This window comes from Ovis canadensis, chromosome 8 (genome assembly GCF_042477335.2).
Source record: "Ovis canadensis isolate MfBH-ARS-UI-01 breed Bighorn chromosome 8, ARS-UI_OviCan_v2, whole genome shotgun sequence".
NCBI lineage: Eukaryota > Metazoa > Chordata > Mammalia > Artiodactyla > Bovidae > Ovis > Ovis canadensis.
In genome coordinates, this window is record NC_091252.1 from 9,068,099 (window position 1) to 9,138,013 (window position 69,915).

The following is a 69,915-nucleotide window of genomic DNA, read 5'->3' on the forward strand; positions in this document are numbered from 1 at the left end:
ATCCCTCATCTCGAGCTAGGAGTCGGAAACGGAGCACCCCTGGATGTGTGCGGGGCCCCACGTGCTTCCTCTCGAGTGGAGACGGGTATGTCGGGGAACTTCTTGAGTTGCAGCAATGGTGTGAAGGACCCTTTGGAAGTTCCAGTGGTTAGATGTGATTGGCCTCGAGAAGCCTCAGCGGAAATGGGCCTCATCTCGCCTGGAGGGCAAAACCTCCTGGATTTTCTCGAGTTGCGGCAGGTCCTCTCGACTTACGACGGGGACCTCAGGGAACCGCTCTGGTGGCCTCAGGAAAGGCCAGTCCCCATGCGAGTTCCACGGGGGCCTCTCGGGATTCCTCTCCCGTCGATGCCGGGGCCTAAGACCTTGTGTGGAGTCGGGGCCGGAACCTGAGGATTCCTCTCCAGTGCTGACATGGATCTTGGGGTACTTCTGGAGTCTCCCCAGGGGAGTCAGTCCTCGTCTCGAATGCGGGCATGCACTTGCACTTTCCTCCAGAGCGGTAGCAGCAGTGTCACGCAGTCCGCCGCGTGGATCAAAGGATCTATGGTTTTCCCTCGAGTCTTTCCCACGAGGCTTTCCCACGAGGATTTCCCACAGGGCTGTCCCACGTGCACACGTGGTGGGAGTCGATCCTCGGCTTGAACGTCAAGGCAGTGCAGGGAAAACAGGTTCCTCTGGAATGGACTGACACATCTGGGGACTCTTGGAATGGTGTCACGACCCTGGAATTCCTCTCGCCTTTCCTGTGGAGAGCGCCTCCTCTTGAGATGCGACGGGAACGCCGGGAATTCTTTCCCTACGAAACAGGGAAAGGATCCCTCATCTCGAGCTAGGAGGCGGAAACGGGGCTCCCCTGGATGTGTGCGGGACCCACGTGCTTCCTCTCGAGTGGAGACGGGTATGTCGGGGAACTTCTTGAGTTGCAGCAAGGGTGTGAAGGACCCTTTGGAAGTTCCAGTGGTTAGACCTGATTAGCCTCGAGAAGCCTCAGCGGAAATGGGCCTCATCTCGCCTGGAGGGCAAAACCTCCTGGATTTTCTCGAGTTGCGGCAGGTGCTCTCGACTTACGACGGGGACGTCAGGGACCCGCTCTGGTGGCCTCAGGAAAGGCCAGTCCCCATGCGAGTTCCTCGGGGGCCTCTCGGGATTCCTCTCCCGTCGATGCCGGGGCCTAAGACCTTGTGTGGAGTCGGGGCCGGAACCTGAGGATTCCTCTCCAGTGCTGACATGGATCTTGGGGTACTTCTGGAGTCTCCCCAGGGGAGTCAGTCCTCCTCTCGAACGCGGGCATGCACTTGTGCTTTCCTCCAGAGCGGTAGCAGCAGTGTCACGCAGTCCGCCGCGTGGATCAGAGGATCTATGGTTTTCCCTCGAGTCTTTCCCACGAGGCTTTCCCACGAGGCTTTCCCACAGGGCTGTCCCACGTGCACACGTGGTGGGAGTCGATCCTCGGCTTGAACGTCAAGGCAGTGCAGGGAAAACAGGTTCCTCTGGAATGGACTGACACATCGGGGGGACTCTTGGAATGGTGTCACGACCCTGGAATTCCTCTCGCCTTTCCTGTGGAGAGCGCCTCCTCTTGAGATGCGACGGGAACGCCGGGAATTCTTTCCCTACGAAACAGGGAAAGGATCCCTCATCTCGAGCTAGGAGGCGGAAACGGGGCTCCCCTGGATGTGTGCGGGACCCCACGTGCTTCCTCTCGAGTGGAGACGGGTATGTCGGGGAACTTCTTGAGTTGCAGCAATGGTGTGAAGGAACCTTTGGAAGTTCCAGTGGTTAGATGTGATTGGCCTCGAGAAGCCTCAGCGGAAATGGGCCTCATCTCGCCTGGAGGGCAAAACCTCCTGGATTTTCTCGAATTGCGGCAGGTGCTCTCGACTTACGACGGGGACCTCAGGGACCCGCTCTGGTGGCCTCAGGAAAGGCCAGTCCCCATGCGAGTTCCTCGGGGGCCTCTCGGGATTCCTCTCCCGTCATGCCGGAGCCTAAGACCTTGTGTGGAGTCGGGGCCGGAACCTGAGGATTCCTCTCCAGTGCTGACATGGATCTTGGGGTACTTCTGGAGTCTCCCCAGGGGAGTCAGTCCTCGTCTCGAATGCGGGCATGCACTTGCGCTTTCCTCCAGAGCGGTAGCAGCAGTGTCACGCAGTCCGCCGCGTGGATCAAAGGATCTATGGTTTTCCCTCGAGTCTTTCCCACGAGGCTTTCCCACGAGGCTTTCCCACAGGGCTGTCCCAGGTGCACACGTGGTGGGAGTCGATCCTCGGCTTGAACGTCAAGGCAGTGCAGGGAAAACAGGTTCCTCTGGAATGGACTGACACATCTGGGGGACTCTTGGAATGGTGGCACGACCCTGGAGTTCCTCTCGCCTTTCCTGTGGAGAGCGCCTCCTCTTGAGATGCGACGGGAACGCCGGGAATTCTTTCCCTACGAAACAGGGAAAGGATCCCTCATCTCGAGCTAGGAGGCGGAAACGGAGCACCCCTGGATGTGTGCGGGACCCCACGTGCTTCCTCTCGAGTGGAGACGGGTATGTCGGGGAACTTCTTGAGTTGCAGCAATGGTGTGAAGGACCCTTTGGAAGTTCCAGTGGTTAGATGTGATTGGCCTCGAGAAGCCTCAGCGGAAATGGGCCTCATCTCGCCTGGAGGGCAAAACCTCCTGGATTTTCTCGAGTTGCGGCAGGTCCTCTCGACTTACGACGGGGACCTCAGGGAACCGCTCTGGTGGCCTCAGGAAAGGCCAGTCCCCATGCGAGTTCCACGGGGGCCTCTCGGGATTCCTCTCCCGTCGATGCCGGGGCCTAAGACCTTGTGTGGAGTCGGGGCCGGAACCTGAGGATTCCTCTCCAGTGCTGACATGGATCTTGGGGTACTTCTGGAGTCTCCCCAGGGGAGTCAGTCCTCGTCTCGAATGCGGGCATGCACTTGCGCTTTCCTCCAGAGCGGTAGCAGCAGTGTCATGCAGTCCGCCGCGTGGATCAAAGGATCTATGGTTTTCCCTCGAGTCTTTCCCACGAGGCTTTCCCACGAGGCTTTCCCACAGGGCTGTCCCACGTGCACACGTGGTGGGAGTCGATCCTCGGCTTGAACGTCAAGGCAGTGCAGGGAAAACAGGTTCCTCTGGAATGGACTGACACATCTGGGGGACTCTTGGAATGGTGTCACGACCCTGGAGTTCCTCTCGCCTTTCCTGTGGAGAGCGCCTCCTCTTGAGATGCGACGGGAACGCCGGGAATTCTTTCCCTACGAAACAGGGAAAGGATCCCTCATCTCGAGCTAGGAGGCGGAAACGGGGCTCCCCTGGATGTGTGCGGGACCCCACGTGCTTCCTCTCGAGTGGAGACGGGTATGTCGGGGAACTTCTTGAGTTGCAGCAAGGGTGTGAAGGACCCTTTGGAAGTTCCAGTGGTTAGATGTGATTGGCCTCGAGAAGCCTCAGCGGAAATGGGCCTCATCTCGCCTGGAGGGCAAAACCTCCTGGATTTTCTCGAGTTGCGGCAGGTGCTCTCGACTTACGACGGGGACCTCAGGGACCCGCTCTGGTGGCCTCAGGACAGGCCAGTCCCCATGCGAGTTCCTCGGGGGCCTCTCGGGATTCCTCTCCCGTCGATGCCGGGGCCTAAGACCTTGTGTGGAGTCGGGGCCGGAACCAGAGGATTCCTCTCCAGTGCTGACATGGATCTTGGGGTATTTCTGGAGTCTCCCCAGGGGAGTCAGTCCTCTTCTCGAATGCGGGCATGCACTTGCGCTTTCCTCCAGAGCGGTAGCAGCAGTGTCACGCAGTCCGCCGCGTGGATCAAAGGATCTATGGTTTTCCCTCGAGTCTTTCCCACGAGGCTTTCCCACGAGGCTTTCCCACAGGGCTGTCCCACGTGCACACGTGGTGGGAGTCGATCCTCGGCTTGAACGTCAAGGCAGTGCAGGGAAAACAGGTTCCTCAGGAATGGACTGACAAATCTGGCGGACTCTTGGAATGGTGTCACGACCCTGGAGTTCCTCTCGCCTTTCCTGTGGAGAGCGCCTCCTCTTGAGATGCGACGGGAACGCCGGGAATTCTTTCCCTACGAAACAGGGAAAGGATCCCTCATCTCGAGCTAGGAGGCGGAAACGGGCTCCCCTGGATGTGTGCGGGACCCCACGTGCTTCCTCTCGAGTGGAGACGGGTATGTCGGGGAACTTCTTGAGTTGCAGCAATGGTGTGAAGGACCCTTTGGAAGTTCCAGTGGTTAGATGTGATTGGCCTCGAGAAGGCTCAGCGGAAATGGGCCTCATCTCGCCTGGAGGGCAAAACCTCCTGGATTTTCTCGAGTTGCGGCAGGTGCTCTCGACTTATGACGGGGACGTCAGGGACCCGCTCTGGTGGCCTCAGGAAAGGCCAGTCCCCATGCGAGTTCCTCGGGGGCTCTCGGGATTCCTCTCCCGTCGATTCCGGGGCCTAAGACCTTGTGTGGAGTCGGGGCCGGAACCTGAGGATTACTCTCCAGTGCTGACATGAATCTTGGGGTACTTCTGGAGTCTCCCCAGGGGAGTCAGTCCTCGTCTCGAATGCGGGCATGCACTTGCGCTTTCCTCCAGAGCGGTAGCAGCAGTGTCACGCAGTCCGCCGCGTGGATCAAAGGATCTATGGTTTTCCCTCGAGTCTTTCCCACGAGGCTTTCCCACGAGGCTTTCCCACAGGGATGTCCCACGTGCACACGTGGTGGGAGTCGATCCTCTGCATGAACGTCAAGGCAGTGCAGGGAAAACAGGTACCTCTGGAATGGACTGACACATCTGGGGCACTCTTGGAATGGTGGCACGACCCTGGAGTTCCTCTCGCCTTTCCTGTGGAGAGCGCCTCCTCTTGAGATGCGACGGGAACGCCGGGAATTCTTTCCCTACGAAACAGGGAAAGGATCCCTCATCTCGAGCTAGGAGGCGGAAACGGGGCTCCCCTGGATGTGTGCGGGACCCCACGTGCTTCCTCTCGAGTGGAGACGCGTATGTCGGGGAACTTCTTGAGTTGCAGCAATGGTGTGAAGGACCCTTTGTAAGTTCCAGTGGTTAGATGTGATTGGCCTCGAGAAGCCTCAGCGGAAATGGGCCTCATCTCGCCTGGAGGGCAAAACCTCCTGGATTTTCTCGAATTGCGGCAGGTGCTCTCGACTTACGACGGGGACGTCAGGGACCCGCTCTGGTGGCCTCAGGAAAGGCCAGTCCCCTTGCGAGTTCCTCGGGGGCCTCTCGGGATTCCTCTCCCGTTGATGCCGGGGCCTAAGACCTTGTGTGGAGTCGGGGCCGGAACCTGAGGATTCCTCTCCAGTGCTGACATGGATCTTGGGGTACTTCTGGAGTCTCCCCAGGGGAGTCAGTCCTCGTCTCGAATGCGGGCATGTACTTGCGCTTTCCTCCAGAGCGGTAGCAGCAGTGTCACGCAGTCCGCCGCGTGGATCAAAGGATCTATGGTTTTCCCTCGAGTCTTTCCCACGAGGCTTTCCCACGAGGCTTTCCCACAGGGCTGTCCCACGTGCACACGTGGTGGGAGTCGATCCTCGGCTTGAACGTCAAGGCAGTGCAGGGAAAACAGGTTCCTCTGGAATGGACTGACACATCTGGGGGACTCTTGGAATGGTGGCACGACCCTGGAGTTCCTCTCGCCTTTCCTGTGGAGAGCGCCTCCTCTTGAGATGCGACGGGAACGCCGGGAATTCTTTCCCTACGAAACAGGGAAAGGATCCCTCATCTCGAGCTAGGAGTCGGAAACGGAGCACCCCTGGATGTGTGCGGGACCCCACGTGCTTCCTCTCGAGTGGAGACGGGTATGTCGGGGAACTTCTTGAGTTGCAGCAATGGTGTGAAGGACCCTTTGGAAGTTCCAGTGGTTAGATGTGATTGGCCTCGAGAAGCCTCAGCGGAAATGGGCCTCATCTCGCCTGGAGGGCAAAACCTCCTGGATTTTCTCGAGTTGCGGCAGGTCCTCTCGACTTACAACGGGGACCTCAGGGAACCGCTCTGGTGGCCTCAGGAAAGGCCAGTCCCCATGCGAGTTCCACGGGGGCCTCTCGGGATTCCTCTCCCGTCGATGCCGGGGCCTAAGACCTTGTGTGGAGTCGGGGCCGGAACCTGAGGATTCCTCTCCAGTGCTGACATGGATCTTGGGGTACTTCTGGAGTCTCCCCAGGGGAGTCAGTCCTCGTCTCGAATGCGGGCATGCACTTGCACTTTCCTCCAGAGCGGTAGCAGCAGTGTCACGCAGTCCGCCGCGTGGATCAAAGGATCTATGGTTTTCCCTCGAGTCTTTCCCACGAGGCTTTCCCACGAGGATTTCCCACAGGGCTGTCCCACGTGCACACGTGGTGGGAGTCGATCCTCGGCTTGAACGTCAAGGCAGTGCAGGGAAAACAGGTTCCTCTGGAATGGACTGACACATCTGGGGACTCTTGGAATGGTGTCACGACCCTGGATTTCCTCTCGCCTTTCCTGTGGAGAGCGCCTCCTCTTGAGATGCGACGGGAACGCCGGGAATTCTTTCCCTACAAAACAGGGAAAGGATCCCTCATCTCGAGCTAGGAGGCGGAAACGGGGCTCCCCTGGATGTGTGCGGGACCCACGTGCTTCCTCTCGAGTGGAGACGGGTATGTCGGGGAACTTCTTGAGTTGCAGCAAGGGTGTGAAGGACCCTTTGGAAGTTCCAGTGGTTAGACCTGATTAGCCTCGAGAAGCCTCAGCGGAAATGGGCCTCATCTCGCCTGGAGGGCAAAACCTCCTGGATTTTCTCGAGTTGCGGCAGGTGCTCTCGACTTACGACGGGGACCTCAGGGACCCGCTCTGGTGGCCTCAGGAAAGGCCAGTCCCCATGCGAGTTCCTCGGGGGCCTCTCGGGATTCCTCTCCCGTCGATGCCGGGGCCTAAGACCTTGTGTGGAGTCGGGGCCGGAACCTGAGGATTCCTCTCCAGTGCTGACATGGATCTTGGGGTACTTCTGGAGTCTCCCCAGGGGAGTCAGTCCTCCTCTCGAACGCGGGCATGCACTTGCGCTTTCCTCCAGAGCGGTAGCAGCAGTGTCACGCAGTCCGCCGCGTGGATCAGAGGATCTATGGTTTTCCCTCGAGTCTTTCCCACGAGGCTTTCCCACGAGGCTTTCCCACAGGGCTGTCCCACGTGCACACGTGGTGGGAGTCGATCCTCGGCTTGAACGTCAAGGCAGTGCAGGGAAAACAGGTTCCTCTGGAATGGACTGACACATCGGGGGGACTCTTGGAATGGTGTCACGACCCTGGAATTCCTCTCGCCTTTCCTGTGGAGAGCGCCTCCTCTTGAGATGCGACGGGAACGCCGGGAATTCTTTCCCTACGAAACAGGGAAAGGATCCCTCATCTCGAGCTAGGAGGCGGAAACGGGGCTCCCCTGGATGTGTGCGGGACCCCACGTGCTTCCTCTCGAGTGGAGACGGGTATGTCGGGGAACTTCTTGAGTTGCAGCAATGGTGTGAAGGAACCTTTGGAAGTTCCAGTGGTTAGATGTGATTGGCCTCGAGAAGCCTCAGCGGAAATGGGCCTCATCTCGCCTGGAGGGCAAAACCTCCTGGATTTTCTCGAATTGCGGCAGGTGCTCTCGACTTACGACGGGGACCTCAGGGACCCGCTCTGGTGGCCTCAGGAAAGGCCAGTCCCCATGCGAGTTCCTCGGGGGCCTCTCGGGATTCCTCTCCCGTCATGCCGGAGCCTAAGACCTTGTGTGGAGTCGGGGCCGGAACCTGAGGATTCCTCTCCAGTGCTGACATGGATCTTGGGGTACTTCTGGAGTCTCCCCAGGGGAGTCAGTCCTCGTCTCGAATGTGGGCATGCACTTGCGCTTTCCTCCAGAGCGGTAGCAGCAGTGTCACGCAGTCCGCCGCGTGGATCAAAGGATCTATGGTTTTCCCTCGAGTCTTTCCCACGAGGCTTTCCCACGAGGCTTTCCCACAGGGCTGTCCCAGGTGCACACGTGGTGGGAGTCGATCCTCGGCTTGAACGTCAAGGCAGTGCAGGGAAAACAGGTTCCTCTGGAATGGACTGACACATCTGGGGGACTCTTGGAATGGTGTCAGGACCCTGGAGTTCCTCTCGCCTTTCCTGTGGAGAGCGCCTCCTCTTGAGAAGCGACGGGAATGCCGGGAATTCTTTCCCTACGAAACAGGGAAAGGATCCCTCATCTCGAGCTAGGAGGCGGAAACGGGCTCCCCTGGATGTGTGCGGGACCCCACGTGCTTCCTCTCGAGTGGAGACGGGTATGTCGGGGAACTTCTTGAGTTGCAGCAATGGTGTGAAGGACCCTTTGGAAGTTCCAGTGGTTAGATGTGATTGGCCTCGAGAAGCCTCAGCGGAAATGGGCCTCATCTCGCCTGGAGGGCAAAACCTCCTGGATTTTCTCGAGTTGCGGCAGGTGCTCTCGACTTATGACGGGGACGTCAGGGACCCGCTCTGGTGGCCTCAGGAAAGGCCAGTCCCCATGCGAGTTCCTCGGGGGCTCTCGGGATTCCTCTCCCGTCGATTCCGGGGCCTAAGACCTTGTGTGGAGTCGGGGCCGGAACCTGAGGATTACTCTCCAGTGCTGACATGAATCTTGGGGTACTTCTGGAGTCTCCCCAGGGGAGTCAGTCCTCGTCTCGAATGCGGGCATGCACTTGCGCTTTCCTCCAGAGCGGTAGCAGCAGTGTCACGCAGTCCGCCGCATGGATCAAAGGATCTATGGTTTTCCCTCGAGTCTTTCCCACGAGGCTTTCCCACGAGGCTTTCCCACAGGGATGTCCCACGTGCACACGTGGTGGGAGTCGATCCTCTGCATGAACGTCAAGGCAGTGCAGGGAAAACAGGTTCCTCTGGAATGGACTGACACATCTGGGGGACTCTTGGAATGGTGGCACGACCCTGGAGTTCCTCTCGCCTTTCCTGTGGAGAGCGCCTCCTCTTGAGATGCGACGGGAACGCCGGGAATTCTTTCCCTACGAAACAGGGAAAGGATCCCTCATCTCGAGCTAGGAGGCGGAAACGGGGCTCCCCTGGATGTGTGCGGGACCCCACGTGCTTCCTCTCGAGTGGAGACGGGTATGTCGGGGAACTTCTTGAGTTGCAGCAATGGTGTGAAGGACCCTTTGTAAGTTCCAGTGGTTAGATGTGATTGGCCTCGAGAAGCCTCAGCGGAAATGGGCCTCATCTCGCCTGGAGGGCAAAACCTCCTGGATTTTCTCGAATTGCGGCAGGTGCTCTCGACTTACGACGGGGACGTCAGGGACCCGCTCTGGTGGCCTCAGGAAAGGCCAGTCCCCTTGCGAGTTCCTCGGGGGCCTCTCGGGATTCCTCTCCCGTCGATGCCGGGGCCTAAGACCTTGTGTGGAGTCGGGGCCGGAACCTGAGGATTCCTCTCCAGTGCTGACATGGATCTTGGGGTACTTCTGGAGTCTCCCCAGGGGAGTCAGTCCTCGTCTCGAATGCGGGCATGCACTTGCGCTTTCCTCCAGAGCGGTAGCAGCAGTGTCACGCAGTCCTCCGCGTGGATCAAAGGATCTATGGTTTTCCCTCGAGTCTTTCCCACGAGGCTTTCCCACGAGGCTTTCCCACAGGGCTGTCCCACGTGCACACGTGGTGGGAGTCGATCCTCGGCTTGAACGTCAAGGCAGTGCAGGGAAAACAGGTTCCTCTGGAATGGACTGACACATCTGGGGGACTCTTGGAATGGTGGCACGACCCTGGAGTTCCTCTCGCCTTTCCTGTGGAGAGCGCCTCCTCTTGAGATGCGACGGGAACGCCGGGAATTCTTTCCCTACGAAACAGGGAAAGGATCCCTCATCTCGAGCTAGGAGGCGGAAACGGGGCTACCCTGGATGTGTGCGGGACCCCACGTGCTTCCTCTCGAGTGGAGACGGGTATGTCGGGGAACTTCTTGAGTTGCAGCAATGGTGTGAAGGAACCTTTGGCAGTTCCAGTGGTTAGATGTGATTGGCCTCGAGAAGCCTCAGCGGAAATGGGCCTCATCTCGCCTGGAGGGCAAAACCTCCTGGATTTTCTCGAATTGCGGCAGGTGCTCTCGACTTACGACGGGGACCTCAGGGACCCGCTCTGGTGGCCTCAGGAAAGGCCAGTCCCCATGCGAGTTCCTCGGGGGCCTCTCGGGATTCCTCTCCCGTCATGCCGGAGCCTAAGACCTTGTGTGGAGTCGGGGCCGGAACCTGAGGATTCCTCTCCATTGCTGACATGGATCTTGGGGTACTTCTGGAGTCTCCCCAGGGGAGTCAGTCCTCGTCTCGAATGCGGGCATGCACTTGCGCTTTCCTCCAGAGCGATAGCAGCAGTGTCACGCAGTCCGCCGCGTGGATCAAAGGATCTATGGTTTTCCCTCGAGTCTTTCCCACGAGGCTTTCCCACGAGGCTTTCCCACAGGGCTGTCCCACGTGCACACGTGGTGGGAGTCGATCCTCGGCTTGAACGTCAAGGCAGTGCAGGGAAAACAGGTTCCTCTGGAATGGACTGACACATCTGGGGGACTCTTGGAATGGTGGCACGACCCTGGAGTTCCTCTCGCCTTTCCTGTGGAGAGCGCCTCCTCTTGAGATGCGACGGGAACGCCGGGAATTCTTTCCCTACGAAACAGGGAAAGGATCCCTCATCTCGAGCTAGGAGGCGGAAACGGAGCACCCCTGGATGTGTGCGGGACCCCACGTGCTTCCTCTCGAGTGGAGACGGGTATGTCGGGGAACTTCTTGAGTTGCAGCAATGGTGTGAAGGACCCTTTGGAAGTTCCAGTGGTTAGATGTGATTGGCCTCGAGAAGCCTCAGCGGAAATGGGCCTCATCTCGCCTGGAGGGCAAAACCTCCTGGATTTTCACGAGTTGCGGCAGGTCCTCTCGACTTACGACGGGGACCTCAGGGAACCGCTCTGGTGGCCTCAGGAAAGGCCAGTCCCCATGCGAGTTCCACGGGGGCCTCTCGGGATTCCTCTCCCGTCGATGCCGGGGCCTAAGACCTTGTGTGGAGTCGGGGCCGGAACCTGAGGATTCCTCTCCAGTGCTGACATGGATCTTGGGGTACTTCTGGAGTCTCCCCAGGGGAGTCAGTCCTCGTCTCGAATGCGGGCATGCACTTGCGCTTTCCTCCAGAGCGGTAGCAGCAGTGTCATGCAGTCCGCCGCGTGGATCAAAGGATCTATGGTTTTCCCTCGAGTCTTTCCCACGAGGCTTTCCCACGAGGCTTTCCCACAGGGCTGTCCCACGTGCACACGTGGTGGGAGTCGATCCTCGGCTTGAACGTCAAGGCAGTGCAGGGAAAACAGGTTCCTCTGGAATGGACTGACACATCTGGGGGACTCTTGGAATGGTGTCACGACCCTGGAGTTCCTCTCGCCTTTCCTGTGGAGAGCGCCTCCTCTTGAGATGCGACGGGAACGCCGGGAATTCTTTCCCTACGAAACAGGGAAAGGATCCCTCATCTCGAGCTAGGAGGCGGAAACGGGGCTCCCCTGGATGTGTGCGGGACCCCACGTGCTTCCTCTCGAGTGGAGACGGGTATGTCGGGGAACTTCTTGAGTTGCAGCAAGGGTGTGAAGGACCCTTTGGAAGTTCCAGTGGTTAGATGTGATTGGCCTCGAGAAGCCTCAGCGGAAATGGGCCTCATCTCGCCTGGAGGGCAAAACCTCCTGGATTTTCTCGAGTTGCGGCAGGTGCTCTCGACTTATGACGGGGACGTCAGGGACCCGCTCTGGTGGCCTCAGGAAAGGCCAGTCCCCATGCGAGTTACTCGGGGGCTCTCGGGATTCCTCTCCCGTCGATTCCGGGGCCTAAGACCTTGTGTGGAGTCGGGGCCGAAACCTGAGGATTACTCTCCAGTGCTGACATGGATCTTGGGGTACTTCTGGAGTCTCCCCAGGGGAGTCAGTCCTCGTCTCGAATGCGAGCATGCACTTGCGCTTTCCTCCAGAGCGGTAGCAGCAGTGTCACGCAGTCCGCCGCGTGGATCAAAGGATCTATGGTTTTCCCTCGAGTCTTTCCCACGAGGCTTTCCCACGAGGCTTTCCCACAGGGCTGTCCCACGTGCACACGTGGTGGGAGTCGATCCTCGGCTTGAACGTCAAGGCAGTGCAGGGAAAACAGGTTCCTCTGGATAGGACTGACACATCTGGGGTCTCTTGGAATGGTGGCACGACCCTGGAGTTCCTCTCGCCTTTCCTGTGGAGAGCGCCTCCTCTTGAGATGCGACGGGAACGCCGGGAATTCTTTCCCTACGAAACAGGGAAAGGATCCCTCATCTCGAGCTAGGAGGCGGAAACGGGGCTCCCCTGGATGTGTGCGGGACACCACGTGCTTCCTCTCGAGTGCAGACGGGTATGTCGGGGAACTTCTTGAGTTGCAGCAAGGGTGTGAAGGACCCTTTGCAAGTTCCAGTGGTTAGATGTGATTGGCCTCGAGAAGCCTCAGCGGAAATGGGCCTCATCTCGCCTGGAGGGCAAAACCTCCTGGATTTTCTCGAGTTGCGGCAGGTGCTCTCGACTTACGACGGGGACCTCAGGGACCCGCTCTGGTGGCCTCAGGAAAGGCCAGTCCCCATGCGAGTTCCTCGGGGGCCTCTCGGGATTCCTCTCCCGTCGATGCCGGGGCCTAAGACCTTGTGTGGAGTCGGGGCCGGAACCTGAGGATTCCTCTCCAGTGCTGACATGGATCTTGGGGTACTTCTGGAGTCTCCCCAGGGGAGTCAGTCCTCGTCTCGAATGCGGGCATGCACTTGCGCTTTCCTCCAGAGCGGTAGCAGCAGTGTCACGCAGTCCGCCGCGTGGATCAAAGGATCTATGGTTTTCCCTCGAGTCTTTCCCACGAGGCTTTCCCACGAGGCTTTCCCACAGGGCTGTCCCACGTGCACACGTGGTGGGAGTCGATCCTCGGCTTGAACGTCAAGGCAGTGCAGGGAAAACAGGTTCCTCTGGAATGGACGGACACATCTGGGGTCTCTTGGAATGGTGGCACGACCCTGGAGTTCCTCTCGCCTTTCCTGTGGAGAGCGCCTCCTCTTGAGATGCGACGGGAACCCCGGGAATTCTTTCCCTACGAAACAAGGAAAGGATCCCTCATCTCGAGCTAGGAGGCGGAAACGGGGCTCCCCTGGATGTGTGCGGGACACCACGTGCTTCCTCTCGAGTGCAGACGGGTATGTCGGGGAACTTCTTGAGTTGCAGCAAGGGTGTGAAGGACCCTTTGGAAGTTCCAGTGGTTAGATGTGATTGGCCTCGAGAAGCCTCAGCGGAAATGGGCCTCATCTCGCCTGGAGGGCAAAACCTCCTGGATTTTCTCGAGTTGCGGCAGGTGCTCTCGACTTACGACGGGGACCTCAGGGACCCGCTCTGGTGGCCTCAGGAAAGGCCAGTCCCCATGCGAGTTCCTCGGGGGCCTCTCGGGATTCCTCTCCCGTCGATGCCGGGGCCTAAGACCTTGTGTGGAGTCGGGGCCGGAACCTGAGGATTCCTCTCCAGTGCTGACATGGATCTTGGGGTACTTCTGGAGTCTCCCCAGGGGAGTCAGTCCTCGTCTCGAATGCGGGCATGCACTTGCGCTTTCCTCCAGAGCGGTAGCAGCAGTGTCACGCAGTCCGCCGCGTGGATCAAAGGATCTATGGTTTTCCCTCGAGTCTTTCCCACGAGGCTTTCCCACGAGGCTTTCCCACAGGGCTGTCCCACGTGCACACGTGGTGGGAGTCGATCCTCGGCTTGAACGTCAAGGCAGTGCAGGGAAAACAGGTTCCTCTGGAATGGACTGACACATCTGGGGGACTCTTGGAATGGTGGCACGACCCTGGAGTTCCTCTCGCCTTTCCTGTGGAGAGCGCCTCCTCTTGAGATGCGACGGGAACGCCGGGAATTCTTTCCCTACGAAACAGGGAAAGGATCCCTCATCTCGAGCTAGGAGGCGGAAACGGAGCACCCCTGGATGTGTGCGGGACCCTACGTGCTTCCTCTCGAGTGGAGACGGGTATGTCGGGGAACTTCTTGAGTTGCAGCAATGGTGTGAAGGACCCTTTGGAAGTTCCAGTGGTTAGATGTGATTGGCCTCGAGAAGCCTCAGCGGAAATGGGCCTCATCTCGCCTGGAGGGCAAAACCTCCTGGATTTTCTCGAGTTGCGGCAGGTCCTCTCGACTTACAACGGGGACCTCAGGGAACCGCTCGGGTGGCCTCAGGAAAGGCCAGTCCCCATGCGAGTTCCTCGGGGGCCTCTCGGGATTCCTCTCCCGTCGATGCCGGGGCCTAAGACCTTGTGTGGAGTCGGGGTCGGAACCTGAGGATTCCTCTCCAGTGCTGACATGGATCTTGGGGTACTTCTGGAGTCTCCCCAGGGGAGTCAGTCCTCGTCTCGAATGCGGGCATGCACTTGCACTTTCCTCCAGAGCGGTAGCAGCAGTGTCACGCAGTCCGCCGCGTGGATCAAAGGATCTATGGTTTTCCCTCGAGTCTTTCCCACGAGGCTTTCCCACGAGGCTTTCCCACAGGGCTGTCCCACGTGCACACGTGGTGGGAGTCGATCCTCGGCTTGAACGTCAAGGCAGTGCAGGGAAAACAGGTTCCTCTGGAATGGACTGACACATCTGGGGTCTCTTGGAATGGTGGCACGACCCTGGAGTTCCTCTCGCCTTTCCTGTGGAGAGCGCCTCCTCTTGAGATGCGACGGGAACGCCGGGAATTCTTTCCCTACGAAACAGGGAAAGGATCCCTCATCTCGAGCTAGGAGGCGGAAACGGGGCTCCCCTGGATGTGTGCGGGACACCACGTGCTTCCTCTCGAGTGCAGACGGGTATGTCGGGGAACTTCTTGAGTTGCAGCAAGGGTGTGAAGGACCCTTTGCAAGTTCCAGTGGTTAGATGTGATTGGCCTCGAGAAGCCTCAGCGGAAATGGGCCTCATCTCGCCTGGAGGGCAAAACCTCCTGGATTTTCTCGAGTTGCGGCAGGTGCTCTCGACTTACGACGGGGACCTCAGGGACCCGCTCTGGTGGCCTCAGGAAAGGCCAGTCCCCATGCGAGTTCCTCGGGGGCCTCTAGGGATTCCTCTCCCGTCGATACCGGGGCCTAAGACCTTGTGTGGAGTCGGGGCCGGAACCTGAGGATTCCTCTCCAGTGCTGACATGGATCTTGGTGTACTTCTGGAGTCTCCCCAGGGGAGTCAGTCCTCGTCTCGAATGCGGGCATGCACTTGCGCTTTCCTCCAGAGCGGTAGCAGCAGTGTCACGCAGTCCGCCGCGTGGATCAAAGGATCTATGGTTTTCCCTCGAGTCTTTCCCACGAGGCTTTCCCACGAGGCTTTCCCACAGGGCTGTCCCACGTGCACACGTGGTGGGAGTCGATCCTCGGCTTGAACGTCAAGGCAGTGCAGGGAAAACAGGTTGCTCTAGAATTGACTGACACATCTGGGGGACTCTTGTTATGGTGGCACGACCCTGGAGTTCCTCTCGCCTTTCCTGTGGAGAGCGCCTCCTCTTGAGATGCGACGGGAACGCCGGGAATTCTTTCCCTACGAAACAGGGAAAGGATCCCTCATTTCGAGCTAGGAGGCGGAAACGGGGCTCCCCTGGATGTGTGCGGGACCCACGTGCTTCCTCTCGAGTGCAGACGGGTATGTCGGGGAACTTCTTGAGTTGCAGCAAGGGTGTGAAGGACCCTTTGGAAGTTCCAGTGTTTAGACATGATTAGCCTCGAGAAGCCTCAGCGGAAATGGGCCTCATCTCGCCTGGAGGGCAAAACCTCCTGGATTTTCTCGAGTTGCGGCTGGTGCTCTCGACTTACGACGGGGACCTCAGGGAACCGCTCTGTTGGCCTCAGGAAAGGCCAGTCCCCATGCGAGTTCCTCGGGGTCCTCTCGGGATTCCTCTCCCGTCAATGCCGGGGCCTAAGACCTTGTGTGGAGTCGAGGCCGGAACCTGAGGATTCCTCTCCAGTGCTGACATGGATCTTGGGGTACTTCTGGAGTCTCCCCAGGGGAGTCAGTCCTCGTCTCGAATGCGGGCATGCACTTGCGCTTTCCTCCAGAGCGGTAGCAGCAGTGTCACGCAGTCCGCCGCGTGGATCAAAGGATCTATGGTTTTCCCTTGAGTCTTTCCCACGAGGCTTTCCCACGAGGCTTTCCCACAGGGCTGTCCCACGTGCACACGTGGTGGGAGTCGATCCTCGGCTTGAACGTCATGGCAGTGCAGGGAAAACAGGTTCCTCTGGAATGGACTGACACATCTGGGGGACTCTTGGAATGGTGGCACGACCCTGGAGTTCCTCTCGCCTTTCCTGTGGAGAGCGCCTCCTCTTGAGATGCGACGGGAACGCCGGGAATTCTTTCCCTACGAAACAGGGAAAGGATCCCTCATCTCGAGCTAGGAGGCGGAAACGGGGCTCCCCTGGATGTGTGCGGGACCCACGTCCTTCCTCTCGAGTGGAGACGGGTATGTCGGGGAACTTCTTGAGTTGCAGCAAGGGTGTGAAGGACCCTTTGGAAGTTCCAGTGGTTAGATGTGATTGGCCTCGAGAAGCCTCAGCGGAAATGGGCCTCATCTCGCCTGGAGGGCAAAACCTCCTGGATTTTCTCGAGTTGCGGCAGGTGCTCTCGACTTACGACGGGGACCTCAGGGAACCGCTCTGGTGGCCTCAGGATAGGCCAGTCCCCATGCGAGTTCCTCGGGGGCCTCTCGGGATTCCTCTCCCGTCGATGCCGGGGCCTAAGACCTTGTGTGGAGTCGGGGCCGGAACCTGAGGATTCCTCTCCAGTACTGACATGGATCTTGGGGTACTTCTGGAGTCTCCCCAGGGGAGTCAGTCCTCGTCTCGAATGCGGGCATGCACTTGCGCTTTCCTCCAGAGCGGTAGCAGCAGTGTCACGCAGTCCGCCGCGTGGATCAAAGGATCTGTGGTTTTCCCTCGAGTCTTTCCCACGAGGCTTTCCCACGAGGCTTTCCCACAGGGCTGTCCCACGTGCGCACGTGTTCGGAGTCGATCCTCAGCTTGAACGTCAAGACAGTGCAGGGAAAACAGGTTCCTCTGGAATGGACTGACACATCTGGGGGACTCTTGGAATGGTGGCATGACCCTGGAGTTCCTCTCGCCTTTCCTGTGGAGAGCGCCTCCTCTTGAGATGCGACGGGAACGCCGGGAATTCTTTCCCTATGAAACAGGGAAAGGATCCCTCATCTCGAGCTAGGAGGCGGAAACGGGGCTCCCCTGGATGTGTGCGGGACCCCACGTGCTTCCTCTCGAGTGGAGACGAGTATGTCGGGGAACTTCTTGAGTTGCAGCAAGGGTGTGAAGGACCCTTTGGAAGTTCCAGTGGTTAGATGTGATTGGCCTCGAGAAGCCTCAGCGGAAATGGGCCTCATCTCGCCTGGAGGGCAAAACCTCCTGGATTTTCTCGAGTTGCGGCAGGTGCTCTCGACATATGATGGGGACCTCAGGGACCCGCTCTGGTGGCCTCAGGAAAGGCCAGTCCTCTCCCGTCGATGCCGGGGCCTAAGACCTTGTGTGGAGTCCGGGCCGGAACCTGAGGATTCCTCTCCAGTGCTGACATGGATCTTGGGGTACTTCTTGAGTCTCCCCAGGGGAGTCAGTCCTCGTCTCGAAAGCGGGCATGCACTTGCGCTTTCCTCCAGAGCGGTAGCAGCAGTGTCACGCAGTCCGCCGCGTGGATCAAAGGATCTATGGTTTTCCCTCGAGTCTTTCCCACGAGGCTTTCCCACGAGGCTTTCCCACAGGGCTGTCCCACGTGCACACGTGGTGGGAGTCGATCCTCGGCTTGAACGTCAAGGCAGTGCAGGGAAAACAGGTTCCTCTGGAATGGACTGACACATCTGGGGGACACTGGGAATGGTGGCATGACCCTGGAGTTCCTCTCGCCTTTCCTGTGGAGAGCGCCTCCTCTTGAGATGCGACGGGAACGCCGGGAATTCTTTCCCTACGAAACAAGGAAAGGATCCCTCATCTCGAGCTAGGAGGCGGAAACGGGGCTCCCCTGGATGTGTGCGGGACACCACGTGCTTCCTCTCGAGTGCAGACGGGTATGTCGGGGAACTTCTTGAGTTGCAGCAATGGTGTGAAGGACCCTTTGGAATTTCCAGTGGTTAGATGTGATTGGCCTCGAGCAGCCTCAGCGGAAATGGGCCTCATCTCGCCTGGAGGTGAAAACCTCCTGGATTTTCTCGAGTTGCGGCAGGTGCTCTCGACTTACGACGGGGACCTCAGGGACCCGCTCTGGTGGCCTCAGGAAAGGCCAGTCCCCATGCGACTTCCTCGGGGGCCTCTCGGGACTCCTCTCCCGTCGATGCCGGGGCCTAAGACCTTGTGTGGAGTCGGGGCCGGAACCTGAGGATTCCTCTCCAGTGCTGACATGGATCTTGGGGTACTTCTGGAGTCTCCCCAGGGGAGTCAGTCCTCGTCTCGAATGCGGGCATGCACTTGCGCTTTCCTCCAGAGCGGTAGCAGCAGTGTCACGCAGTCCGCCGAGTGGATCAAAGGATCTATGGTTTTCCCTCGAGTCTTTCCCACGAGGCTTTCCCACAGGGCTGTCCCACGTGCACACGTGGTGGGAGTCGATCCTCGGCTTGAACGTCAAGGCATTGCAGGGAAAACAGGTTCCTCTGGAATGGACTGACACATCTGGGGGACTCTTGGAATGGTGTCTCGACCCTGGAGTTCCTCTCGCCTTTCCTGTGGAGAGCGCCTCCTCTTGAGATGCGACGGGAACGCCGGGAATTCTTTCCCTACGAAACAGGGAAAGGATCCCTCATCTCGAGCTAGGAGGCGGAAACGGGGCTCCCCTGGATGTGTGCGGGACCCCACGTGCTTCCTCTCGAGTGGAGACGCGTATGTCGGGGAACTTCTTGAGTTGCAGCAACGGTGTGAAGGACCCTTTGGAAGTTCCAGTGGTTAGATGTGATTGGCCTCGAGAAGCCTCAGCGGAAATGGGCCTCATCTCGCCTGGAGGGAAAACCTCCTGGATTTTCTCGAGTTGCGGCAGGTGTTCTCGACTTACGACGGGGACCTCAGGGACCCGCTCTGGTGGCCTCAGGAAAGGCCAGTCCCCATTCGAGTTCCTCGGGGGCCTCTCGGGATTCCTCTCCCGTCGATGCCGGGGCCTAAAACCTTGTGTGGAGTCGGGGCCGGAACCTGAGGATTCCTCTCCAGTGCTGACATGAATCTTGGGGTACTTCTGGAGTCTCCCCAGGGGAGTCAGTCCTCGTCTCGAATGCGGGCATGCACTTGCGCTTCCTCCAGAGCGGTAGCAGCAGTGTCACGCAGTCCGCCGCGTGGATCAAAGGATCTATGGTTTTCCCTCGAGTCTTTCCCACGAGGCTTTCCCACAGGGCTGTCCCACGTGCACACGTGGTGGGAGTCGATCCTCGGCTTGAACGTCAAGGCAGTGCAGGGAAAACAGGTTCCTCTGGAATGGACTGACACATCTGGGGGAATCTTGGAATGGTGGCACGACCCTGGAGTTCCTCTCGCCTTTCCTGTGGAGAGCGCCTCCTCTTGAGATGCGACGGGAACGCCGGGAATTCTTTCCCTACGAAACAGGGAAAGGATCCCTCATCTCGAGCCAGGAGGCGGAAACGGGGCTCCCCTGGATGTGTGCGGGACCCCACGTGCTTCCTCTCGAGTGGAGACGGGTATGTCGGGGAACTTCTTGAGTTGCAGCAACGGTGTGAAGGACCCTTTGGAAGTTCCAGTGGTTAGATGTGATTGGCCACCAGAAGCCTCAGCAGAAATGGGCCTCATCTCGCCTGGAGGGCAAAACCTCCTGGATTTTCTCGAGTTGCGGCAGGTGCTCTCGACTTACGACGGGGACCTCAGGGACCCGCTCTGGTGGCCTCAGGAAAGGCCAGTCCCCATGCGAGTTCCTTGGAGGCCTCTCGGGATTCCTCTCCCGTCGATGCCGGGTCCTAAGACCTTGTGTGGAGTCGGGGCCGGAACCTGAGGATTCCTCTCCAGTGCTGACATGGATCTTGGGGTACTTCTGGAGTCTCCCCAGGGGAGTCAGCCCTCGTCTCGAATGCGGGCATGCACTTGCGCTTCCTCCAGAGCGGTAGCAGCAGTGTCACGCAGTCCGCCGCGTGGATCAAATGATCTATGGTTTTCCCTCGAGTCTTTCCCACGAGGCTTTCCCACGAGGCTTTCCCACAGGGCTGTCCCACGTGCACACGTGGTGGGAGTCGATCCTCGGCTTGAACGTCAAGGCAGTGCAGGGAAAACAGGTTCCTCTGGAATGGACTGACACATCTGGCGGACTCTTGGAATGGTGGCATGACCCTGGAGTTCCTCTCGCCTTTCCTGTGGAGAGCGCCTCCTCTTGAGATGCGACGGGAACGCCGGGAATTCTTTCCCTACGAAACAGGGAAAGGATCACTCATCTCGAGCTAGGAGGCGGAAACGGGGCTCCCCTGGATGTGTGCGGGACCCCACGTGCTTCCTCTCGAGTGGAGACGGGTGTGTCGGGGAACTTCTTGAGTTGCAGCAAGGGTGTGAAGGACCCTTTGGAAGTTCCAGTGGTTAGATGTGATTGGCCTCGAGAAGCCTCAGCGGAAATGTGCCTCATCTCGCCTGGAGGGCAAAACCTCCTGGATTTTCTCGAGTTGTGGCAGGTGCTCTCGACTTACGACGGGGACCTCAGGGACCCGCTCTGGTGGCCTCAGGAAAGGCCAGTCCCCATGCGAGTTCCTCGGGGGCCTCTCGGAATACCTCTCCCGTCGATTCCGGGGCCTAAGACCTTGTGTGGAGTCGGGGCCGGAACCTGAGGATTCCTCTCCAGTGCTGACATGGATCTTGGGGTACTTCTGGAGTCTCCCCAGGGGAGTCAGTCCTCGTCTCGAATGCGGGCATGCACTTGCGCTTTCCTCCAGAGCGGTAGCAGCAGTGTCACGCAGTCCGCCGCGTGGATCAAAGGATCTATGATTTTCCCTCGAGTCTTTCCCACGAGGCTTTCCCACAGGGCTGTCCCACGTGCACACGTGGTGGGAGTCGATCCTCGGCTTGAACGTCAAGGCAGTGCAGGGAAAACAGGTTCCTCTGGAATGGACTGACACATCCGGGGGACTCTTGGAATGGTGGCACGACCCTGGAGTTCCTCTCGCCTTTTCTGTGGAGAGCGCCTCCTCTTGAGATGCGACGGGAACGCCGGGAATTCTTTCCCTACGAAACAGGGAAAGGATCCCTCATCTCGAGTTAGGAGGCGGAAACAGGGCTCCCCTGGATGTGTGCGGGACACCACGTGCTTCCTCTCGAGTGCAGACGGGTATGTCGGGGAACTTCTTGAGTTGCAGCAAGGGTGTGAAGGACCCTTTGGAAGTTTCAGTGGTTAGATGTGATTGGCCTCGAGAAACCTCGGCGGAAATGGGCCTCATCTCGCCTGAAGGGCAAAACCTCCTGGATTTTCTCGAGTTGCGGCAGGTGCTCTCGACTTACGACGGGGACCTCAGGGACCCGCTCTGGTGGCCTCAGGAAAGGCCAGTCCCCATGCGAGTTCCTCGGGGGCCTCTCGGGATTCCTCTCCCGTCGATGCCGGGGCCTAAGACCTTGTGTGGAGTCGGGGCCGGAACCTGAGGATTCCTCTCCAGTGCTCACATGGCTCTTGGGGTAATTCTGGAGTCTCCCCAGGGGAGTCAGTCCTCGTCTCGAATGCGGGCATGCACTTGCGCTTTCCTCCAGAGCGGTAGCAGCAGTGTCACGCAGTCCGCCGCGTGGATCAAAGGATCTATGGTTTTCCCTCGAGTCTTTCCCACGAGGCTTTCCCGCGAGGCTTTCCCACAGGGCTGTCCCACGTGCACACGTGGTGGGAGTGGATCCTCGGCTTGAACGTCAAGGTAGTGCAGGGAAAACAGGTTCCTCTGGAATGGACTGACACATCTGGGGGACTCTTGGAATGGTGGCACGACCCTGGAGTTCCTCTCGCCTTTCCTGTGGAGAGCGCCTCCTCTTGAGATGCGACGGGAAAGCCGGGAATTCTTTCCCTACGAAACAGGGAAAGGATCCCTCATCTCGAGCTAGGAGGCGGAAACGGGGCTCCCCTGGATGTGTGCGGGACCCCACGTGCTTCCTCTCGAGTGGAGACGGGTATGTCGGGGAACTTCTTGAGTTGCAGCAAGGGTGTGAAGGACCCTTTGGAAGTTCCAGTGGTTAGATGTGATTGGCCTCGAGAAGCCTCAGCGGAAATGGGCCTCATCTCGCCTGGAGGGCAAAACCTCCTGGATTTTCTCGAGTTGCGGCAGGTGCTCTCGACTTACGACGGGGACCTCAGGGACCCGCTCTGGTGGCCTCAGGAAAGGCCAGTCCCCATGCGAGTTCCTCGGGGGCCTCTCGGGATTCCTCTCCCGTCGATGCCGGGCCTAAGACCTTGTGTGGAGTCGGGGCCGGAACCTGAGGATTCCTCTCCAGTGTTGACATGGATCTTGGGGTACTTCTGGAGTCTCCCCAGGGGAGTCAGTCCTCGTCTCGAATGCGGGCATGCACTTGCGATTTCCTCCAGAGCTGTAGCAGCAGTGTCACGCAGTCCGCCGCGTGGATCAAAGGATCTATGGTTTTCCCTCGAGTCTTTCCCACGAACTTTCCCACGAGGCTTTCCCACAGGGCTGTCCCACGTGCACACGTGGTGGGAGTCGATCCTCGGCTTGAACGTCAAGGCAGTGCAGGGAAAACAGGTTCCTCTGGAATGGACTGACACATCTGGGGGACTCTTGGAATGGTGGCACGACCCTGGAGTTCCTCTCGCCTTTCCTGTGGAGAGCGCCTCTTCTTGAGATGTGACGGGAACGCCGGGAATTCTTTCCCTACGAAACAGGGAAAGGATCCCTCATCTCGAGCTAGGAGGCGGAAACGGGGCTCCCCTGGATGTGTGCGGAACCCACGTGCTTCCTCTCGAGTGGAGACGTGTATGTCGAGGAACTTCTTGAGTTGCAGCAAGGGTGTGAAGGACCCTTTGGAAGTTCCAGTGGTTAGACGTGATTAGCCTCGAGAAGCCTCAGCGGAAATGGGCCTCATCTCGCCTGGAGGGCAAAACCTCCTGGATTTTCTCGAGTTGCGGCAGGTGCTCTCGACTTACGACGGGGACCTCAGGGACCCACTCTGGTGGCCTCAGGAAAGGCCAGTCCCCATGCGAGGTCCACGGGGGCCTCTCGGGATTCCTCTCCCGTCGATGCCGGGGCCTAAGACCGTGTGTGGAGTCGGGGCCGGATCCTGAGGATTCCTCTCCAGTGCTGACATGGATCTTGGGGGTACTTCTGGAGTCTCCCCAGAGGAGTCAGTCCTCGTCTCGAATGCGGGCATGCACTTGCGCTTTCCTCCAGAGCAGTAGCAGCAGTGTCACGCAGTCCGCCGCGTGGATCAAAGGATCTATGGTTTTCCCTCGAGTCTTTCCCACGAGGCTTTCCCACGAGGCTTTCCCACAGGGCTGTCCTACGTGCACACGTGGTGGGAGTGGATCCTCGGCTTGAACGTCAAGGCAGTGCAGGGAAAACAGGTTCCTCTGGAATGGACTGACACATCTGGAGGACTCTTGGAATGGTGGCACGACCCTGGAGTTCCTCTCGCCTTTCCTGTGGAGAGCGCCTCCTCTTGAGATGCGACGGGAACGCCGGGAATTCTTTCCCTACGAAACAGGGAAAGGATCCCTCATCTCGAGCTAGGAGGCGGAAACGGGGCTCCCCTGGATGTGTGCGGGACACCACGTGCTTCCTCTCGAGTGGAGACGGGTATGTCGGGGAACTTTTTGAGTTGCAGCAAGGGTGTGAAGGACCCTTTGGAAGTTCCAGTGGTTAGATGTGATTGGCCTCGAGAAGCCTCAGCGGAAATGGGCCTCATCTCGCCTGGAGGGCAAAACCTCCTGGATTTTCTCGAGTTGCGGCAGGTGCTCTCGACTTACGACGGGGACCTCAGGGACCCGCTCTGGTGGCCTCAGGAAAGGCCAGTCCCCATGCGAGTTCCTCGGGGGCCTCTCGGGATTCCTCTCCCGTCGATGCCGGGGCCTAAGACCTTGTGTGGAGTCGGGGCCGGAACCTGAGGATTCCTCTCCAGTGCTGACATGGATCTTGGGGTACTTCTGGAGTCTCCCCAGGGGAGTCAGTCCTCGTCTCGAATGCGGGCATGCACTTGCGCTTTCCTCCAGAGCAGTAGCAGCAGTGTCACGCAGTCCGCCGCGTGGATCAAAGGATCTATGGTTTTCCCTCGAGTCTTTCCCACGAGGCTTTCCCACGAGGCTTTCCCACAGGGCTGTCCTACGTGCACACGTGGTGGGAGTGGATCCTCGGCTTGAACGTCAAGGCAGTGCAGGGAAAACAGGTTCCTCTGGAATGGACTGACACATCTGGAGGACTCTTGGAATGGTGGCACGACCCTGGAGTTCCTCTCGCCTTTCCTGTGGAGAGCGCCTCCTCTTGAGATGCGACGGGAACGCCGGGAATTCTTTCCCTACGAAACAGGGAAAGGATCCCTCATCTCGAGCTAGGAGGCGGAAACGGGGCTCCCCTGGATGTGTGCGGGACACCACGTGCTTCCTCTCGAGTGGAGACGGGTATGTCGGGGAACTTTTTGAGTTGCAGCAAGGGTGTGAAGGACCCTTTGGAAGTTCCAGTGGTTAGATGTGATTGGCCTCGAGAAGCCTCAGCGGAAATGGGCCTCATCTCGCCTGGAGGGCAAAACCTCCTGGATTTTCTCGAGTTGCGGCAGGTGCTCTCGACTTACGACGGGGACCTCAGGGACCCGCTCTGGTGGCCTCAGGAAAGGCCAGTCCCCATGCGAGTTCCTCGGGGGCCTCTCGGGATTCCTCTCCCGTCGATGCCGGGGCCTAAGACCTTGTGTGGAGTCGGGGCCGGAACCTGAGGATTCCTCTCCAGTGCTGACATGGATCTTGGGGTACTTCTGGAGTCTCCCCAGGGGAGTCAGTCCTCGTCTCGAATGCGGGCATGCACTTGCGCTTTCCTCCAGAGCGGTAGCAGCAGTGTCACGCAGTCCGCCGCGGGGATCAAAGGATCTATGGTTTTCCCTCGAGTCTTTCCCAAGAGGCTTTCCCAAGAGGCTTTCCCACAGGGCTGTCCCACGTGCACACGTGGTGGGAGTGGATCCTCGGCTTGAACGTCAAGGCAGTGCAGGGAAAACAGGTTCCTCTGGAATGGACTGACACATCTGGGGGACTCTTGGAATGGTGGCACGACCCTGGAGTTCCTCTCGCCTTTCCTGTGGAGAGCGCCTCCTCTTGAGATGTGACGGGAACGCCGGGAATTCTTTCCCTACGAAACAGGGAAAGGATCCCTCATCTCGAGGTAGGAGGCGGAAACGGGGCTCCCCAGGATGTGTGCGGGACACCACGTGCTTCCTCTCGAGTGGAGACGGGTATGTCGGGGAACTTCTTGAGTTGCAGCAAGGGTGTGAAGGACCCTTTGGAAGTTCCAGTGGTTAGATGTGATTTGCCTCGAGCAGCCTCAGCGGAAATGGGCCTCATCTCGCCTGGAGGGCAAAACCTCCTGGATTTTCTCGAGTTGCGGCAGGTGCTCCCGACTTACGACGGGGACCTCAGGGAACCGCTCTGGTGGCCTCAGGAAAGGCCAGTCCCCATGCGAGTTCCTCGGGGGCCTCTCGGGATTCCTCTCCCGTCGATGCCGGGGCCTAAGACCTTGTGTGGAGTCGGGTCCGGAACCTGAGGATTCCTCTCCAGTGCTGACATGGATCTTGGGGTACTTCTGGAGTCTCCCCAGGGGAGTCAGTCCTCGTCTCGAATGCGGGCATGCACTTGCGCTTTCCTCCAGAGCGGTAGCAGCAGTGTCACGCAGTCCGCCGCGTGGATCAAAGGATCTATGGTTTTCCCTCGAGTCTTTCCCACGAGGCTTTCCCACGAGGCTTTCCCACAGGGCTGTCCCACGTGCACACGTGTTGGGAGTGGATCCTCGGCTTGAACGTCAAGGCAGTGCAGGGAAAACAGGTTCCTCTGGAATGGACTGACACATCTGGGGGACTCTTGGAATGGTGGCACGACCCTGGAGTTCCTCTCGCCTTTCCTGTGGAGAGCGCCTCCTCTTGAGATGCGACGGGAACGCCGGGAATTCTTTCCCTACGAAACAGGGAAAGGATCCCTCATCTCGAGCTAGGAGGCGGAAACGGGGCTCCCCTGGATGTGTGCGGGACACCACGTGCTTCCTCTCGAGTGGAGACGGGTATGTCGGGGAACTTCTTGAGTTGCAGCAAGGGTGTGAAGGACCCTTTGGAAGTTCCAGTGGTTAGACGTGATTAGCCTCGAGAAGCCTCAGCGGAAATGGGCCTCATCTCGCCTGGAGGGCAAAACCTCCTGGATTTTCTCGAGTTGCGGCAGGTGCTCTCGACTTACGACGGGGACTTCAGGGACCCGCTCTGGTGGCCTCAGGAAAGGCCAGTCCCCATGCGAGTTCCTCGGGGGCCTCTCGGGATTCCTCCCCCATCGATGCCGGGGCCTAAGACCTTGTGTGGAGTCGGGGCCGGAACCTGAGGATTCCTCTCCAGTGCTGACATGGATCTTGGGGTACTTCTGGAGTCTCCACAGGGGAGTCAGTACTCGTCTCGAATGCGGGCATGCACTTGCGCTTTCCTCCAGAGCGGTAGCAGCAGTGTCACGCAGTCCGCCGCGTGGATCAAAGGATCTATGGTTTTCCCTCGAGTCTTTCCCACGAGGCTTTCCCACGAGGCTTTCCCACAGGGCTGTCCCACGTGCACACGTGGTGGGAGTCGATCCTCGGCTTGAACGTCAAGGCAGTGCAGGGAAAACAGGTTCCTCTGGAATGGACTGACACATCTGGGGGACTCTTGGAATGGTGGCATGACCCTGGAGTTCCTCTCGCCTTTCCTGTGCAGAGCGCCTCCTCTTGAGATGCGACGGGAACGCCGGGAATTCTTTCCCTACGAAACAGGGAAAGGATCCCTCATCTCGAGCTAGGAGGCGGAAACGGGGCTCCCCTGGATGTGTGCGGGACACCACGTGCTTCCTCTCGAGTGGAGACGGGTATGTCGGGGAACTTCTTGAGTTGCAGCAAAGGTGTGAAGGACCCTTTGGAAGTTCCAGTGGTTAGATGTGATTGGCCTCGAGAAGCCTCAGCGGAAATGGGCCTCATCTCGCCTGGAGGGCAAAACCTCCTGGATTTTCTCGAGTTGCGGCAGGTGCTCTCGACTTATGACGGGGACCTCAGGGAACCGCTCTGGTGGCCTCAGGAAAGGCCAGTCCCCATGCGAGTTCCTCGGGGGCCTCTCGGGATTCCTCTCCCGTCGATGCCGGGGCCTAAGACCTTGTGTGGAGTCGGGGCCGGAACCTGAGGATTCCTCTCCAGTGCTGACATGGATCTTGGGGTCCTTCTGGAGTCTCCGCAGGGGAGTCAGTCCTCGTCTCGAATGCGGGCATGCACTTGCGCTTTCCTCCAGAGCGGTAGCAGCAGTGTCACGCAGTCCGCCGCGTGGATCAAAGGATCTATGGTTTTCCCTCGAGTCTTTCCCACGAGGCTTTCCCACGAGGCTTTCCCACAGGGCTGTCCCACGTGCACACGTGGTGGGAGTGGATCCTCGGCTTGAACGTCAAGGCAGTGCAGGGAAAACAGGTTCCTCTGGAATGGACTGACACATCTGGGTCACTTTTGGAATGGTGGCACGACCCTGGAGTTCCTCTCGCCTTTCCTGTGGAGAGCGCCTCCTCTTGAGATGCGACGGGAACGCCGGGAATTCTTTCCCTACGAAACAGGGAAAGGATCCCTCATCTCGAGCTAGGAGGCGGAAACGGGGCTCCCCTGGATGTGTGCGGGACACCACGTGCTTCCTCTCGAGTGGAGACGGGTATGTCGGGGAACTTCTTGAGTTGCAGCAAGGGTGTGAAGGACCCTTTGGAAGTTCCAGTGGTTAGACTTGATTCGCCTCGAGAAGCCTCAGCGGAAATGGGCCTCATCTCGCCTGGAGGGCAAAACCTCCTGGATTTTCTCGAGTTGCGGCAGGTGCTCTCGACTTACGACGGGGACCTCAGGGACCCGCTCTGGTGGCCTCAGGAAAGGCCAGTCCCCATGCGAGTTCCTCGGGGGCCTCTCGGGATTCCTCTCCCGTCGATGCCGGGGCCTAAGACCGTGTGTGGAGTCGGGGCCGGAACCTGAGGATTCCTCTCCAGTGCTGACATGGATCTTGGGGGTACTTCTGGAGTCTCCCCAGGGGAGTCAGTCCTCGTCTCGAATGCGGGCATGCACTTGCGCTTTCCTCCAGAGCGGTAGCAGCAGTGTCACGCAGTCCGCCGCGTGCATCAAAGGATCTATGGTTTTCCCTCGAGTCTTTCCCACGAGGCTTTCCCACGAGGCTTTCCACAGGGCTGTCCCACGTGCACACGTGGTGGGACTCGATCCTCGGCTTGAACGTCAGGGCAGTGCAGGGAAAACAGGTTCCTCTGGAATGGACTGACATATCTGGGGGACTCTTTGAATGGTGGCACGACGCTGGAGTCCTCTCGCCTTTCCTGTGGAGAGCGCCTCCTCTTGAGATGCGACGGGAACGCCGGGAATTCTTTCCCTACGAAACAGGGAAAGGATCCCTCATCTCGAGCTAGGAGGCGGAAACGGGGCTCCCCTGGATGTGTGCGGGACCCTCGTGCTTCCTCTCGAGTGGAGACGGGTATGTCGGGGAACTTCTTGAGTTGCAGCAAGGGTGTGAAGGACCCTTTGGAATTTCCAGTGGTTAGACGTGATTAGCCTCGAGAAGCCTCAGCGGAAATGGGCCTCATCTCGCCTGGAGGGCAAAACCTCCTGGATTTTTTCGAGTTGCGGCATGTGCTCTCGACTTACGACCGGGACCTCAGGGACCCGCTCTGGTGGCTTCAGGAAAGGCCAGTCCCCATGCGAGTTCCTCGGGGGCCTCTCGGATTCCTCTCCCGTCGATGCCGGGGCCTAAGACCTTGTGTGGAGTCGGGGCCGGAACCTGAGGATTCCTTTCCAGTGCTGACATGGATCTTGGGGTAATTCTGGAGTCTCCCCAGGGGAGTCAGTCCTCGTCTCGAATGCGGGCATGCACTTGCTCTGTCCTCCAGAGCGGTAGCAGCAGTGTTACCCAGTCCACCGCGTGGATCAAAGGATCTATGGTTTTCCCTCGAGTCTTTCCCACGAGGCTTTCCCACGAGGCTTTCCACAGGGCTGTCCCACGTGCACACGTTTTGGGAGTCGATCCTCGGCTTGAACGTCAAGGCAGTGCAGGGAAAACAGGTTCCTCTGGAATGGACTGACACATCTGGGGGACTCTTGGAATGGTGGCACGACCCTGGAGTTCCTCTCGCCTTTCCTGTGGAGAGCGCCTCCTCTTGAGATGCGACGGGAACGCCGGGAATTCTTTCCCTACGAAACAGGGAAAGGATCCCTCATCTCGAGCTAGGAGGCGGAAATGGGGCTCCCCTGGATTTTTGCGGGACCCCACGTGCTTCCTCTCTAGTGGAGACGGGTATGTCGGGGAACTTCTTGAGTTGCAGCAAGGGTGTGAACGACCCTTTGGAAGTTCCAGTGGTTAGACGTGATTAGCCTCGAGAAGCCTCAGCGGAAATGGGCCTCATCTCGCCTGGAGGGCAAAACCTCCTGGATTTTCTCGAGTTGCGGCAGGTGCTCTCGACTTACGACGGGGACCTCAGGGAACCGCTCTGGTGGCCTCAGGAAAGGCCAGTCCCCATGCGAGTTCCTCGGGGGCCTCTCGGGATTCCTCTCCCGTCGATGCCGGGGCCTAAGACCTTGTGTGGAGTCGGGGCCGGGACCTGAGGATTCCTTTCCAGTGCTGACATGGATCTTGGGGTACTTCTGGAGTCTCCCCAGGGGAATCAGTCCTCGTCTCGAATGCGGGCATGCACTTGCGCTTTCCTCCAGAGCGGTAGCAGCAGTGTCACGCAGTCCGTCGCGTGGATCAAAGGATCTATGGTTTTCCCTCGAGTCTTTCCCACGAGGCTTTCCCACGAGGCTTTCCCACAGGGCTGTCCCACGTGCACACGTGGTGGGAGTGGATCCTCGGCTTGAACGTCAAGGCAGTGCAGGGAAAACAGGTTCCTCTGGAATGGACTGACACATCTGGGGTTCTCTTGGAATGGTGGCACGACCCTGGAGTTCCTCTCGCCTTTCCTGTGGAGAGCGCCTCCTCTTGAGATGGGACGGGAACGCCGGGAATTCTTTCCCTACGAAACAGGGAAAGGATCCCTCATCTCGAGCTAGGAGGCGGAAATGGGGCTCCCCTGGATGTTTGCGGGACCCCACGTGCTTCCTCTCGAGTGGAGACGGGTATGTCGGGGAACTTCTTGAGTTGCAGCAAGGGTGTGAAGGACCCTTTGGAAGTTCCAGTGGTTAGATGTGATTGGCCTCGAGAAGCCTCAGCGGAAATGGGCCTCATCTCGCCTGGAGGGCAAAACCTCCTGGATTTTCTCGAGTTGCGGCAGGTGCTCTCGACTTACTACGGGGACCTCAGGGACCCGCTCTGGTGGCCTCAGGAAAGGCCAGTCCCCATGCGACTTCCTCGGGGGCCTCTCGGGATTCCTCTCCCGCCGATGCCGGGGCCGAAGACCTTGTGTGGAGTCGGGGCCGGAACCTGAGGATTCCTCTCCAGTGCTGACATGGATCTTGGGGTACTTCTGGAGTCTCCCCAGGGGAGTCAGTCCTCGTCTGGAATGCGGGCATGCACTTGCGCTATCCTCCAGAGCGGTAGCAGCAGTGTCAAGGAGTCCGCCGCGTGCATCAAAGGATCTATGGTTTTCCCTCGAGTCTTTCCCACGAGGCTTTCCCACGAGGCCTTCCCACAGGGCTGTCCCACGTGCACACGTGGTGGGAGTCGATCCTTGGCTTGAACGTCAAGGCAGTGCAGGGAAAACAGGTTCCTCTGGAATGGACTGACACATCTGGGGGACTCTTGGAATGGTGTCACGACCCTGGAGTTCCTCTCGCCTTTCCTGAGGAGAGCGCCTCTCTTTAGATGCGACGGGAACGCTGGGAATTCTTTCCCTACGAAACAGGGAAAGGATCCCTCATCTCGAGGTAGGAGGCGGAAATGGGGCTCCCCTGGATGTGTGCGGGACCCACGTGCTTCCTCTCGAGTGGAGACGGGTATGTCGGGGAACTTCTTGAGTTGCAGCAAGGGTGTGAAGGACCCTTTGGAAGTTCCAGTGGTTAGGTGTGATTGGCCTCGAGAAGCCTCAGCGGAAATGGGCCTCATCTCGCCTGGAGGGCAAAACCTCCTGGATTTTTTCGAGTTGCGGCAGGTGCTCTCGACTTACGACGGGGACCTCAGGGACACGCTCTGTTGGCCTCAGGAAAGGCCAGTTCCCATGCGACTTCCTCGGGGGCCTCTCGGGATTCCTCTCCCGTCGCTGCCGGGGCGGAAGACCTTGTGTGGAGTCGGGGCCGGAACCAGAGGATTCCTCTCCAGTGCTGACATGGATCTTGGGGTACTTCTGGAGTCTCCCCAGGGGAGTCAGTCCTCGTTTCGAATGCGGGCATGCACTTGCGCTTTCCTCCAGAGTGGTAGCAGTAGTGTCACGCAGTCCGCCGCGTGGATCAAAGGATCTATGGTTTTCCCTCGAGTCTTTCCCACGAGGCTTTCCCACGAGGCTTTCCCACAGGGCTGTCCCACGTGCACACGTGGTGGGAGTCGATCCTCGGCTGGAACGTCAAGGCAGTGCAGGGAAAACAGGTTCCTTTGGAATGGACTGACACATCTGGGGGACTCTTGGAATGGTGGCACGACCCTGGAGTTCCTCTCGCCTTTCCTGTGGAGAGCGCCTCCTCTTGAGATGTGACGGGAACGCCGGGAATTCTTTCCCTACGAAACAGGGAAAGGATCCCTCATCTCGAGGTAGGAGGCGGAAACGGGGCTCCCCAGGATGTGTGCGGGACACCACGTGCTTCCTCTCGAGTGGAGACGGGTATGTCGGGGAACTTCTTGAGTTGCAGCAAGGGTGTGAAGGACCCTTTGGAAGTTCCAGTGGTTAGATGTGATTGGCCTCGAGCAGCCTCAGCGGAAATGGGCCTCATCTCGCCTGGAGGGCAAAACCTCCTGGATTTTCTCGAGTTGCGGCAGGTGCTCCCGACTTACGACGGGGACCTCAGGGAACCGCTCTGGTGGCCTCAGGAAAGGCCAGTCCCCATGCGAGTTCCTCGGGGGCCTCTCGGGATTCCTCTCCCGTCGATGCCGGGGCCTAAGACCTTGTGTGGAGTCGGGGCCGGAACCTGAGGATTCCTCTCCAGTGCTGACATGGATCTTGGGGTACTTCTGGAGTCTCCCCAGGGGAGTCAGTCCTCGTCTCGAATGCGGGCATGCACTTGCGCTTTCCTCCAGAGCGGTAGCAGCAGTGTCACGCAGTCCGCCGCGTGGATCAAAGGATCTATGGTTTTCCCTCGAGTCTTTCCCACGAGGCTTTCCCACGAGGCTTTCCCACAGGGCTGTCCCACGTGCACACGTGTTGGGAGTGGATCCTCGGCTTGAACGTCAAGGCAGTGCAGGGAAAACAGGTTCCTCTGGAATGGACTGACACATCTGGGGGACTCTTGGAATGGTGGCACGACCCTGGAGTTCCTCTCGCCTTTCCTGTGGAGAGCGCCTCCTCTTGAGATGCGACGGGAACGCCGGGAATTCTTTCCCTACGAAACAGGGAAAGGATCCCTCATCTCGAGCTAGGAGGCGGAAACGGGGCTCCCCTGGATGTGTGCGGGACACCACGTGCTTCCTCTCGAGTGGAGACGGGTATGTCGGGGAACTTCTTGAGTTGCAGCAAGGGTGTGAAGGACCCTTTGGAAGTTCCAGTGGTTAGACGTGATTAGCCTCGAGAAGCCTCAGCGGAAATGGGCCTCATCTCGCCTGGAGGGCAAAACCTCCTGGATTTTCTCGAGTTGCGGCAGGTGCTCTCGACTTACGACGGGGACTTCAGGGACCCGCTCTGGTGGCCTCAGGAAAGGCCAGTCCCCATGCGAGTTCCTCGGGGGCCTCTCGGGATTCCTCCCCCATCGATGCCGGGGCCTAAGACCTTGTGTGGAGTCGGGGCCGGAACCTGAGGATTCCTCTCCAGTGCTGACATGGATCTTGGGGTACTTCTGGAGTCTCCACAGGGGAGTCAGTACTCGTCTCGAATGCGGGCATGCACTTGCGCTTTCCTCCAGAGCGGTAGCAGCAGTGTCACGCAGTCCGCCGCGTGGATCAAAGGATCTATGGTTTTCCCTCGAGTCTTTCCCACGAGGCTTTCCCACGAGGCTTTCCCACAGGGCTGTCCCACGTGCACACGTGGTGGGAGTCGATCCTCGGCTTGAACGTCAAGGCAGTGCAGGGAAAACAGGTTCCTCTGGAATGGACTGACACATCTGGGGGACTCTTGGAATGGTGGCACGACCCTGGAGTTCCTCTCGCCTTTCCTGTGCAGAGCGCCTCCTCTTGAGATGCGACGGGAACGCCGGGAATTCTTTCCCTACGAAACAGGGAAAGGATCCCTCATCTCGAGCTAGGAGGCGGAAACGGGGCTCCCCTGGATGTGTGCGGGACACCACGTGCTTCCTCTCGAGTGGAGACGGGTATGTCGGGGAACTTCTTGAGTTGCAGCAAAGGTGTGAAGGACCCTTTGGAAGTTCCAGTGGTTAGATGTGATTGGCCTCGAGAAGCCTCAGCGGAAATGGGCCTCATCTCGCCTGGAGGGCAAAACCTCCTGGATTTTCTCGAGTTGCGGCAGGTGCTCTCGACTTATGACGGGGACCTCAGGGAACCGCTCTGGTGGCCTCAGGAAAGGCCAGTCCCCATGCGAGTTCCTCGGGGGCCTCTCGGGATTCCTCTCCCGTCGATGCCGGGGCCTAAGACCTTGTGTGGAGTCGGGGCCGGAACCTGAGGATTCCTCTCCAGTGCTGACATGGATCTTGGGGTCCTTCTGGAGTCTCCGCAGGGGAGTCAGTCCTCGTCTCGAATGCGGGCATGCACTTGCGCTTTCCTCCAGAGCGGTAGCAGCAGTGTCACGCAGTCCGCCGCGTGGATCAAAGGATCTATGGTTTTCCCTCGAGTCTTTCCCACGAGGCTTTCCCACGAGGCTTTCCCACAGGGCTGTCCCACGTGCACACGTGGTGGGAGTGGATCCTCGGCTTGAACGTCAAGGCAGTGCAGGGAAAACAGGTTCCTCTGGAATGGACTGACACATCTGGGTGACTTTTGGAATGGTGGCACGACCCTGGAGTTCCTCTCGCCTTTCCTGTGGAGAGCGCCTCCTCTTGAGATGCGACGGGAACGCCGGGAATTCTTTCCCTACGAAACAGGGAAAGGATCCCTCATCTCGAGCTAGGAGGCGGAAACGGGGCTCCCCTGGATGTGTGCGGGACACCACGTGCTTCCTCTCGAGTGGAGACGGGTATGTCGGGGAACTTCTTGAGTTGCAGCAAGGGTGTGAAGGACCCTTTGGAAGTTCCAGTGGTTAGACTTGATTCGCCTCGAGAAGCCTCAGCGGAAATGGGCCTCATCTCGCCTGGAGGGCAAAACCTCCTGGATTTTCTCGAGTTGCGGCAGGTGCTCTCGACTTACGACGGGGACCTCAGGGACCCGCTCTGGTGGCCTCAGGAAAGGCCAGTCCCCATGCGAGTTCCTCGGGGGCGTCTCGGGATTCCTCTCCCGTCGATGCCGGGGCCTAAGACCGTGTGTGGAGTCGGGGCCGGAACCTGAGGATTCCTCTCCAGTGCTGACATGGATCTTGGGGGTACTTCTGGAGTCTCCCCAGGGGAGTCAGTCCTCGTCTCGAATGCGGGCATGCACTTGCGCTTTCCTCCAGAGCGGTAGCAGCAGTGTCACGCAGTCCGCCGCGTGCATCAAAGGATCTATGGTTTTCCCTCGAGTCTTTCCCACGAGGCTTTCCCACGAGGCTTTCCACAGGGCTGTCCCACGTGCACACGTGGTGGGACTCGATCCTCGGCTTGAACGTCAGGGCAGTGCAGGGAAAACAGGTTCCTCTGGAATGGACTGACATATCTGGGGGACTCTTTGAATGGTGGCACGACGCTGGAGTCCTCTCGCCTTTCCTGTGGAGAGCGCCTCCTCTTGAGATGCGACGGGAACGCCGGGAATTCTTTCCCTACGAAACAGGGAAAGGATCCCTCATCTCGAGCTAGGAGGCGGAAACGGGGCTCCCCTGGATGTGTGCGGGACCCTCGTGCTTCCTCTCGAGTGGAGACGGGTATGTCGGGGAACTTCTTGAGTTGCAGCAAGGGTGTGAAGGACCCTTTGGAATTTCCAGTGGTTAGACGTGATTAGCCTCGAGAAGCCTCAGCGGAAATGGGCCTCATCTCGCCTGGAGGGCAAAACCTCCTGGATTTTTTCGAGTTGCGGCATGTGCTCTCGACTTACGACCGGGACCTCAGGGACCCGCTCTGGTGGCTTCAGGAAAGGCCAGTCCCCATGCGAGTTCCTCGGGGGCCTCTCGGATTCCTCTCCCGTCGATGCCGGGGCCTAAGACCTTGTGTGGAGTCGGGGCCGGAACCTGAGGATTCCTTTCCAGTGCTGACATGGATCTTGGGGTAATTCTGGAGTCTCCCCAGGGGAGTCAGTCCTCGTCTCGAATGCGGGCATGCACTTGCTCTGTCCTCCAGAGCGGTAGCAGCAGTGTTACCCAGTCCACCGCGTGGATCAAAGGATCTATGGTTTTCCCTCGAGTCTTTCCCACGAGGCTTTCCCACGAGGCTTTCCACAGGGCTGTCCCACGTGCACACGTTTTGGGAGTCGATCCTCGGCTTGAACGTCAAGGCAGTGCAGGGAAAACAGGTTCCTCTGGAATGGACTGACACATCTGGGGGACTCTTGGAATGGTGGCACGACCCTGGAGTTCCTCTCGCCTTTCCTGTGGAGAGCGCCTCCTCTTGAGATGCGACGGGAACGCCGGGAATTCTTTCCCTACGAAACAGGGAAAGGATCCCTCATCTCGAGCTAGGAGGCGGAAATGGGGCTCCCCTGGATTTTTGCGGGACCCCACGTGCTTCCTCTCTAGTGGAGACGGGTATGTCGGGGAACTTCTTGAGTTGCAGCAAGGGTGTGAACGACCCTTTGGAAGTTCCAGTGGTTAGACGTGATTAGCCTCGAGAAGCCTCAGCGGAAATGGGCCTCATCTCGCCTGGAGGGCAAAACCTCCTGGATTTTCTCGAGTTGCGGCAGGTGCTCTCGACTTACGACGGGGACCTCAGGGAACCGCTCTGGTGGCCTCAGGAAAGGCCAGTCCCCATGCGAGTTCCTCGGGGGCCTCTCGGGATTCCTCTCCCGTCGATGCCGGGGCCTAAGACCTTGTGTGGAGTCGGGGCCGGGACCTGAGGATTCCTTTCCAGTGCTGACATGGATCTTGGGGTACTTCTGGAGTCTCCCCAGGGGAATCAGTCCTCGTCTCGAATGCGGGCATGCACTTGCGCTTTCCTCCAGAGCGGTAGCAGCAGTGTCACGCAGTCCGTCGCGTGGATCAAAGGATCTATGGTTTTCCCTCGAGTCTTTCCCACGAGGCTTTCCCACGAGGCTTTCCCACAGGGCTGTCCCACGTGCACACGTGGTGGGAGTGGATCCTCGGCTTGAACGTCAAGGCAGTGCAGGGAAAACAGGTTCCTCTGGAATGGACTGACACATCTGGGGTTCTCTTGGAATGGTGGCACGACCCTGGAGTTCCTCTCGCCTTTCCTGTGGAGAGCGCCTCCTCTTGAGATGGGACGGGAACGCCGGGAATTCTTTCCCTACGAAACAGGGAAAGGATCCCTCATCTCGAGCTAGGAGGCGGAAATGGGGCTCCCCTGGATGTTTGCGGGACCCCACGTGCTTCCTCTCGAGTGGAGACGGGTATGTCGGGGAACTTCTTGAGTTGCAGCAAGGGTGTGAAGGACCCTTTGGAAGTTCCAGTGGTTAGATGTGATTGGCCTCGAGAAGCCTCAGCGGAAATGGGCCTCATCTCGCCTGGAGGGCAAAACCTCCTGGATTTTCTCGAGTTGCGGCAGGTGCTCTCGACTTACTACGGGGACCTCAGGGACCCGCTCTGGTGGCCTCAGGAAAGGCCAGTCCCCATGCTACTTCCTCGGGGGCCTCTCGGGATTCCTCTCCCGCCGATGCCGGGGCCGAAGACCTTGTGTGGAGTCGGGGCCGGAACCTGAGGATTCCTCTCCAGTGCTGACATGGATCTTGGGGTACTTCTGGAGTCTCCCCAGGGGAGTCAGTCCTCGTCTGGAATGCGGGCATGCACTTGCGCTATCCTCCAGAGCGGTAGCAGCAGTGTCAAGGAGTCCGCCGCGTGCATCAAAGGATCTATGGTTTTCCCTCGAGTCTTTCCCACGAGGCTTTCCCACGAGGCCTTCCCACAGGGCTGTCCCACGTGCACACGTGGTGGGAGTCGATCCTTGGCTTGAACGTCAAGGCAGTGCAGGGAAAACAGGTTCCTCTGGAATGGACTGACACATCTGGGGGACTCTTGGAATGGTGTCACGACCCTGGAGTTCCTCTCGCCTTTCCTGAGGAGAGCGCCTCTCTTTAGATGCGACGGGAACGCTGGGAATTCTTTCCCTACGAAACAGGGAAAGGATCCCTCATCTCGAGGTAGGAGGCGGAAATGGGGCTCCCCTGGATGTGTGCGGGACCCACGTGCTTCCTCTCGAGTGGAGACGGGTATGTCGGGGAACTTCTTGAGTTGCAGCAAGGGTGTGAAGGACCCTTTGGAAGTTCCAGTGGTTAGGTGTGATTGGCCTCCAGAAGCCTCAGCGGAAATGGGCCTCATCTCGCCTGGAGGGCAAAACCTCCTGGATTTTTTCGAGTTGCGGCAGGTGCTCTCGACTTACGACGGGGACCTCAGGGACCCGCTCTGTTGGCCTCAGGAAAGGCCAGTTCCCATGCGACTTCCTCGGGGGCCTCTCGGGATTCCTCTCCCGTCGCTGCCGGGGCGGAAGACCTTGTGTGGAGTCGGGGCCGGAACCAGAGGATTCCTCTCCAGTGCTGACATGGATCTTGGGGTACTTCTGGAGGCTCCCCAGGGGAGTCAGTCCTCGTTTCGAATGCGGGCATGCACTTGCGCTTTCCTCCAGAGTGGTAGCAGCAGTGTCACGCAGTCCGCCGCGTGGATCAAAGGATCTATGGTTTTCCCTCGAGTCTTTCCCACGAGGCTTTCCCACGAGGCTTTCCCACAGGGCTGTCCCACGTGCACACGTGGTGGGAGTCGATCCTCGGCTGGAACGTCAAGGCAGTGCAGGGAAAACAGGTTCCTTTGGAATGGACTGACACATCTGGGGGACTCTTGGAATGGTGGCACGACCCTGGAGTTCCTCTCGCCTTTCCTGTGGAGAGCGCCTCCTCTTGAGATGGGACGGGAACGCCGGGAATTCTTTCCCTACGAAACAGGGAAAGGATCCCTCATCTCGAGCTAGGAGGCAGAAACGGGGCTCCCCTGGATGTGTGCGGGACCCCACGTGCTTCCTCTCGAGTGGAGACGGGTATGTCGGGGAACTTCTTGAGTTGCAGCAAGGGTGTGAAGGACCCTTTGGAAGTTCCAGTGGTTTGACGTGATTAGCCTCGAGAAGCCTCAGCGGAAATGGGCCTCATCTCGCCTGGAGGGCAAAACCTCCTGGATTTTCTCGAGTTGCGGCAGGTGCTCTCAACTTACGACGGGGACCTCAGGGACCCGCTCTGGTGGCCTCAGGAAAGGCCAGTCCCCATGCGAGTTCCTCGGGGGCCTCTCGGGATTCCTCTCCCGTCGATGCCGGGGCCTAAGACCTTGTGTGGAGTCGGGGCCGGAACCTGAGGATTCCTCTCCAGTGCTGACATGGATCTTGGGGTATTTCTGGAGTCTCCCCAGGGGAGTCAGTCCTCGTCTCGAATGCGGGCATGCACTTGCGCTTTCCTCCAGAGCGGTAGCAGCAGTGTCACGCAGTCCGCCGCGTGGATCAAAGGATCTATGGTTTTCCCTCGAGTCTTTCCCACGAGGCTTCCCCACGAGGCTTTCCCACAGGGCTGTCCCACGTGCACACGTGGTGGGAGTCGATCCTCGGCTTGAACGTCAAGGCAGTGCAGGGAAAACAGGTTCCTCTGGAATGGACTGACACATCTGGGGGACTCTTGGAATGGTGTCACGACCCTGGAGTTCCTCTCGCCTTTCCTGTGGAGAGCGCCTCCTCTTGAGATGCGACGGGAACGCCGGAATTCTTTCCCTACGAAACAGGGAAAGGATCCCTCATCTCGAGCTAGGAGGCGGAAACGGGGCTCCCCTGGATGTGTGCGGGACCCCACGTGCTTCCTCTCGAGTGGAGACGGGTATGTCGGGGAACTTCTTGAGTTGCAGCAAGGGTGTGAAGGACCCTTTGGAAGTTCCAGTGGTTAGATGTGATTGGCCTCGAGAAGCCTCAGCGGAAATGGGCCTCATCTCGCCTGGAGGGCAAAACCTCCTGGATTTTCTCGAGTTGCGGCAGGTGCTCTCGACTTACGACGGGGACCTCAGGGAACCGCTCTGGTGGCCTCAGGAAAGGCCAGTCCCCATGCGAGTTCCTCGGGGGCCTCTCGGGATTCCTCTCCCGTCGATGCCGGGGCCTAAGACCTTGTGTGGAGTCGGGGCCGGAACCTGAGGATTCCTCTCCAGTGCTGACATGGATCTTGGGGTACTTCTGGAGTCTCCCCAGGGGAGTCAGTCCTCGTCTCGAATGCGGGCATGCACTTGCGCTTTCCTCCAGAGCGGTAGCAGAAGTGTCACGCAGTCCGCCGCGTGGATCAAAGGATCTATGGTTTTCCCTCGAGTCTTTCCCACGAGGCTTTCCCACGAGGCTTTCCCACAGGGCTGTCCCACGTGCACACGTGGTGGGAGTCGATCCTCGGCTTGAACGTCAAGGTAGTGCAGGGAAAACAGGTTCCTCTGGAATGGACTGACACATCTGGGGGACTCTTGGAATGGTGTCACGACCCTGGAGTTCCTCTCGCCTTTCCTGTGGAGAGCGCCTCCTCTTGAGATGCGACGGGAACGCCGGGAAATCTTTCCCTACGAAACAGGGAAAGGATCCCTCATCTCGAGCTAGGAGGCGGAAACGGGCCTCCCCTGGATGTGTGCGGGACCCCACGTGCTTCCTCTCGAGTGGAGACGGGTATGTCGGGGAACTTCTTGAGTTGCAGGAATGGTGTGAAGGACCCTTTGGAAGTTCCAGTGGTTAGATGTGATTGGCCTCGAGAAGCCTCAGCGGAAATGGGCCTCATCTCGCCTGGAGGGCAAAACCTCCTGGATTTTCTCGAGTTGCGGCAGGTGCTCTCGACTTACGACGGGGACCTCAGGGAACCGCTCTGGTGGCCTCAGGAAAGGCCAGTCCCCATGCGAGTTCCTCGGGGGCCTCTCGGGATACCTCTCCCGTCGATGCCGGGGCCTAAGACCTTGTGTGGAGTCGGGGCCGGAACCTGAGGATTCCTCTCCAGTGCTGACATGGATCTTGGGGTACTTCTGGAGTCTCCCCAGGGGAGTCAGTCCTCGTCTCGAATGCGGGCATGCACTTGCGCTTTCCTCCAGAGCGGTAGCAGCAGTGTCACGCAGTCCGCCGCGTGGATCAAAGGATCTATGGTTTTCCCTCGAGTCTTTCCCACGAGGCTTTCCCACGAGGCTTTCCCACAGGGCTGTCCCACGTGCACACGTGGTGGGAGTCGATCCTCGGCTTGAACGTCAAGGCAGTGCAGGGAAAACAGGTTCCTCTGGAATGGACTGACACATCTGGGGGACTCTTAGAATGGTGGCATGACCCTGGAGTTCCTCTCGCCTTTCCTGTGGAGAGCGCCTCCTCTTGAGATGCGACGGGAACGTCGGGAATTCTTTCCCTACGAAACAGGGAAAGGATCCCTCATCTCGAGCTAGGAGTCGGAAACGGGGCTCCCCTGGATGTGTGCGAGACACCACGTGCTTCCTCTCGAGTGGAGACGGGTATGTCGGGGAACTTCTTGAGTTGCAGCAAGGGTGTGAAGGACCCTTTGGAAGTTCCAGTGGTTAGATGTGATTGGCCTCGAGAAGCCTCAGCGGAAATGGGCCTCATCTCGCCTGGAGGGCAAAACCTCCTGGATTTTCTCGAGTTGCGGCAGGTCCTCTCGACTTACAACGGGGACCTCAGGGAACCGCTCTGGTGGCCTCAGGAAAGGCCAGTCCCCATGCGAGTTCCTCGGGGGCCTCTCGGGATTCCTCTCCCGTCGATGCCGGGGCCTAAGACCTTGTGTGGAGTCGGGGCCGGAACCTGAGGATTCCTCTCCAGTGCTGACATGGATCTTGGGGTACGTCTGGAGTCTCCCCAGGGGAGTCAGTCCTCGTCTCGAATGCGGGCATGCACTTGCGCTTTCCTCCAGAGCGGTAGCAGCAGTGTCACGCAGTCCGCCGCGTGGATCAAAGGATCTATGGTTTTCCCTCGAGTCTTTCCCACGAGGCTTTCCCACGAGGCTTTCCCACAGGGCTGTCCTACGTGCACACGTGGTGGGAGTGGATCCTCGGCTTGAACGTCAAGGCAGTGCAGGGAAAACAGGTTCCTCTGGAATGGACTGACACATCTGGAGGACTCTTGGAATGGTGGCACGACCCTGGAGTTCCTCTCGCCTTTCCTGTGGAGAGCGCCTCCTCTTGAGATGCGACGGGAACGCCGGGAATTCTTTCCCTACGAAACAGGGAAAGGATCCCTCATCTCGAGCTAGGAGGCGGAAACGGGGCTCCCCTGGATGTGTGCGGGACACCACGTGCTTCCTCTCGAGTGGAGTCGGGTATGTCGGGGAACTTTTTGAGTTGCAGCAAGGGTGTGAAGGACCCTTTGGAAGTTCCAGTGGTTAGATGTGATTGGCCTCGAGAAGCCTCAGCGGAAATGGGCCTCATCTCGCCTGGAGGGCAAAACCTCCTGGATTTTCTCGAGTTGCGGCAGGTGCTCTCGACTTACGACGGGGACCTCAGGGACCCGCTCTGGTGGCCTCAGGAAAGGCCAGTCCCCATGCGAGTTCCTCGGGGGCCTCTCGGGATTCCTCTCCCGTCGATGCCGGGGCCTAAGACCTTGTGTGGAGTCGGGGCCGGAACCTGAGGATTCCTCTCCAGTGCTGACATGGATCTTGGGGTACTTCTGGAGTCTCCCCAGGGGAGTCAGTCCTCGTCTCGAATGCGGGCATGCACTTGCGCTTTCCTCCAGAGCGGTAGCAGCAGTGTCACGCAGTCCGCCGCGTGGATCAAAGGATCTATGGTTTTCCCTCGAGTCTTTCCCAAGAGGCTTTCCCAAGAGGCTTTCCCACAGGGCTGTCCCACGTGCACACGTGGTGGGAGTGGATCCTCGGCTTGAACGTCAAGGCAGTGCAGGGAAAACAGGTTCCTCTGGAATGGACTGACACATCTGGGGGACTCTTGGAATGGTGGCACGACCCTGGAGTTCCTCTCGCCTTTCCTGTGGAGAGCGCCTCCTCTTGAGATGTGACGGGAACGCCGGGAATTCTTTCCCTACGAAACAGGGAAAGGATCCCTCATCTCGAGGTAGGAGGCGGAAACGGGGCTCCCCAGGATGTGTGCGGGACACCACGTGTTTCCTCTCGAGTGGAGACGGGTATGTCGGGGAACTTCTTGAGTTGCAGCAAGGGTGTGAAGGACCCTTTGGAAGTTCCAGTGGTTAGATGTGATTGGCCTCGAGCAGCCTCAGCGGAAATGGGCCTCATCTCGCCTGGAGGGCAAAACCTCCTGGATTTTCTCGAGTTGCGGCAGGTGCTCCCGACTTACGACGGGGACCTCAGGGAACCGCTCTGGTGGCCTCAGGAAAGGCCAGTCCCCATGCGAGTTCCTCGGGGGCCTCTCGGGATTCCTCTCCCGTCGATGCCGGGGCCTAAGACCTTGTGTGGAGTCGGGTCCGGAACCTGAGGATTCCTCTCCAGTGCTGACATGGATCTTGGGGTACTTCTGGAGTCTCCCCAGGGGAGTCAGTCCTCGTCTCGAATGCGGGCATGCACTTGCGCTTTCCTCCAGAGCGGTAGCAGCAGTGTCACGCAGTCCGCCGCGTGGATCAAAGGATCTATGGTTTTCCCTCGAGTCTTTCCCACGAGGCTTTCCCACGAGGCTTTCCCACAGGGCTGTCCCACGTGCACACGTGTTGGGAGTGGATCCTCGGCTTGAACGTCAAGGCAGTGCAGGGAAAACAGGTTCCTCTGGAATGGACTGACACATCTGGGGGACTCTTGGAATGGTGGCACGACCCTGGAGTTCCTCTCGCCTTTCCTGTGGAGAGCGCCTCCTCTTGAGATGCGACGGGAACGCCGGGAATTCTTTCCCTACGAAACAGGGAAAGGATCCCTCATCTCGAGCTAGGAGGCGGAAACGGGGCTCCCCTGGATGTGTGCGGGACACCACGTGCTTCCTCTCGAGTGGAGACGGGTATGTCGGGGAACTTCTTGAGTTGCAGCAAGGGTGTGAAGGACCCTTTGGAAGTTCCAGTGGTTAGACGTGATTAGCCTCGAGAAGCCTCAGCGGAAATGGGCCTCATCTCGCCTGGAGGGCAAAACCTCCTGGATTTTCTCGAGTTGCGGCAGGTGCTCTCGACTTACGACGGGGACTTCAGGGACCCGCTCTGGTGGCCTCAGGAAAGGCCAGTCCCCATGCGAGTTCCTCGGGGGCCTCTCGGGATTCCTCCCCCATCGATGCCGGGGCCTAAGACCTTGTGTGGAGTCGGGGCCGGAACCTGAGGATTCCTCTCCAGTGCTGACATGGATCTTGGGGTACTTCTGGAGTCTCCACAGGGGAGTCAGTACTCGTCTCGAATGCGGGCATGCACTTGCGCTTTCCTCCAGAGCGGTAGCAGCAGTGTCACGCAGTCCGCCGCGTGGATCAAAGGATCTATGGTTTTCCCTCGAGTCTTTCCCACGAGGCTTTCCCACGAGGCTTTCCCACAGGGCTGTCCCACGTGCACACGTGGTGGGAGTCGATCCTCGGCTTGAACGTCAAGGCAGTGCAGGGAAAACAGGTTCCTCTGGAATGGACTGACACATCTGGGGGACTCTTGGAATGGTGGCACGACCCTGGAGTTCCTCTCGCCTTTCCTGTGCAGAGCGCCTCCTCTTGAGATGCGACGGGAACGCCGGGAATTCTTTCCCTACGAAACAGGGAAAGGATCCCTCATCTCGAGCTAGGAGGCGGAAACGGGGCTCCCCTGGATGTGTGCGGGACACCACGTGCTTCCTCTCGAGTGGAGACGGGTATGTCGGGGAACTTCTTGAGTTGCAGCAAAGGTGTGAAGGACCCTTTGGAAGTTCCAGTGGTTAGATGTGATTGGCCTCGAGAAGCCTCAGCGGAAATGGGCCTCATCTCGCCTGGAGGGCAAAACCTCCTGGATTTTCTCGAGTTGCGGCAGGTGCTCTCGACTTATGACGGGGACCTCAGGGAACCGCTCTGGTGGCCTCAGGAAAGGCCAGTCCCCATGCGAGTTCCTCGGGGGCCTCTCGGGATTCCTCTCCCGTCGATGCCGGGGCCTAAGACCTTGTGTGGAGTCGGGGCCGGAACCTGAGGATTCCTCTCCAGTGCTGACATGGATCTTGGGGTCCTTCTGGAGTCTCCGCAGGGGAGTCAGTCCTCGTCTCGAATGCGGGCATGCACTTGCGCTTTCCTCCAGAGCGGTAGCAGCAGTGTCACGCAGTCCGCCGCGTGGATCAAAGGATCTATGGTTTTCCCTCGAGTCTTTCCCACGAGGCTTTCCCACGAGGCTTTCCCACAGGGCTGTCCCACGTGCACACGTGGTGGGAGTGGATCCTCGGCTTGAACGTCAAGGCAGTGCAGGGAAAACAGGTTCCTCTGGAATGGACTGACACATCTGGGTGACTTTTGGAATGGTGGCACGACCCTGGAGTTCCTCTCGCCTTTCCTGTGGAGAGCGCCTCCTCTTGAGATGCGACGGGAACGCCGGGAATTCTTTCCCTACGAAACAGGGAAAGGATCCCTCATCTCGAGCTAGGAGGCGGAAACGGGGCTCCCCTGGATGTGTGCGGGACACCACGTGCTTCCTCTCGAGTGGAGACGGGTATGTCGGGGAACTTCTTGAGTTGCAGCAAGGGTGTGAAGGACCCTTTGGAAGTTCCAGTGGTTAGACTTGATTCGCCTCGAGAAGCCTCAGCGGAAATGGGCCTCATCTCGCCTGGAGGGCAAAACCTCCTGGATTTTCTCGAGTTGCGGCAGGTGCTCTCGACTTACGACGGGGACCTCAGGGACCCGCTCTGGTGGCCTCAGGAAAGGCCAGTCCCCATGCGAGTTCCTCGGGGGCGTCTCGGGATTCCTCTCCCGTCGATGCCGGGGCCTAAGACCGTGTGTGGAGTCGGGGCCGGAACCTGAGGATTCCTCTCCAGTGCTGACATGGATCTTGGGGGTACTTCTGGAGTCTCCCCAGGGGAGTCAGTCCTCGTCTCGAATGCGGGCATGCACTTGCGCTTTCCTCCAGAGCGGTAGCAGCAGTGTCACGCAGTCCGCCGCGTGCATCAAAGGATCTATGGTTTTCCCTCGAGTCTTTCCCACGAGGCTTTCCCACGAGGCTTTCCACAGGGCTGTCCCACGTGCACACGTGGTGGGACTCGATCCTCGGCTTGAACGTCAGGGCAGTGCAGGGAAAACAGGTTCCTCTGGAATGGACTGACATATCTGGGGGACTCTTTGAATGGTGGCACGACGCTGGAGTCCTCTCGCCTTTCCTGTGGAGAGCGCCTCCTCTTGAGATGCGACGGGAACGCCGGGAATTCTTTCCCTACGAAACAGGGAAAGGATCCCTCATCTCGAGCTAGGAGGCGGAAACGGGGCTCCCCTGGATGTGTGCGGGACCCTCGTGCTTCCTCTCGAGTGGAGACGGGTATGTCGGGGAACTTCTTGAGTTGCAGCAAGGGTGTGAAGGACCCTTTGGAATTTCCAGTGGTTAGACGTGATTAGCCTCGAGAAGCCTCAGCGGAAATGGGCCTCATCTCGCCTGGAGGGCAAAACCTCCTGGATTTTTTCGAGTTGCGGCATGTGCTCTCGACTTACGACCGGGACCTCAGGGACCCGCTCTGGTGGCTTCAGGAAAGGCCAGTCCCCATGCGAGTTCCTCGGGGGCCTCTCGGATTCCTCTCCCGTCGATGCCGGGGCCTAAGACCTTGTGTGGAATCGGGGCCGGAACCTGAGGATTCCTTTCCAGTGCTGACATGGATCTTGGGGTAATTCTGGAGTCTCCCCAGGGGAGTCAGTCCTCGTCTCGAATGCGGGCATGCACTTGCTCTGTCCTCCAGAGCGGTAGCAGCAGTGTTACCCAGTCCACCGCGTGGATCAAAGGATCTATGGTTTTCCCTCGAGTCTTTCCCACGAGGCTTTCCCACGAGGCTTTCCACAGGGCTGTCCCACGTGCACACGTTTTGGGAGTCGATCCTCGGCTTGAACGTCAAGGCAGTGCAGGGAAAACAGGTTCCTCTGGAATGGACTGACACATCTGGGGGACTCTTGGAATGGTGGCACGACCCTGGAGTTCCTCTCGCCTTTCCTGTGGAGAGCGCCTCCTCTTGAGATGCGACGGGAACGCCGGGAATTCTTTCCCTACGAAACAGGGAAAGGATCCCTCATCTCGAGCTAGGAGGCGGAAATGGGGCTCCCCTGGATTTTTGCGGGACCCCACGTGCTTCCTCTCTAGTGGAGACGGGTATGTCGGGGAACTTCTTGAGTTGCAGCAAGGGTGTGAAAGACCCTTTGGAAGTTCCAGTGGTTAGACGTGATTAGCCTCGAGAAGCCTCAGCGGAAATGGGCCTCATCTCGCCTGGAGGGCAAAACCTCCTGGATTTTCTCGAGTTGCGGCAGGTGCTCTCGACTTACGACGGGGACCTCAGGGAACCGCTCTGGTGGCCTCAGGAAAGGCCAGTCCCCATGCGAGTTCCTCGGGGGCCTCTCGGGATTCCTCTCCCGTCGATGCCGGGGCCTAAGACCTTGTGTGGAGTCGGGGCCGGGACCTGAGGATTCCTTTCCAGTGCTGACATGGATCTTGGGGTACTTCTGGAGTCTCCCCAGGGGAATCAGTCCTCGTCTCGAATGCGGGCATGCACTTGCGCTTTCCTCCAGAGCGGTAGCAGCAGTGTCACGCAGTCCGTCGCGTGGATCAAAGGATCTATGGTTTTCCCTCGAGTCTTTCCCACGAGGCTTTCCCACGAGGCTTTCCCACAGGGCTGTCCCACGTGCACACGTGGTGGGAGTGGATCCTCGGCTTGAACGTCAAGGCAGTGCAGGGAAAACAGGTTCCTCTGGAATGGACTGACACATCTGGGGTTCTCTTGGAATGGTGGCACGACCCTGGAGTTCCTCTCGCCTTTCCTGTGGAGAGCGCCTCCTCTTGAGATGGGACGGGAACGCCGGGAATTCTTTCCCTACGAAACAGGGAAAGGATCCCTCATCTCGAGCTAGGAGGCGGAAATGGGGCTCCCCTGGATGTTTGCGGGACCCCACGTGCTTCCTCTCGAGTGGAGACGGGTATGTCGGGGAACTTCTTGAGTTGCAGCAAGGGTGTGAAGGACCCTTTGGAAGTTCCAGTGGTTAGATGTGATTGGCCTCGAGAAGCCTCAGCGGAAATGGGCCTCATCTCGCCTGGAGGGCAAAACCTCCTGGATTTTCTCGAGTTGCGGCAGGTGCTCTCGACTTACTACGGGGACCTCAGGGACCCGCTCTGGTGGCCTCAGGAAAGGCCAGTCCCCATGCGACTTCCTCGGGGGCCTCTCGGGATTCCTCTCCCGCCGATGCCGGGGCCGAAGACCTTGTGTGGAGTCGGGGCCGGAACCTGAGGATTCCTCTCCAGTGCTGACATGGATCTTGGGGTACTTCTGGAGTCTCCCCAGGGGAGTCAGTCCTCGTCTGGAATGCGGGCATGCACTTGCGCTATCCTCCAGAGCGGTAGCAGCAGTGTCAAGGAGTCCGCCGCGTGCATCAAAGGATCTATGGTTTTCCCTCGAGTCTTTCCCACGAGGCTTTCCCACGAGGCCTTCCCACAGGGCTGTCCCACGTGCACACGTGGTGGGAGTCGATCCTTGGCTTGAACGTCAAGGCAGTGCAGGGAAAACAGGTTCCTCTGGAATGGACTGACACATCTGGGGGACTCTTGGAATGGTGTCACGACCCTGGAGTTCCTCTCGCCTTTCCTGAGGAGAGCGCCTCTCTTTAGATGCGACGGGAACGCTGGGAATTCTTTCCCTACGAAACAGGGAAAGGATCCCTCATCTCGAGGTAGGAGGCGGAAATGGGGCTCCCCTGGATGTGTGCGGGACCCACGTGCTTCCTCTCGAGTGGAGACGGGTATGTCGGGGAACTTCTTGAGTTGCAGCAAGGGTGTGAAGGACCCTTTGGAAGTTCCAGTGGTTAGGTGTGATTGGCCTCGAGAAGCCTCAGCGGAAATGGGCCTCATCTCGCCTGGAGGGCAAAACCTCCTGGATTTTTTCGAGTTGCGGCAGGTGCTCTCGACTTACGACGGGGACCTCAGGGACCCGCTCTGTTGGCCTCAGGAAAGGCCAGTTCCCATGCGACTTCCTCGGGGGCCTCTCGGGATTCCTCTCCCGTCGCTGCCGGGGCGGAAGACCTTGTGTGGAGTCGGGGCCGGAACCAGAGGATTCCTCTCCAGTGCTGACATGGATCTTGGGGTACTTCTGGAGTCTCCCCAGGGGAGTCAGTCCTCGTTTCGAATGCGGGCATGCACTTGCGCTTTCCTCCAGAGTGGTAGCAGCAGTGTCACGCAGTCCGCCGCGTGGATCAAAGGATCTATGGTTTTCCCTCGAGTCTTTCCCACGAGGCTTTCCCACGAGGCTTTCCCACAGGGCTGTCCCACGTGCACACGTGGTGGGAGTCGATCCTCGGCTGGAACGTCAAGGCAGTGCAGGGAAAACAGGTTCCTTTGGAATGGACTGACACATCTGGGGGACTCTTGGAATGGTGGCACGACCCTGGAGTTCCTCTCGCCTTTCCTGTGGAGAGCGCCTCCTCTTGAGATGGGACGGGAACGCCGGGAATTCTTTCCCTACGAAACAGGGAAAGGATCCCTCATCTCGAGCTAGGAGGCAGAAACGGGGCTCCCCTGGATGTGTGCGGGACCCCACGTGCTTCCTCTCGAGTGGAGACGGGTATGTCGGGGAACTTCTTGAGTTGCAGCAAGGGTGTGAAGGACCCTTTGGAAGTTCCAGTGGTTTGACGTGATTAGCCTCGAGAAGCCTCAGCGGAAATGGGCCTCATCTCGCCTGGAGGGCAAAACCTCCTGGATTTTCTCGAGTTGCGGCAGGTGCTCTCGACTTACGACGGGGACCTCAGGGACCCGCTCTGGTGGCCTCAGGAAAGGCCAGTCCCCATGCGAGTTCCTCGGGGGCCTCTCGGGATTCCTCTCCCGTCGATGCCGGGGCCTAAGACCTTGTGTGGAGTCGGGGCCGGAACCTGAGGATTCCTCTCCAGTGCTGACATGGATCTTGGGGTATTTCTGGAGTCTCCCCAGGGGAGTCAGTCCTCGTCTCGAATGCGGGCATGCACTTGCGCTTTCCTCCAGAGCGGTAGCAGCAGTGTCACGCAGTCCGCCGCGTGGATCAAAGGATCTATGGTTTTCCCTCGAGTCTTTCCCACGAGGCTTCCCCACGAGGCTTTCCCACAGGGCTGTCCCACGTGCACACGTGGTGGGAGTCGATCCTCGGCTTGAACGTCAAGGCAGTGCAGGGAAAACAGGTTCCTCTGGAATGGACTGACACATCTGGGGGACTCTTGGAATGGTGTCACGACCCTGGAGTTCCTCTCGCCTTTCCTGTGGAGAGCGCCTCCTCTTGAGATGCGACGGGAACGCCGGAATTCTTTCCCTACGAAACAGGGAAAGGATCCCTCATCTCGAGCTAGGAGGCGGAAACGGGGCTCCCCTGGATGTGTGCGGGACCCACGTGCTTCCACTCGAGTGGAGGCGGGTATGTCGGGGAACTTCTTGAGTTGCAGCTAGGGTGTGAAGGACCCTTTGGAAGTTCCAGTGGTTAGACGTGATTAGCCTCGAGAAGCCTCAGCGGAAATGGGCCTCATCTCCCCTGGAGGGCAAAACCTCCTGGATTTTCTCGAGTTGTGGCAGGTGCTCTCGACTTACGACGGGGACCTCAGGGACCCGCTCTGGTGGCCTCAGGAAAGGCCAATCCCCATGCGAGTTCCTCGGGGGCCTCTCGGGATTCCTCTCCCGTCGATGCCGGGGCCTAAGACCTTGTGTGGAGTCGGGGCCGGTACCTGAGGATTCCTCTCCAGTGTCACATGGATCTTGGGGTACTTCTGGAGTCTCCCCAGGGGAGTCAGTCCTCGTCTCGAATGCGGGCATGCACTTGCGCTTTCCTCCAGAGCGGTAGCAGCAGTGTCACGCAGTCTGCCGCGTGGATCAAAGAATCTATGGTTTTCCCTCGAGTCTTTCCCACGAGGCTTTCCCACGAGGCTTTCCCACAGGGCTGTCCCACGTGCACACGTGGTGGGAGTCGATCCTCGGCTTGAACGTCAAGGCAGTGCAGGGAAAACAGGTTCCTCTGGAATGGACTGACACATCTGGGGGACTCTTGGAATGGTGTCACGACCCTGGAGTTCCTCTCGCCTTTCCTGTGGAGAGCGCCTCCTCTTGAGATGCGACGGGAACGCCGGGAATTCTTTCCCTACGAAACAGGGAAAGGATCCCTCATCTCGAGCTAGGAGGCGGAAACGGGGCTCCCCTGGATGTGTGCGGGACCCCACGTGCTTCCTCTCGAGTGCAGACGGGTATGTCGGGGAACTTCTTGAGTTGCAGCAATGGTGTGAAGGACCCTTTGGAAGTTCCAGTGGTTAGATGTGATTGGCCTCGAGAAGCCTCAGCGGAAATGGGCCTCATCTCGCCTGGAGGGCAAAACCTCCTGGATTTTCTCGAGTTGCGGCAGGTGCTCTCGACTTACGACGGGGACCTCAGGGAACCGCTCTGGTGGACTCAGGAAAGGCCAGTCCCCATGCGAGTTCCTCGGGGGCCTCTCGGGATTCCTCTCCCGTCGATGCCGGGGCCTAAGACCTTGTGTGGAGTCGGGGCCTGAACCTGAGGATTCCTCTCCAGTGCTGACATGGATCTTGGGGTACTTCTGGAGTCTCCCCAGGGGAGTCAGTCCTCGTCTCGAATGCGGGCATGCACTTGCGCTTTCCTCCAGAGCGGTAGCAGAAGTGTCACGCAGTCCGCCGGGTGGATCAAAGGATCTATGGTTTTCCCTCGAGTCTTTCCCACGAGGCTTTCCCACGAGGCTTTCCCACAGGGCTGTCCCACGTGCACACGTGGTGTGAGTCGATCCTCGGCTTGAACGTCAAGGCAGTGCAGGGAAAACAGGTTCCTCTGGAATGGACTGACACATCTGGGGGACTCTTGGAATGGTGTCACGACCCTGGAGTTCCTCTCGCCTTTCCTGTGGAGAGCGCCTCCTCTTGAGATGCGACGGGAACCCGGGAATTCTTTCCCTACGAAACAGGGAAAGGATCCCTCATCTCGAGCTAGGAGGCGGAAACGGGGCTCCCCTGGATGTGTGCGGGACCCCACGTGCTTCCTCTCGAGTGGAGACGGGTATGTCGGGGAACTTCTTGAGTTGCAGCAATGGTGTGAAGGACCCTTTGGAAGTTCCAGTGGTTAGATGTGATTGGCCTCGAGAAGCCTCAGCGGAAATGGGCCTCATCTCGCCTGGAGGGCAAAACCTCCTGGATTTTCTCGAGTTGCGGCAGGTGCTCTCGACTTACGACGGGGACCTCAGGGAACCGCTCTGGTGGCCTCAGGAAAGGCCAGTCCCCATGCGAGTTCCTCGGGGGCCTCTCGGGATTCCTCTCCCGTCGATGCCGGGGCCTAAGACCTTGTGTGGAGTCGGGGCCGGAACCTGAGGATTCCTCTCCAGTGCTGACATGGATCTTGGGGTACTTCTGGAGTCTCCCCAGGGGAGTCAGTCCTCGTCTCGAATGCGGGCATGCACTTGCGCTTTCCTCCAGAGCGGTAGCAGAAGTGTCACGCAGTCCGCCGCGTGGATCAAAGGATCTATGGTTTTCCCTCGAGTCTTTCCCACGAGGCTTTCCCACGAGGCTTTCCCACAGGGCTGTCCCACGTGCACACGTGGTGGGAGTCGATCCTCGGCTTGAACGTCAAGGTAGTGCAGGGAAAACAGGTTCCTCTGGAATGGACTGACACATCTGGGGGACTCTTGGAATGGTGTCACGACCCTGGAGTTCCTCTCGCCTTTCCTGTGGAGAGCGCCTCCTCTTGAGATGCGACGGGAACGCCGGGAAATCTTTCCCTACGAAACAGGGAAAGGATCCCTCATCTCGAGCTAGGAGGCGGAAACGGGGCTCCCCTGGATGTGTGCGGGACCCCACGTGCTTCCTCTCGAGTGGAGACGGGTATGTCGGGGAACTTCTTGAGTTGCAGCAATGGTGTGAAGGACCCTTTGGAAGTTCCAGTGGTTAGATGTGATTGGCCTCGAGAAGCCTCAGCGGAAATGGGCCTCATCTCGCCTGGAGGGCAAAACCTCCTGGATTTTCTCGAGTTGCGGCAGGTGCTCTCGACTTACGACGGGGACCTCAGGGAACCGCTCTGGTGGCCTCAGGAAAGGCCAGTCCCCATGCGAGTTCCTCGGGGGCCTCTCGGGATACCTCTCCCGTCGATGCCGGGGCCTAAGACCTTGTGTGGAGTCGGGGCCGGAACCTGAGGATTCCTCTCCAGTGCTGACATGGATCTTGGGGTAATTCTGGAGTCTCCCCAGGGGAGTCAGTCCTCGTCTCGAATGCGGGCATGCACTTGCGCTTTCCTCCAGAGCGGTAGCAGCAGTGTCACGCAGTCCGCCGCGTGGATCAAAGGATCTATGGTTTTCCCTCGAGTCTTTCCCACGAGGCTTTCCCACGAGGCTTTCCCACAGGGCTGTCCCATGTGCACACGTGGTGGGAGTCGATCCTCGGCTTGAACGTCAAGGCAGTGCAGGGAAAACAGGTTCCTCTGGAATGGACTGACACATCTGGGGGACTCTTAGAATGGTGGCATGACCCTGGAGTTCCTCTCGCCTTTCCTGTGGAGAGCGCCTCCTCTTGAGATGCGACGGGAACGTCGGGAATTCTTTCCCTACGAAACAGGGAAAGGATCCCTCATCTCGAGCTAGGAGTCGGAAACGGGGCTCCCCTGGATGTGTGCGAGACACCACGTGCTTCCTCTCGAGTGGAGACGGGTATGTCGGGGAACTTCTTGAGTTGCAGCAAGGGTGTGAAGGACCCTTTGGAAGTTCCAGTGGTTAGATGTGATTGGCCTCGAGAAGCCTCAGCGGAAATGGGCCTCATCTCGCCTGGAGGGCAAAACCTCCTGGATTTTCTCGAGTTGCGGCAGGTCCTCTCGACTTACAACGGGGACCTCAGGGAACCGCTCTGGTGGCCTCAGGAAAGGCCAGTCCCCATGCGAGTTCCTCGGGGGCCTCTCGGGATTCCTCTCCCGTCGATGCCGGGGCCTAAGACCTTGTGTGGAGTCGGGGCCGGAACCTGAGGATTCCTCTCCAGTGCTGACATGGATCTTGGGGTACGTCTGGAGTCTCCCCAGGGGAGTCAGTCCTCGTCTCGAATGCGGGCATGCACTTGCGCTTTCCTCCAGAGCGGTAGCAGCAGTGTCACGCAGTCCGCCGCGTGGATCAAAGGATCTATGGTTTTCCCTCGAGTCTTTCCCACGAGGCTTTCCCACGAGGCTTTCCCACAGGGCTGTCCCACGTGCACACGTGGTGGGAGTCGATCCTCGGCTTGAACGTCAAGGCAGTGAAGGGAAAACAGGTTTCTCTGGAATGGACTGACACATCTGGGGGACTCTTGGAATGGTGGCACGACCCTGGAGTTCCTCTCGCCTTTCCTGTGGAGAGCGCCTCCTCTTGAGATGCGACGGGAACGCCGGGAATTCTTTCCCTACGAAACAGGGAAAGGATCCCTCATCTCGAGCTAGGAGGCTGAAACGGGGCTCCCCTGGATGTGTGCGGGACCCCACGTGCTTCCTCTCGAGTGGAGACGGGTATGTCGGGGAACTTCTTGAGTTGCAGCAATGGTGTGAAGGACCCTTTGCAAGTTCCAGTGGTTAGATGTGATTGGCCTCGAGAAGCCTCAGCGGAAATGGGCCTCATCTCGCCTGGAGGGCAAAACCTCCTGGATTTTCTCGAGTTGCGGCAGGTGCTCTCGACTTACGACGGGGACCTCAGGGAACCGCTCTGGTGCCCTCAGGAAAGGCCAGTCCCCATGCGAGTTCCTCGGGGGCCTCTCGGGATTCCTCTCCCGTCGATGCCGGGGCCTAAGACCTTGTGTGGAGTCGGGGCCGGAACCTGAGGATTCCTCTCCAGTGCTGACATGGATCTTGGGGTACTTCTGGAGTCTCCCCAGGGGAGTCAGTCCTCGTCTCGAATGCGGGCATGCACTTGCGCTTTCCTCCAGAGCGGTAGCAGCAGTGTCACCCAGTCCGCCGCGTGGATCAAAGGATCTATGGTTTTCCCTCGAGTCTTTCCCACGAGGCTTTCCCACGAGGCTTTCCCACAGGGCTGTCCCACGTGCACACGTGGTGGGAGTCGATCCTCGGCTTGAACGTCAAGGCAGTGCAGGGAAAACAGGTTCCTCTGGAATGGACTGACACATCTGGGGGACTCTTGGAATGGTGGCATGACCCTGGAGTTCCTCTCGCCTTTCCTGTGGAGAGCGCCTCCTATTGAGATGCGACGGGAACGCCGGGAATTCTTTCCCTACGAAACAGGGAAAGGATCCCTCATCTCGAGCTAGGAGGCAGAAACGGGGCTCCCCTGGATGTGTGCGGGACCCCACGTGCTTCCTCTCGAGTGGAGACGGGTATGTCGGGGAACTTCTTGAGTTGCAGCAATGGTGTGAAGAACCCTTTGCAAGTTCCAGTGGTTAGATGTGATTGGCCTCGAGAAGCCTCAGCGGAAATGGGCCTCATCTCGCCTGGAGGGCAAAACCTCCTGGATTTTCTCGAGTTGCGGCAGGTGCTCTCGACTTATGACGGGGACGTCAGGGACCCGCTCTGGTGGCCTCAGGAAAGGCCAGTCCCCATGCGAGTTCCTCGGGGGCTCTCGGGATTCCTCTCCCGTCGATTCCGGGGCCTAAGACCTTGTGTGGAGTCGGGGCCGGAACCTGAGGATTCCTCTCCAGTGCTGACATGGATCTTGGGGTACTTCAGGAGTCTCCCCAGGGGAGTCAGTCCTCGTCTCGAATGCGGGCATGCACTTGCGCTTTCCTCCAGAGCGGTAGCAGCAGTGTCACGCAGTCCGCCGCGTGGATCAAAGGATCTATGGTTTTCCCTCGAGTCTTTCCCACGAGGCTTTCCCACGAGGCTTTCCCACAGGGCTGTCCCACGTGCACACGTGGTGGGAGTCGATCCTCGGCTTGAACGTCAAGGCAGTGCAGGGAAAACAGGTTCCACTGGAATGGACTGACACAACTGGGGGACTCTTGGAATGGTGGCACGACCCTGGAGTTCCTCTCGCCTTTCCTGTGGAGAGCGCCTCCTCTTGAGATGCGACGGGAACGCCGGGAATTCTTTCCCTACGAAACAGGGAAAGGATCCCTCATCTCGAGCTAGGAGGCGGAAACGGGGCTCCCCTGGATGTGTGCGGGACCCACGTGCTTCCTCTCGAGTGGAGACGGGTATGTCGGGGAACTTCTTGAGTTGCAGCAAGGGTGTGAAGGACCCTTTGGAAGTTCCAGTGGTTAGACCTGATTAGCCTCGAGAAGCCTCAGCGGAAATGGGCCTCATCTCGCCTGGAGGGCAAAACCTCCTGGATTTTCTCGAGTTGCGGCAGGTGCTCTCGACTTACGACGGGGACCTCAGGGACCCGCTCTGGTGGCCTCAGGAAAGGCCAGTCCCCATGCGAGTTCCTCGGGGGCCTCTCGGGATTCCTCTCCCGTCGATGCCGGGGCCTAAGACCTTGTGTGGAGTCGGGGCCGGAACCTGAGGATTCCTCTCCAGTGCTGACATGGATCTTGGGGTACTTCTGGAGTCTCCCCAGGGGAGTCAGTCCTCGTCTCGAATGCGGGCATGCACTTGCGCTTTCCTCCAGAGCGGTAGCAGCAGTGTCACGCAGTCCGCCGCGTGGATCAAAGGATCTATGGTTTTCCCTCGAGTCTTTCCCACGAGGCTTTCCCACGAGGCTTTCCCACAGGGCTGTCCCAGGTGCACACGTGGTGGGAGTCGATCCTCGGCTTGAACGTCAAGGCAGTGCAGGGAAAACAGGTTCCTCTGGAATGGACTGACACATCTGGGGGACTCTTGGAATGGTGTCAGGACCCTGGAGTTCCTCTCGCCTTTCCTGTGGAGAGCGCCTCCTCTTGAGATGCGACGGGAACGCCTGGAATTCTTTCCCTACGAAACAGGGAAAGGATCCCTCATCTCGAGCTAAGAGGCGGAAACGGAGCACCCCTGGATGTGTGCGGGACCCCACGTGCTTCCTCTCGAGTGGAGACGGGTATGTCGGGGAACTTCTTGAGTTGCAGCAATGGTGTGAAGGACCCGTTGGAAGTTCCAGTGGTTAGATGTGATTGGCCTCGAGAAGCCTCAGCGGAAATGGGCCTCATCTCGCCTGGAGGGCAAAACCTCCTGGATTTTCTCGAGTTGCGGCAGGTCCTCTCGACTTACGACGGGGACCTCAGGGAACCGCTCTGGTGGCCTCAGGAAAGGCCAGTCCCCATGCGAGTTCCACGGGGGCCTCTCGGGATTCCTCTCCCGTCGATGCCGGGGCCTAAGACCTTGTGTGGAGTCGGGGCCGGAACCTGAGGATTCCTCTCCAGTGCTGACATGGATCTTGGGGTACTTCTGGAGTCTCCCCAGGGGAGTCAGTCCTCGTCTCGAATGCGGGCATGCACTTGCGCTTTCCTCCAGAGCGGTAGCAGCAGTGTCATGCAGTCCGCCGCGTGGATCAAAGGATCTATGGTTTTCCCTCGAGTCTTTCCCACGAGGCTTTCCCACGAGGCTTTCCCACAGGGCTGTCCCACGTGCACACGTGGTGGGAGTCGATCCTCGGCTTGAACGTCAAGGCAGTGCAGGGAAAACAGGTTCCTCTGGAATGGACTGACACATCTGGGGGACTCTTGGAATGGTGTCACGACCCTGGAGTTCCTCTCGCCTTTCCTGTGGAGAGCGCCTCCTCTTGAGAAGCGACGGGAACGCCGGGAATTCTTTCCCTACGAAACAGGGAAAGGATCCCTCATCTCGAGCTAGGAGGCGGAAACGGGCTCCCCTGGATGTGTGCGGGACCCCACGTGCTTCCTCTCGAGTGGAGACGGGTATGTCGGGGAACTTCTTGAGTTGCAGCAATGGTGTGAAGGACCCTTTGGAAGTTCCAGTGGTTAGATGTGATTGGCCTCGAGAAGCCTCAGCGGAAATGGGCCTCATCTCGCCTGGAGGGCAAAACCTCCTGGATTTTCTCGAGTTGCGGCAGGTGCTCTCGACTTATGACGGGGACGTCAGGGACCCGCTCTGGTGGCCTCAGGAAAGGCCAGTCCCCATGCGAGTTCCTCGGGGGCTCTCGGGATTCCTCTCCTTTCGATTCCGGGGCCTAAGACCTTGTGTGGAGTCGGGGCCGGAACCTGAGGATTACTCTCCAGTGCTGACATGAATCTTGGGGTATTTCTGGAGTCTCCCCAGGGGAGTCAGTCCTCGTCTCGAATGCGGGCATGCACTTGCGCTTTCCTCCAGAGAGGTAGCAGCAGTGTCACGCAGTCCGCCGCGTGGATCAAAGGATCTATGGTTTTCCCTCGAGTCTTTCCCACGAGGCTTTCCCACGAGGCTTTCCCACAGGGATGTCCCACGTGCACACGTGGTTGGAGTCGATCCTCTGCATGAACGTCAAGGCAGTGCAGGGAAAACAGGTTCCTCTGGAATGGACTGACACATCTGGGGGACTCTTGGAATGGTGGCACGACCCTGGAGTTCCTCTCGCCTTTCCTGTGGAGAGCGCCTCCTCTTGAGATGCGACGGGAACGCCGGGAATTCTTTCCCTACGAAACAGGGAAAGGATCCCTCATCTCGAGCTAGGAGGCGGAAACGGGGCTCCCCTGGATGTGTGCGGGACCCCACGTGCTTCCTCTCGAGTGGAGACGGGTATGTCGGGGAACTTCTTGAGTTGCAGCAATGGTGTGAAGGACCCTTTGTAAGTTCCAGTGGTTAGATGTGATTGGCCTCGAGAAGCCTCAGCGGAAATGGGCCTCATCTCGCCTGGAGGGCAAAACCTCCTGGATTTTCTCGAATTGCGGCAGGTGCTCTCGACTTACGACGGGGACGTCAGGGACCCGCTCTGGTGGCCTCAGGAAAGGCCAGTCCCCTTGCGAGTTCCTCGGGGGCCTCTCGGGATTCCTCTCCCGTCGATGCCGGGGCCTAAGACCTTGTGTGGAGTCGGGGCCGGAACCTGAGGATTCCTCTCCAGTGCTGACATGGATCTTGGGGTACTTCTGGAGTCTCCCCAGGGGAGTCAGTCCTCGTCTCGAATGCGGGCATGCACTTGCGCTTTCCTCCAGAGCGGTAGCAGCAGTGTCACGCAGTCCGCCGCGTGGATCAAAGGATCTATGGTTTTCCCTCGAGTCTTTCCCACGAGGCTTTCCCACGAGGCTTTCCCACAGGGCTGTCCCACGTGCACACGTGGTGGGAGTCGATCCTCGGCTTGAACGTCAAGGCAGTGCAGGGAAAACAGGTTCCTCTGGAATGGACTGACACATCTGGGGACTCTTGGAATGGTGTCACGACCCTGGAGTTCCTCTCGCCTTTCCTGTGGAGAGCGCCTCCTCTTGAGATGCGACGGGAACGCCGGGAATTCTTTCCCTACGAAACAGGGAAAGGATCCCTCATCTCGAGCTAGGAGGCGGAAACGGGGCTCCCCTGGATGTGTGCGGGACCCACGTGCTTCCTCTCGAGTGGAGACGGGTATGTCGGGGAACTTCTTGAGTTGCAGCAAGGGTGTGAAGGACCCTTTGGAAGTTCCAGTGGTTAGACCTGATTAGCCTCGAGAAGCCTCAGCGGAAATGGGCCTCATCTCGCCTGGAGGGCAAAACCTCCTGGATTTTCTCGAGTTGCGGCAGGTGCTCTCGACTTACGACGGGGACCTCAGGGACCCGCTCTGGTGGCCTCAGGAAAGGCCAGTCCCCATGCGAGTTCCTCGGGGGCCTCTCGGGATTCCTCTCCCGTCGATGCCGGGGCCTAAGACCTTGTGTGGAGTCGGGGCCGGAACCTGAGGATTCCTCTCCAGTGCTGACATGGATCTTGGGGTACTTCTGGAGTCTCCCCAGGGGAGTCAGTCCTCCTCTCGAACGCGGGCATGCACTTGCGCTTTCCTCCAGAGCGGTAGCAGCAGTGTCACGCAGTCCGCCGCGTGGATCAGAGGATCTATGGTTTTCCCTCGAGTCTTTCCCACGAGGCTTTCCCACGAGGCTTTCCCACAGGGCTGTCCCACGTGCACACGTGGTGGGAGTCGATCCTCGGCTTGAACGTCAAGGCAGTGCAGGGAAAACAGGTTCCTCTGGAATGGACTGACACATCGGGGGGACTCTTGGAATGGTGTCACGACCCTGGAATTCCTCTCGCCTTTCCTGTGGAGAGCGCCTCCTCTTGAGATGCGACGGGAACGCCGGGAATTCTTTCCCTACGAAACAGGGAAAGGATCCCTCATCTCGAGCTAGGAGGCGGAAACGGGGCTCCCCTGGATGTGTGCGGGACCCCACGTGCTTCCTCTCGAGTGGAGACGGGTATGTCGGGGAACTTCTTGAGTTGCAGCAATGGTGTGAAGGAACCTTTGGAAGTTCCAGTGGTTAGATGTAATTGGCCTCGAGAAGCCTCAGCGGAAATGGGCCTCATCTCGCCTGGAGGGCAAAACCTCCTGGATTTTCTCGAATTGCGGCAGGTGCTCTCGACTTACGACGGGGACCTCAGGGACCCGCTCTGGTGGCCTCAGGAAAGGCCAGTCCCCATGCGAGTTCCTCGGGGGCCTCTCGGGATTCCTCTCCCGTCATGCCGGAGCCTAAGACCTTGTGTGGAGTCGGGGCCGGAACCTGAGGATTCCTCTCCAGTGCTGACATGGATCTTGGGGTACTTCTGGAGTCTCCCCAGGGGAGTCAGTCCTCGTCTCGAATGCGGGCATGCACTTGCGCTTTCCTCCAGAGCGGTAGCAGCAGTGTCACGCAGTCCGCCGCGTGGATCAAAGGATCTATGGTTTTCCCTCGAGTCTTTCCCACGAGGCTTTCCCACGAGGCTTTCCCACAGGGCTGTCCCACGTGCACACGTGGTGGGAGTCGATCCTCGGCTTGAACGTCAAGGCAGTGCAGGGAAAACAGGTTCCTCTGGAATGGACTGACACATCTGGGGGACTCTTGGAATGGTGTCACGACCCTGGAGTTCCTCTCGCCTTTCCTGTGGAGAGCGCCTCCTCTTGAGATGCGACGGGAACGCCGGGAAATCTTTCCCTACGAAACAGGGAAAGGATCCCTCATCTCGAGCTAGGAGTCGGAAACGGAGCACCCCTGGATGTGTGCGGGACCCCACGTGCTTCCTCTCGAGTGGAGACGGGTATGTCGGGGAACTTCTTGAGTTGCAGCAATGGTGTGAAGGACCCTTTGGAAGTTCCAGTGGTTAGATGTGATTGGCCTCGAGAAGCCTCAGCGGAAATGGGCCTCATCTCGCCTGGAGGGCAAAACCTCCTGGATTTTCTCGAGTTGCGGCAGGTCCTCTCGACTTACAACGGGGACCTCAGGGAACCGCTCGGGTGGCCTCAGGAAAGGCCAGTCCCCATGCGAGTTCCACGGGGGCCTCTCGGGATTCCTCTCCCGTCGATGCCGGGGCCTAAGACCTTGTGTGGAGTCGGGGCCGGAACCTGAGGATTCCTCTCCAGTGCTGACATGGATCTTGGGGTACTTCTGGAGTCTCCCCAGGGGAGTCAGTCCTCGTCTCGAATGCGGGCATGCACTTGCACTTTCCTCCAGAGCTGTAGCAGCAGTGTCACGCAGTCCGCCGCGTGGATCAAAGGATCTATGGTTTTCCCTCGAGTCTTTCCCACGAGGCTTTCCCACGAGGCTTTCCCACAGGGCTGTCCCACGTGCACACGTGGTGGGAGTCGATCCTCGGCTTGAACGTCAAGGCAGTGCAGGGAAAACAGGTTCCTCTGGAATGGACTGACACATCTGGGGTCTCTTGGAATGGTGGCACGACCCTGGAGTTCCTCTCGCCTTTCCTGTGGAGAGCGCCTCCTCTTGAGATGCGACGGGAACGCCGGGAATTCTTTCCCTACGAAACAGGGAAAGGATCCCTCATCTCGAGCTAGGAGGCGGAAACGGGGCTCCCCTGGATGTGTGCGGGACACCACGTGCTTCCTCTCGAGTGCAGACGGGTATGTCGGGGAACTTCTTGAGTTGCAGCAAGGGTGTGAAGGACCCTTTGGAAGTTCCAGTGGTTAGATGTGATTGGCCTCGAGAAGCCTCAGCGGAAATGGGCCTCATCTCGCCTGGAGGGCAAAACCTCCTGGATTTTCTCAAGTTGCGGCAGGTGCTCTCGACTTACGACGGGGACCTCAGGGACCCGCTCTGGTGGCCTCAGGAAAGGCCAGTCCCCATGCGAGTTCCTCGGGGGCCTCTCGGGATTCCTCTCCCGTCGATGCCGGGGCCTAAGACCTTGTGTGGAGTCGGGGCCGGAACCTGAGGATTCCTCTCCAGTGCTGACATGGATCTTGGGGTACTTCTGGAGTCTCCCCAGGGGAGTCAGTCCTCCTCTCGAACGCGGGCATGCACTTGCGCTTTCCTCCAGAGCGGTAGCAGCAGTGTCACGCAGTCCGCCGCGTGGATCAGAGGATCTATGGTTTTCCCTCGAGTCTTTCCCACGAGGCTTTCCCACGAGGCTTTCCCACAGGGCTGTCCCACGTGCACACGTGGTGGGAGTCGATCCTCGGCTTGAACGTCAAGGCAGTGCAGGGAAAACAGGTTCCTCTGGAATGGACTGACACATCTGGGGGACTCTTGGAATGGTGACACGACCCTGGAGTTCCTCTCGCCTTTCCTGTGGAGAGCGCCTCCTCTTGAGATGCGACGGGAACGCCGGGAATTCTTTCCCTACGAAACAGGGAAAGGATCCCTCATCTCGAGCTAGGAGGCGGAAAAGGGGCTCCCCTGGATGTGTGCGGGACCCGACGTGCTTCCTCTCGAGTGGAGACGGGTATGTCGGGGAACTTCTTGAGTTGCAGCAATGGTGTGAAGGACCCTTTGGAAGTTCCAGTGGTTAGACGTGATTGGCCTCGAGAAGCCTCAGCGGAAATGGGCCTCATCTCGCCTGGAGGGCAAAACCTCCTGGATTTTCTCGAGTTGCGGCAGGTGCTCTCGACTTACGACGGGGACCTCAGGGACCCGCTCTGGTGGCCTCAGGAAAGGCCAGTCCCCATGCGAGTTCCTCGGGGGCCTCTCGGGATTCCTCTCCCGTCGATGCCGGGGCCTAAGACCTTGTGTGGAGTCGGGGCCGGAACCTGAGGATTCCTCTCCAGTGCTGACATGGATCTTGGGGTACTTCTGGAGTCTCCCCAGGGGAGTCAGTCCTCGTCTCGAATGCGGGCATGCACTTGCGCTTTCCTCCAGAGCGGTAGCAGCAGTGTCACGCAGTCCGCCGCGTGGATCAAAGGATCTATGGTTTTCCCTCGAGTCTTTCCCACGAGTCTTTCCCACGAGGCTTTCCCACAGGGCTGTCCCACGTGCACACGTGGTGGGAGTCGATCCTCGGCTTGAACGTCAAGGCAGTGCAGGGAAAACAGGTTCCTCTGGAATGGACTGACACATCTGGGGGACTCTTGGAATGTTGGCACGACCCTGGAGTTCCTCTCGCCTTTCCTGTGGAGAGCGCCTCCTCTTGAGATGCGACGGGAACGCCGGGAATTCTTTCCCTAAGAAACAGGGAAAGGATCCCTCATCTCGAGCTAGGAGGCGCAAACGGGGCTCCCCTTGATGTGTGCGGGACCCCACGTGCTTCCTCTCGAGTGGAGACGGGTATGTCGGGGAACTTCTTGAGTTGCAGCAAGGGTGTGAAGGACCCTTTGGAAGTTCCAGTGGTTAGATGTGATTGGCCTCGAGAAGCCTCAGCGGAAATGGGCCTCATCTCGCCTGGAGGGCAAAACCTCCTGGATTTTCTCGAGTTGCGGCAGGTGCTCTCTACTTACGACGGGGACCTCAGGGACCCGCTCTGGTGGCCTCAGGAAAGGCCAGTCCCCATGCGAGTTCCTCGGGGGCCTCTCGGGATTCCTCTCCCGTCGATGCCGAGGCCTAAGACCTTGTGTGGAGTCGGGGCCGGAACCTGAGGTTTCCTCTCCTGTGCTGACATGGATCTTGGGGTACTTCTGGAGTCTCCCCAGGGGAGTCAGTCCTCGTCTCGAATGCGGGCATGCACTTGCGCTTTCCTCCAGAGCGGTAGCAGCAGTGTCACGCAGTCCGCCGCGTGGATCAAAGGATCTATGGTTTTCCCTCGAGTCTTTCCCACGAGGCTTTCCCACGAGGCTTTCCCACAGGGCTGTCCCATGTGCACACGTGGTGGGAGTCGATCCTCGGCTTGAACGTCAAGGCAGTGCAGGGAAAACAGGTTCCTCTGGAATGGACTGACACATCTGGGGGACTCTTGGAATGGTGGCATGACCCTGGAGTTCCTCTCGCCTTTCCTGTGGAGAGCGCCTCCTCTTGAGATGCGACGGGAACGCCGGGAATTCTTTCCCTACGAAACAGGGAAAGGATCCCTCATCTCGAGCTAGGAGGCGGAAACGGGGCTCCCCTGGATGTGTGAGGGACCCCACGTGCTTCCTCTCGAGTGGAGACGGGTATGTCGGGGAACTTCTTGAGTTGCAGCAAGGGTGTGAAGGACCCTTTGGAAGTTCCAGTGGTTAGACGTGATTTGCCTCGAGAAGCCTCAGCGGAAATGGGCCTCATCTCGCCTGGAGGGCAAAACCTCCTGGATTTTCTCGAGTTGCGGCAGGTGCTCTCGACTTACGAAGGGGACCTCAGGGACCCGCTCTGGTGGCCTCAGGAAAGGCCAGTCCCCATGCGAGTTCCTCGGGGGCCTCTCGGGATTCCTCTCCCGTCGATGCCGGGGCCTAAGACCTTGTGTGGAGTCGGGGCCGGAACCTGAGGTTTCCTCTCCTGTGCTGACATGGATCTTGGGGTACTTCTGGAGTCTCCCCAGGGGAGTCAGTCCTCGTCTCGAATGCGGGCATGCACTTGCGCTTTCCTCCAGAGCGGTAGCAGCAGTGTCACGCAGTCCGCCGCGTGGATCAAAGGATCTATGGTTTTCCCTCGAGTCTTTCCCACAAGGCTTTCCCACGAGGCTTTCCCACAGGGCTGTCCCATGTGCACACGTGGTGGGAGTCGATCCTCGGCTTGAACGTCAAGGCAGTGCAGGGAAAACAGGTTCCTCTGGAATGGACTGACACATCTGGGGGACTCTTGGAATGGTGGCATGACCCTGGAGTTCCTCTCGCCTTTCCTGTGGAGAGCGCCTCCTCTTGAGATGCGACGGGAACGCCGGGAATTCTTTCCCTACGAAACAGGGAAAGGATCCCTCATCTCGAGCTAGGAGGCGGAAACGGGGCTCCCCTGGATGTGTGAGGGACCCCACGTGCTTCCTCTCGAGTGGAGACGGGTATGTCGGGGAACTTCTTGAGTTGCAGCAAGGGTGTGAAGGACCCTTTGGAAGTTCCAGTGGTTAGACGTGATTTGCCTCGAGAAGCCTCAGCGGAAATGGGCCTCATCTCGCCTGGAGGGCAAAACCTCCTGGATTTTCTCGAGTTGCGGCAGGTGCTCTCGACTTACGAAGGGGACCTCAGGGACCCGCTCTGGTGGCCTCAGGAAAGGCCAGTCCCCATGCGAGTTCCTCGGGGGCCTCTAGGGATTCCTCTCCCGTCGATGCCGGGGCCTAAGACCTTGTGTGGAGTCGGGGCCGGAACCTGAGGATTCCTCTCCAGTGCTGACATGGATCTTGGTGTACTTCTGGAGTCTCCCCAGGGGAGTCAGTCCTCGTCTCGAATGCGGGCATGCACTTGCGCTTTCCTCCAGAGCGGTAGCAGCAGTGTCACGCAGTCCGCCGCGTGGATCAAAGGATCTATGGTTTTCCCTCGAGTCTTTCCCACGAGGCTTTCCCACGAGGCTTTCCCACAGGGCTGTCCCACGTGCACACGTGGTGGGAGTCGATCCTCGGCTTGAACGTCAAGGCAGTGCAGGGAAAACAGGTTGCTCTGGAATTGACTGACACATATGGGGGACTCTTGGAATGGTGGCACGACCCTGGAGTTCCTCTCGCCTTTCCTGTGGAAAGCGCCTCCTCTTGAGATGCGACGGGAACGCCGGGAATTCTTTCCCTACGAAACAGGGAAAGGATCCCTCATCTCGAGCTAGGAGGCGGAAACGGGGCTCCCCTGGATGTGTGCGGGATCCCACGTGCTTCCTCTCGAGTGGAGACGGGTATGTCGGGGAACTTCTTGAATTGCAGCAATGGTGTGAAGGACCCTTTGGAAGTTCCAGTGGTTAGATGTGATTGGCCTCGAGAAGCCTCAGCGGAAATGGGCCTCATCTCGCCTGGAGGGCAAAACCTCCTGGATTTTCTCGAGTTGCGGCAGGTGCTCTCGACTTATGACGGGGACGTCAGGGACCCGCTCTGGTGGCCTCAGGAAAGGCCAGTCCCCATGCGAGTTCCTCGGGGGCTCTCGGGATTCCTCTCCCGTCGATTCCGGGGCCTAAGACCTTGTGTGGAGTCGGGGCCGGAACCTGAGGATTACTCTCCAGTGCTGACATGGATCTTGGGGTACTTCTGGAGTCTCCCCAGGGGAGTCAGTCCTCGTCTCGAATGCGGGCATGCACTTGCGCTTTCCTCCAGAGCGGTAGCAGCAGTGTCACGCAGTCCGCCGCGTGGATCAAAGGATCTATGGTTTTCCCTCGAGTCTTTCCCACGAGGCTTTCCCACGAGGCTTTCCCACAGGGCTGTCCCACGTGCACACGTGGTGGGAGTCGATCCTCTGCATGAACGTCAAGGCAGTGCAGGGAAAACAGGTTCCTCTGGAATGGACTGACACATCTGGGGGACTCTTGGAATGGTGGCACGACCCTGGAGTTCCTCTCGCCTTTCCTGTGGAGAGCGCCTCCTCTTGAGATGCGACGGGAACGCCGGTAATTCTTTCCCTACGAAACAGGGAAAGGATCCCTCATCTCGAGCTAGGAGGCGGAAACGGGGCTCCCCTGGATGTGTGCGGGACCCACGTGCTTCCTCTCGAGTGGAGACGGGTATGTCGGGGAACTTCTTGAGTTGCAGCAAGGGTGTGAAGGACCCTTTGGAAGTTCCAGTGGTTAGATGTGATTAGCCTCGAGAAGCCTCAGCGGAAATGGGCCTCATCTCGCCTGGAGGGCAAAACCTCCTGGATTTTCTCGAGTTGCGGCAGGTGCTCTCGACTTACGACGGGGACCTCAGGGACCCGCTCTGGTGGCCTCAGGAAAGGCCAGTCCCCATGCGAGTTCCTCGGGGGCCTCTCGGGATTCCTCTCCCGTCGATGCCGGGGCCTAAGACCTTGTGTGGAGTCGGGGCCGGAACCTGAGGATTCCTCTCCAGTGCTGACATGGATCTTGGTGTACTTCTGGAGTCTCCCCAGGGGAGTCAGTCCTCGTCTCGAATGCGGGCATGCACTTGCGCTTTCCTCCAGAGCGGTAGCAGCAGTGTCACGCAGTCCGCCGCGTGGATCAAAGGATCTATGGTTTTCCCTCGAGTCTTTCCCACGAGGCTTTCCCACGAGGCTTTCCCACAGGGCTGTCCCACGTGCACACGTGGTGGGAGTCTATCCTCGGCTTGAACGTCAAGGCAGTGCAGGGAAAACAGGTTCCTCTGGAATGGACTGACACATCTGGGGGACTCTTGGAATGGTGGCACGACCCTGGAGTTCCTCTCGCCTTTCCTGTGGAGAGCGCCTCCTCTTGAGATGCGACGGGAACGCCGGGAATTCTTTCCCTACGAAACAGGGAAAGGATCCCTCATCTCGAGCTAGGAGGCGGAAACGGGGCTCCCCTGGATGTGTGCGGGACACCACGTGCTTCCTCTCGAGTGGAGACGGGTATGTCGGGGAACTTCTTGAGTTGCAGCAAGGGTGTGAAGGACCCTTTGCAAGTTCCAGTGGTTAGATGTGATTGGCCTCGAGAAGCCTCAGCGGAAATGGGCCTCATCTCGCCTGGAGGGCAAAACCTCCTGGATTTTCTCGAGTTGCGGCAGGTGCTCTCGACTTACGACGGGGACCTCAGGGAACCGCTCTGGTGGCCTCAGGAAAGGCCAGTCCCCATGCGAGTTCCTCGGGGGCCTCTCGGGATTCCTCTCCCGTCGATGCCGGGGCCTAAGACCTTGTGTGGAGTCGGGGCCGGAACCTGAGGATTCCTCTCCAGTGCTGACATGGATCTTGGGGTACTTCTGGAGTCTCCCCAGGGGAGTCAGTCCTCGTCTCGAATGCGGGCATGCACTTGCGCTTTCCTCCAGAGCGGTAGCAGAAGTGTCACGCAGTCCGCCGCGTGGATCAAAGGATCTATGGTTTTCCCTCGAGTCTTTCCCACGAGGCTTTCCCACGAGGCTTTCCCACAGGGCTGTCCCACGTGCACACGTGGTGGGAGTCGATCCTCGGCTTGAACGTCAAGGTAGTGCAGGGAAAACAGGTTCCTCTGGAATGGACTGACACATCTGGGGGACTCTTGGAATGGTGTCACGACCCTGGAGTTCCTCTCGCCTTTCCTGTGGAGAGCGCCTCCTCTTGAGATGCGACGGGAACGCCGGGAAATCTTTCCCTACGAAACAGGGAAAGGATCCCTCATCTCGAGCTAGGAGGCGGAAACGGGGCTCCCCTGGATGTGTGCGGGACCCCACGTGCTTCCTCTCGAGTGGAGACGGGTATGTCGGGGAACTTCTTGAGTTGCAGGAATGGTGTGAAGGACCCTTTGGAAGTTCCAGTGGTTAGATGTGATTGGCCTCGAGAAGCCTCAGCGGAAATGGGCCTCATCTCGCCTGGAGGGCAAAACCTCCTGGATTTTCTCGAGTTGCGGCAGGTGCTCTCGACTTACGACGGGGACCTCAGGGAACCGCTCTGGTGGCCTCAGGAAAGGCCAGTCCCCATGCGAGTTCCTCGGGGGCCTCTCGGGATACCTCTCCCGTCGATGCCGGGGCCTAAGACCTTGTGTGGAGTCGGGGCCGGAACCTGAGGATTCCTCTCCAGTGCTGACATGGATCTTGGGGTACTTCTGGAGTCTCCCCAGGGGAGTCAGTCCTCGTCTCGAATGCGGGCATGCACTTGCGCTTTCCTCCAGAGCGGTAGCAGCAGTGTCACGCAGTCCGCCGCGTGGATCAAAGGATCTATGGTTTTCCCTCGAGTCTTTCCCACGAGGCTTTCCCACGAGGCTTTCCCACAGGGCTGTCCCACGTGCACACGTGGTGGGAGTCGATCCTCGGCTTGAACGTCAAGGCAGTGCAGGGAAAACAGGTTCCTCTGGAATGGACTGACACATCTGGGGGACTCTTAGAATGGTGGCATGACCCTGGAGTTCCTCTCGCCTTTCCTGTGGAGAGCGCCTCCTCTTGAGATGCGACGGGAACGTCGGGAATTCTTTCCCTACGAAACAGGGAAAGGATCCCTCATCTCGAGCTAGGAGTCGGAAACGGGGCTCCCCTGGATGTGTGCGAGACACCACGTGCTTCCTCTCGAGTGGAGACGGGTATGTCGGGGAACTTCTTGAGTTGCAGCAAGGGTGTGAAGGACCCTTTGGAAGTTCCAGTGGTTAGATGTGATTGGCCTCGAGAAGCCTCAGCGGAAATGGGCCTCATCTCGCCTGGAGGGCAAAACCTCCTGGATTTTCTCGAGTTGCGGCAGGTCCTCTCGACTTACAACGGGGACCTCAGGGAACCGCTCTGGTGGCCTCAGGAAAGGCCAGTCCCCATGCGAGTTCCTCGGGGGCCTCTCGGGATTCCTCTCCCGTCGATGCCGGGGCCTAAGACCTTGTGTGGAGTCGGGGCCGGAACCTGAGGATTCCTCTCCAGTGCTGACATGGATCTTGGGGTACTTCTGGAGTCTCCCCAGGGGAGTCAGTCCTCGTCTCGAATGCGGGCATGCACTTGCGCTTTCCTCCAGAGCGGTAGCAGCAGTGTCACGCAGTCCGCCGCGTGGATCAAAGGATCTATGGTTTTCCCTCGAGTCTTTCCCACGAGGCTTTCCCACGAGGCTTTCCCACAGGGCTGTCCTACGTGCACACGTGGTGGGAGTGGATCCTCGGCTTGAACGTCAAGGCAGTGCAGGGAAAACAGGTTCCTCTGGAATGGACTGACACATCTGGAGGACTCTTGGAATGGTGGCACGACCCTGGAGTTCCTCTCGCCTTTCCTGTGGAGAGCGCCTCCTCTTGAGATGCGACGGGAACGCCGGGAATTCTTTCCCTACGAAACAGGGAAAGGATCCCTCATCTCGAGCTAGGAGGCGGAAACGGGGCTCCCCTGGATGTGTGCGGGACACCACGTGCTTCCTCTCGAGTGGAGTCGGGTATGTCGGGGAACTTTTTGAGTTGCAGCAAGGGTGTGAAGGACCCTTTGGAAGTTCCAGTGGTTAGATGTGATTGGCCTCGAGAAGCCTCAGCGGAAATGGGCCTCATCTCGCCTGGAGGGCAAAACCTCCTGGATTTTCTCGAGTTGCGGCAGGTGCTCTCGACTTACGACGGGGACCTCAGGGACCCGCTCTGGTGGCCTCAGGAAAGGCCAGTCCCCATGCGAGTTCCTCGGGGGCCTCTCGGGATTCCTCTCCCGTCGATGCCGGGGCCTAAGACCTTGTGTGGAGTCGGGGCCGGAACCTGAGGATTCCTCTCCAGTGCTGACATGGATCTTGGGGTACTTCTGGAGTCTCCCCAGGGGAGTCAGTCCTCGTCTCGAATGCGGGCATGCACTTGCGCTTTCCTCCAGAGCGGTAGCAGCAGT